At 34.1% G+C, this 72,089-nt stretch overlaps 2 protein-coding genes and 3 non-coding genes across 5 annotated transcripts; all 5 read right to left on the minus strand.

The window, feature by feature from the left end:
* Positions 1–1,935: 1,935 nt before the first annotated feature.
* LOC108488799 (uncharacterized) lies at positions 1,936–5,411 on the minus strand. The gene is made up of 4 exons (XM_017793086.2): positions 5,156–5,411; positions 4,495–4,982; positions 2,597–3,197; positions 1,936–2,526 (listed from the first exon to the last, which is right to left on the minus strand). The coding sequence occupies exons 1-4, from the start codon at positions 5,240–5,242 to the stop codon at positions 2,068–2,070; spliced, it is 1,635 nt and encodes a 544-aa protein (XP_017648575.1). The 5' UTR covers positions 5,243–5,411; the 3' UTR covers positions 1,936–2,067.
* An 8,025-nt stretch (positions 5,412–13,436) lies between these two features.
* Positions 13,437–13,538, minus strand: LOC128292082 (small nucleolar RNA R64/Z200 family). Its single transcript, XR_008282067.1, has one exon. It is a non-coding gene; the product is annotated as a small nucleolar RNA R64/Z200 family (small nucleolar RNA).
* Positions 13,539–13,655: 117 nt separating this feature from the next.
* LOC128292098 (small nucleolar RNA SNORD18) lies at positions 13,656–13,734 on the minus strand. Its single transcript, XR_008282083.1, has one exon. It is a non-coding gene; the product is annotated as a small nucleolar RNA SNORD18 (small nucleolar RNA).
* Positions 13,735–13,799: 65 nt separating this feature from the next.
* On the minus strand, positions 13,800–13,881 carry LOC128292078 (small nucleolar RNA Z199). The gene has a single exon (XR_008282063.1). It is a non-coding gene; the product is annotated as a small nucleolar RNA Z199 (small nucleolar RNA).
* Positions 13,882–25,820: 11,939 nt separating this feature from the next.
* On the minus strand, positions 25,821–48,597 carry LOC108487919 (thaumatin-like protein). The gene is made up of 5 exons (XM_017792254.2): positions 48,493–48,597; positions 48,093–48,410; positions 30,237–30,625; positions 27,367–27,797; positions 25,821–25,869 (listed from the first exon to the last, which is right to left on the minus strand). Exons 1-5 carry the CDS (start codon positions 48,539–48,541, stop codon positions 25,821–25,823), a joined length of 1,236 nt encoding a protein of 411 aa, XP_017647743.1. The 5' UTR covers positions 48,542–48,597.
* Positions 48,598–72,089: the final 23,492 nt, after the last annotated feature.

Here is a 72,089-nt window from a genome sequence, read left to right on the forward strand (position 1 = left end):
TGTGTGTATATTTTTATATTGTATTACATTTTATACGTCATATATAATTTTTCAAGCTATATTACATTTTACATATTATCATATAAATATATACATATATTATTATTATTATTATTTTAACTACCTTATGCACATTATTTTTAACTTTACATTATGTATGTATTTCTCATGTTATTAGTTGTACATATATTTTTATGTTACCTTATATACATATTATTATTTTATATTACTATTACTAAGTATATTTTGTATTCATTCATGATTTGTCTTTAATTTTATTTCTTTTGCAAATGTCATTGTTATTGTTATTCTAATGTTCTAGCATCCCATGCTAATATTTTTCATTCATAATGTCATCATTTGCATCATTGATTTATTTTAAATTCTTACTTTAGGAATATTTTTTCCTATGTTTTAATTAATTTCAAAAATAAGGTAACGTATCGATTTGACATTAAGTCATCGAATTTCATCGCTATGTTGGGTGAAACTCCATTGACTCGTGTTAAAACGGTATGTCCTTCTGAAAACCCGAAAAAACTAAAATTTCTCGTCTTTTCAATCAGATCACGACTAAACATTACATTGAACTCGTATTTTTGAAAATCTAGACAATACATGTTTATGGGATACCAATTTTTGGGCGTCGTGAGGGTGCTAATACCTTCCTCATGCGTAACCGACTCCCGAGCCCTACTTTTTCTCTGGATTTCGACGTAGACCCAAACTTAGCCTTCTTTTATTTTTAAAAAAAATAATATAGATCTAATAGGTGTCCGATCACACCTATAAAAAAGGGATTGGTGGCGACTCTTTTTTATCTCAAAATCGAACCTCAGTTTTCAAACTTTTTCACTAGATCGCCACAATTAGCTACCAAGCTAAAATTTTTTACGTCGCTACATGATAGACTTGCAAGCCAATACAGGTTGGTTGAACCAAGCTAAAAATAATTGAATCATATTTCTTTATTTTTTTTTATTTTTAACTTTTTATTTTTGTAAATTTTAATAATTTATACGATCGAACTAGAAGAACTGATCAAACTAAGAACTAATGACTTGAACGATTCTATCATTGGTCCTGTTCTAAAGAAAGAATATATATATAAGAGAAAATAATACTTTGTCTTTTTTACCCCATGTCTATTTTTAATAGTTTATCTTTTTTATACAAAAATAGACTTAATAATTTAACCAACCATTGAACAAACAAAAGTACCAACTTAGGGGAAAAAGTAGTTTAGGCTACTTGTAACCAAAAAAATGTTACCAAAATAGGAAAAATGCATGCTTTAGATAGCATTTTATGTTAAGCATTTAAAAAAAAAATGGGCTTAATGGTTTAATTGAGGTACCAAATTCAGATAAAAAAAAAAGTAATTTAGGTACCACTTATGACAAAAAATAGTTTAGGTACCGAGATGGGAAAAAAGAGTGTAATTTAGGTACCAATTTGTGATTTAAGCATAAAAAAATGTCAATATGACTATATATAAAATTTTAATAAATAAAAATATATAAATTTATTAAATATTAAATTAAAAAGAATATAAATATATATTTTAAATTAAAAATTAATATGGGTAGGCTTAAACTGAGCTTGGAGTAACCATTCACAAATATGGGTGGACTTGGGCAAAATTTTAAGCTCATATTTCGAGTCGAACAAAGTTTGGCCTAATATAAAGTGTGTTAATATCATACTTAAGCCCGACCAAAATCTAGCCTGGCTCCGCCCATCAACACCTCTACTTGTGTTAAAAAAAGTTCAACTTGAAAAAAGAGTATAATTTAGATAATAATTTATGGGTTAAGTTTTTTTTTAAATATACTTAACGATTTGACTAACAATTGGATTAATGGAGATACTAACTTAGAAAAAAATTAGGTACCACTTATGATCTAAAAAAATTTAAATACTAAGATGAGAAAATGGTACAATTTAAATTGTAATTTATTAGTTAAGCCAAGTTTACATGAATAAACATCACTATCTTCATATAATTAAAAAGAGAAACAAACTAATTATGGCTAAAATAGGACCTTTTACACACCAATAAAGCTTTTAGGTCAAACAAAAGGCAAAAAGTGAGGTTCCGGCAGTATAAGTTGAAATAAAAGCTCCTATATTGACCTTATATCCATTACCAACATAAATGCATCCATTGCTCACCGACATTCCACCATAAACAGTTGCACCAGTCTCATATGACCATAAAATTCTCCCATTTTTAGCATCAATAGCATATATAGGTCCTTGTTTATCTGTTGAACTAGCAAAAAGTACACCATTTGCTATGGTGACAGGACCACTAACTCTGGAATTACTCGGATCCGCTATCGACCATAGGATTTCACCGCTTTTAGCATCCATTGCCACCCATCCACTAGCATTCGTATTTGTTTGGGATGGTATCAAAGTAAAATTCATGAATAGTGAGTTGGCTGAGTTGGTGTAGACCCTCTTCTTATCTGTAGCCGCGCCCCAAGTGCCTCCTCCTCCTGGACCACCAGGTCCAACCTCCTATACATCCAGAGTGAAGGTTTTAAAAGAAAATAATGGATAGAAAAGAACACAATGAAGACAGACTTACAGTAGACCAAATAAGGTCACCATTATCTCGATTTAGAGCCCAAGCAAATCCACTTTTTTGAACAGCAACAGCAATATCTCGCTTAGTTCCGTTGACATCGATACTTAGCATCATCGGGGCCTCTCCAAAATCAGCATCAGGGTTTGGACCAGGAGGACAATTTGGGGTGGAAAGATTATTGCAGGCTAAGAACCAAACATCATATCCTCCTAACTGACGATACCATTTGATAGCACCAGTTTCCAAATCAAAAGCAAGGATTGAATCTGAGTGGTTCTCGGGCTCAACACACTTGCCTGGAGTAGTTGGCACTGTTTGATTATTCTCAGCTTCTTGACATTGGCGTACTCGAAGAGGGGCTGAATACAGGTTCCCAGTTCCAACATAAACATGGTTACGAGTTGCATCAATGGATGGACTACTTCCCCAAACAGCTGCTCCTGCATATCCCCCCGTTTGACCAAAATTATCAGGTAGCGTAAAGGTTTGCCATAGGACTTTTCCGGACCGGACATCTAATTTGGCAAAGCTACCGCGGAATGTGCAACACTGCTCTATGCTTACGCCGCTTTCTGCTGAAGATGTGCCTACGTAAAAATGTCTGCAAGAGTTCTTAGATGTAAATTGCCTATGCATTTTTATTCTATTCACTATCTCTTCTAAAAGGCTCTTCTGGCATTAGGAAGGTTTGAATATAAATAATAAGTTGAAAAAATGAACTAGGAAAAAAAAGGAAGAAGACATAATATTAAATTTAACTCTTAATGTTTACAATTTTTTATCAATTTAATAATTTTTTGAGCTAATTTTGACTTCAACATTTTTAAAAGAGTTCTTTTTTAGCATCAATCTTTTGAAAAGAGACAAAATGATATTTTTTTAACAAGAATACTAACTAAAAGTTTAAATTTTTAAATACGATAACTTGCATGACAACCCACGTGTACTTCATGCTAATTTTTAAAATTTTTATGAACTTTTCATATTTTTTAATTTTGATTTATTTATTGACGTTATATATAAGATAAAAATATTATTTTAACATGATATGTACATGAATTGGTGTGCGAATCTTATTTTTATAGGTTAGTTTGTTTTGTTAAAAATTAGTGTTTTAATTTGTATGTCAATTTAAAATATGATTTTACTCTTTTTGAAATTAAAAAATGAATAATAATTAATTTATGATGACAGTTGTATTCCTCCTCCTCTCTAGTTATAGTCTTGATATAAATCATCTCTCCAGCATGATAGCCTCATCCAATTGATGGATTAATCAACCCTAAAATGTCAAATAAGTTGGCTATGACTGTTTTGCTCAAAAAAAACGTTAGCTATGACTGATACATACATACATATATAAATATATAAGCAGTGTTTTAATTCCATTTAGCTCTAGCACTTAAATATTGTAATCAAATTCATAGTCTTTGATTAGATCATCATCTTTCAGAATTAATCTTGTTCAAACTTCGAATATAACTGTTGAATATATAAATGTTTAATAAGAATATGTTCTGTTCAATATATATATATGGGATATTTTTAGATGTGGATTGTACTCAAAATTTTGAGATTTTTTTAAAATTTTAGAAATTTTAAATACATTTCTTAAATTTTTGAAAATTTTTATTAACTTTACAAAATTTTAGTTAGATCCCTAATTTCTTTTTCAAAAAATTCTCATTTAATTCCTAATTTTTTTTACAATTTTTACTAAGCCCCCAACTTTGTTCCACGATCCCCATTGGATAGTTTTTAGGATTTTTTTTTTGTCTTTGCATTTAGAGGTTTTTGGAAAATAATATCTTTAAACTTATATCAAGACATGCATGAAACATAAATATTGAATATGAATATTTGAAAGATAAATGAAAATGGGAACAAAACAAACTAACCCTTTATAGTAAGTTCCAGACATAGTGATGATACCAGCGGGATGGTTATCAAGCTGGGTTGACCAAACAAGCTCGCCAGTTAATCTTTCGACAGCAATAACAATGGCAGGGCCAGAGATTCCAATGATGAGCAAATCATCTGCAATTGTTGGCGTTGCTCTTGCAACTGTCCAGTTAACATTCACGATAAAACCAGTGGCATTAAGCCCAGTTAACTCATCCAAGTTTTTCTCCCAAACAAGGGACCCATCACAGGCTTTAATAGCATATATGTTCCCGTTCCAGCTCGGAAAATAAAGGGTTCCATCGAAAATCGCTGGCGTCGCGGTTATGTCTTTGCCTGCAATGAATTCCCATTTCAAACGCAAATTGGAGACTGTTTCAGGGCTGATCATGGTCTCCTTCTCCGCATATCTTCGGTTATATAAGTCCCCACCATGGTTCAACCAGTTTTGTGAAGACTTGGGCCCTTTGGCAACTGAGTTCCACTGCAAACGACAAACATCTTATAAATGTTAGTATTAGGAGATATTGTCCATTTTGAAAGTGAAAACCATTTTAACAGTTTTGTCTTCTGAGTTCTAACAAAAGAAATCGTCCTTAGAATGGATTCCCACATTATGCAACATAAAGCTTTAGGGTTTTTAGGAAAAGAACTTACAGCAAATCCTGCAAAGGTTGGGTTGAAAAATGGGAAAATAAATAGGAATGTGAGAATAACATTGTTGTAGAATATAGAAGCCGCCATTGAACTTGAATGTTGGTATGTATGATATATCACTGCATGAATTTATATAGAAGAACATAATCAATACCAATTTGGCAGCCAAAATTGTAATAACTCATTTTACTTGTTTGAATTTGTGGTTTGCAAGTCGTTTTGTTTTGCGTAAGGATATGTATCTAGAGTCGGCTAATTAATACTTGAGGAAGACGGTCTTCATTCTAATTGGTTTGACTATGTATGTGGTTTGAATTTATACTCTATCTAAATCCGCAAAACAAGCTTAAAAAAATAGGGTAAACTATAAAAATAGTCATTTTATTTTACTCACATTATGTTTTAGTCATTTATATTTGAAATGTTACTTTTTAGTCATTCACGTTATCATTTTGTTACAAAGTGGTCACTCTACCGATAAACACTGTTACCTTCCTAACAACAGTCCTACGTGACAGTTCAAATGGGTTTTAAATGTCACCTTGGATGTTCAGTTGCTAGGATGAAAATAAGTTTTAATTAAATAAATTTAATTTGGACTGCCACGTAGGACATCCAATTTGACATTTAAAACCCATTTGGACTGCCATATAGGACTGACGCTAAGGAGGTAACGGAGTTTAACGATAGAGTGACCACTTCGTAACAAAATGATAATGTAAGTGACTAAAACATAACATTTGAAACATAAGTGATTAAAATGTAATTTGAGGTAAACAAAAGTGACTATTTTTGTAGTTTACCTAGAATAGAAATAGATATAATTTATCAAACTAAATAGGTAATTTCATCATTCTCTTTTTTGGTATTGCTTTTCTTAAAAAGGAATTGGAACCGGAAAACAAAAGTTTTGAAAGAAACAGACAAGCTGTTGGAGAAAAGATTGCTTGTTGTTGTTAAAAATGAGAAGAATGGCCTGCTATTATATTGTTTTCTAAAGGGGAAAAATAGTAAAATAGTAGTGTCACTTTCCACAAATAGCAGAGGATTAATATTCTGCAACAGTCAGGATTTTCCTCAACCAAAAATATTCTGCAACAGTCAGAGGATTTTCCTCAACCGAAAACATTCTGAAAAACAATTAAAATATTTCTTTGCCTTACCAACTTTCCCCCACTAATGCAAAGGAATTGAAAACTTTTCTAAACATGAGAAAAGGTAAAACATGATAAAAGCAATAGCAAAATTAGTCACTCGAGCACTAGTATCTTGTTGATTGACCTAATACGTAATGAAATGAGTGATTTTTCTCTTTAACAAGTGAATGAATCTTGAACTTGTTAAGATAGGGGTTAATTCATGACTAATCTAAAATACAATTGATGTTTCGTGATAGATCAACACGTTTTAGCCAATATACCTTGGGTTGCTGGTAAGTGCTCTAGAAAGACTGTCCAATGTATTTCATAGAAGGTGGCTAGTTCTTCACACTTACATAGGTGATCTCATCAAGTCTATCTCAATATAAACCACCTGAATCATAACTATGAAATCATTAAGAGCATTTGTTAAGCTCATCTTCTTAAATTTAAGTTCGATGAATTCATCAAGTCCATCTCAATAGAACCACCCAAACTCTAGGTTATAAACTCATTTATGTAACACCCCATATTTGACCCGACCGTCGGATCCGGACTACAGGGTGCTACATTCCACGTCCAAATCTTAACTAACACATCCATTAGTATATTCCACAATTCATGTTCATGTAATACAAATATTACCTAACACGGGTAGCTAATTGACTTCACCAATTACAAGAACTTATTACAATTATATAACTTTAATTTATAATACAATTTTTTTACAAGGGTAACATTACCATATTAAAATATTTACTTCGTCTTGAAATTAATATTCTAACCATATTTAATTACAATTTTGACTATGACCCTGAGGCCCCGCCTCTAGGTCACCCCGTTGTATGTATATTACAACTGAAAAGTAATTTTGCCTGAGCACGGTAAATTTTGGCCTGTTCCCTCTTTGAATCCTTGAATTTCCCTTTTTTACCTGCAATACATAATAACATACAAGTAAGTACAAATGAACTTAGTGAGTTGTCTAATACCTTGTACTAGCACAACGCTAGAAAGCTTGTACATCTTGGAAAGTAATTCAGCTCGCTCAATTGCATTGGATCTATTATGGACGATTTGGAATCAGGAGATTTCACATTTGGACTATACGCAATCTTGCACATATAAAGCTCCCACTTATGAGATTTCAAAGATGTATAATCATAAATACAAATTTATAGACATTTGACGTTTTGCCATATTATACCCATGGATTCTTTCTTCAATAATTATTTTTGTGGACTTTTGTGCAATTACATCCCTAAGAGATAGTCATTGTAAACTCTTACTTGCAGACTTATGGAAGAAGACCTATAGATAATTCCCAATGGCACGTGACTTGCATCAACGGATAAAGATAGCCAAGTGAGGTGGATATTGGTGAATGGTTTCTGTTGTGGACTTCTATTAATAATTTGCCCTAACAGACACAAGTATGTGGATCCATACTTACGAATACATATACATTTCGCGCAGAGACTTAGATAGATACATGCTTGAATAGGCAACTCATTCATTACGGATTAGTAAGAAAATAATTTCTTATATAAAAAGGGGTTCATATACGCGAACTATTTTGCAAATTTCCACAAGGTGGAATCCACGTATAGCTATCATGTTAGCGAATCTGGTGAACTGTTATACATATAAATTCTTATAGAAGATTCATTGATGTATATTCATATATGGAGGACTTATGCTTACGGATCCCTATATGAATACTATCATGCAAATTCATTGAAGGAATTTCATAATCATAGCAGATTCATACATACGAGTTCATAAACAAACATTAACATGTCGAAACAGATCCCTATATGTAAGCTATTTTGCGGATGTTCGCATTAAAAAATTTTACGTATAAATTTGTCATAAAACCCAGAGAATAAGTCTAGCAGATTTTCATGTATACAGATTCACGAATATGGCAGACTTTCATAACTTACATATGCGAACTCATAAAGTGCAAATCCCTAAAAGAAATCATCATATAGAAATAGATTCACATATGCGAAATACCTCTCTGGCCTCCACTGGATTATGTCATGCAAGCAAATATGGCAGACCTCCCTAGATTGTGCCATGTAGGCAATCTGGCAGACCTACCTAGATTATGCCATGGCCATGGACTTACTTTCATTCATACGGCTTAAAGCCTTAAACTCTGCAAAATCTCATATTACCCTTCAAGGGCTTTCATACTACCTATAAAGGGCTTTCATATCCATAAGCACATATTTTACATACAAACCAACCAAACCTTTGCAAAATCGAATGCCATTAATACTCATTCTCATTCAATCCGCTCGAACCTCTACAAAGCTAAATAATACGTGGTACAGAATGCACAACGTGACATATCACCCTCTATCATCTACCAATACATCCCTTCACACTCTACATACTATTCATATACATGCATTCATACACAAACACTCAACCAATACTACTGTTAATACACGACACATAGTATGCCAAACATTTCATCTGCATATGGTTAAACTTACAATTGGTCATACTTATACAAATCAACACACATCATATATCACGATACATCTACATTCAGCCATAGAATAACTCAGTCATAGAATAATTCATCATTTGCACAACATTCAACCATAGAATATTTCATCATTTGCAAAACACTAAGTTAACATACTTAACACACAATACTGAAAATAAGTGAGCACCCATTTAAGACCTGAGTTCTGAAACCCACCTGGAAGTTGACACTGAATCCATTTACTTAATTTTCCCTTGTTTCTTGAGCCTCTTTAGCCAACTAAACACAACAAACATTTCAGAAATCCAACAAAGACAATTCACCATCATAAGAACCATAATATATTTGTATGCAGAGACAATTTAATGATTATTTGCAACTTTACCCATTACAGAATAGAATCAATGGATTAACTAAAATCATTAACTTTCTTCCATTTTCTTAAATCTATTAATATAGATAGGTTAGAATGCTTACCAGTTATGAAATTTTTCAATTTCTTCAGCTCAAACATCAAGCTCTTTACTTCATGCGTAATGCTCCTTAATCCTTCTCTCTTCTAGAACAGAACAGAGAAAAAGATGAAGAAAGAACAAAAAAAAAATTGTAGATATCTAAAATCATCATGTCTCCTTCTAAGAAGTTTCTAGTTCAAAAGTAACTAAACTAAAGGTTGAAATCCAATCTTTTATCAACTAGTCCTCCCAAATAAAAAGCTTTTCAATTTAATACCCAAAGTCACTGCCACAACTTAGGCTTAATTTTTTCGGGTGTGACACATTAAGAGTAAGAAAATTAACCTCTCATATCTGTGAATTCATCAATCCCGTCTCATTAAAACCACCCAAACTCTGGGATATGAATTCATTAAGAGTAAGAGTTCAACCTTATGCATGTACATTATTCACCATAGGGATAAATAAAATGTACACTATGAGTTTTTACATGGTTTCATTTGACTAGAAAACTGAGTTGGGATCCACCATGAATTCCTTAACCATTAGGCTTACGACCCATCCCCCTCGACGAATCAAAGACCTTTTTTCCTATTTAACCGTTTGGTTAGTGGATCAGCTAGGTTTCGTTCAGACCTCACATATTTTATATTTCTCAATTCTCTCATAAAGGAATCTTCATAAGTAGATTCCTAAACCACTCGACCTGTAGCCCGACCTAGTCAAGAGTTATATTTCTCAATCACTAAAAGGACTAAGGTAAATAATCACTTACTTTAACTTCACTGAAGACCATTTGGAGAAAGCTCAACCTTGATAACTAGCATAGTAACTTCCGGACTGTGACACTCTCTTTTACTTACTATGTCAATGAGGGTCACACCTTTAGTAACCTTGTTACATTGAGTTGACATTTTAGTCTCCAGTCCATTTTGGGCCTTTTAAGGCCTAAGGTTATGATCCATTCAAAGCACGTTGAACATAAACTCGAACTTTGTCTCATCTCAATCACTGATATAGTCTCGTCTATGTTCATTCTTCTACCGAACACTCAAACTCAACGCCACAACACATAATCATCAAATTACAATATTGAGGAACCTTGATGGTGATCCTTTTTCGACTGAATATTATCATGTTTTTGATACTCAAAACTACATCCTTTTCAATATGGCACCAACCATACTCTTATGGTAACCAGCTGGATGTGTCCCTCTAAACATTGTTTATGCTAACCACCCTTTGCGGCACCAACACTAAGGTTCTCAACATGAGAAATTCAGACACATTGGCCATTCCCAACTTAGGCCCTCTCATCCCCTCCATGGTCACCCCATTGGGTGTGGCCATCTTGGCTAACCACAATACATGCGACACCACCATACTATCAGAGGTGGTGAGAGGTAGGCAACATCATACGAGAAGGCCACGACGAGTGCCTAAGAGTCTAAGGTCTAGAGCAACTACCAAGGCGGGTCTATCATCGAGAACAACGCAAGAAAAGGCATCGACGGTCACACCACCCTCGGGTCAGCATGGCTCGACTTATTTTGGTTCTTTCATTAACCCTTTTTTTTTTTCACAAGCATTGCATTTTACACCATATTTCTTTGTTTTTACACTGCCTTCAGGTATTTATTCTTTTTGCACAACCACTTTTGTCCCCATCATTTTACCCTTCGATGTTATCGACATATCAGACAACAACAACTCCGACAATAATTCCTACGCTGACTATGTTTGCGACATCGATAAGAAGTCTATATTTTATGTCATTAGTGTATGGGACAATATACTTATATGTCAATAGTGATGCAAACACCTTTAAAATCATTGGTCTACCAAGGGGAACCATTTTCGCAATCACCTGTTCGAAGAACGAAGGAGACACGATGACAATTGAAAAGCAAACTACAATCAACCACGGATGAAGGCAAGGAAAAGGATGGGTTGAAACCATAAATTGAACAAAGAAGAAATCTGTCTTGCCATCAACAACCACTCGTTGTGGCACACATTTTGCTCAACGACATAGATTTTTTTTTTTTGTACTTGTCGTGTAAATCTTAATTGTTTAGCTAAGTTTTAGTCAATAAAACTATACAGATATTGGATGTGAAATATTTTTAAATAAATATTGTTTTTGGTAGCACCTATTGGTTTCGTTTTCACTCTCCCAATTTCAACCCCTGCAACGCAATAATATTTTCTGGACATTTCGAGTCGACCTCCACCTACCACAAACTACGAGTGACCAAAACTCAATTTGAATAAAAAAATAAAAAATACGAACTTCGACTTAATCGAATTAAGTAATTCGAGTTTTGATTTCAAATCAAGCTAAATTTTACAATTTTGAATAATTTAAAAAGCAATTTGGTATAAATACCTTTTTGATATCTATCAATTTTAAAATTACCAAATTAGTCTCAACATAATAACAAAAATTTCAAAATAATTTTAAAATTTAAAAATAATATTAATTTTAAAACTCAATATCTATAACAATTCTAAAGTTTATAGTTTCCACCAAATCTAAATATATAAAACTTAAAAAATTAAAAAATTCCTAAATATTTTTGAGAACCTAAACACTAAAACCTAACATTAAAAAACCCTAAACCGTGTAAAAGAAAAACCTAACACTAACACATTTTTCTGCCAAATCCGCTGAAAACATGTCCCACTAAACTCTTTTCCTTCTTTCTCCAAAATAAACTTAATTCAATAATTTTCTTAAAAATCAACATTTTTGGTATTTCACGTTTAGAATATTTTTATCAAAATATCTATAATTTGTCATTAAAAATATTGATAAATCAAAACGAGTTTAAGAAAAACTTTTGCTAAATATTTCATTAAAATTTCCTTTACCAGTTCCAACAAATATCTTACATGATAATAAAGACAAGATTATTTTATTTAAAATTAATTTTTTAAAAAATCTTAAATGATATTTGAATTATTTTGAATTCAAATTTTCTCCAAAATTTTACCATTCATGTATCTTATAAGTTAATAATAATAATGCTTTTCTTTATCAAAATTTATTTTTAGGTATTAACTTAAAGTTTGTCTGTAATGATGTTTTAAAATTTAAAAAGAAAAAATAGGTCAATTAAATAATACATATATTATTAATAATGTTTAAATACAAAATTTTAAATTATTCTATATTAATATTTATTTTTATTAATAAATGCAATCATTTAATAGCTCGCACAGGTAAACTAATTAATATTTATATTTGTAAATTAATCCATCAATAATTTTTATTAAGAAAAGACGAGCATAATTTTCGATCATAAAATTTCTAAACATGAAAGCACTTAAGTTAAAAAAAGTCCAAATTCAAAAAACTTACCAAAAAAAAATGATTATCTAAACCAGACCCAAGAAATTCAAAACTAAAAAATCTAAATATGAAGAACCTGAGATTAAAAAAGTCCACATTCAGAAAACTTCAAATAAAAAAATATGATATTCTAAACCAGAACCAGTCTGGGTATTAAAAAATTAAATCTCAAAAATTCTAAACATGGAAGCGCCTAAGCTTAACAAATCCAAATCCAAGAAACTTCAAATAAGAAGTATGATAATCTAAACCAGACCCAGTCCGGATATGAAAAATTAAATCCCAAAAATTCTAAATACGAAAGCGCCTAAGCTTAACAAATCCAAATCCAAGATACTTCAAATAAAAAATTTGATAATCTAAACCAGACCCAGTCCGGATATGAAAAAATTAAATCCCAAAAATTCTAAACACGAAAGCGCCTAAGCTTAACAAATCCAAATCCTAGATACTCCAAATAAAAAATATGATAATCTAAACCAGAATCAATCTGGATATGATAAACAATTATGATAATCTAAAACAAAACCAATTTGAATCTGAGAATTTTCAAACCTATAAATTCCAAATACGAAAGCACCTTGAGTTTAAAAATGCCAATTCAAAAAACTTTGAATGAACCAAACTCAAAATAATCTAAATCCACACACTTGGGCAGCAAATGAGAACGACAACTCTTATATATACCGGCTGGCAATGAGGATTTGGTTCAAATTCAAATCTCATTGTCCTTTTTTTACTCTGTTATAATGATTAGTCTATAAAAAAAATTATAACTAAAAATTCAAGGTCGGGGACAGAAGGGTTATAATTTTTAAATAAAATCAAACTTCTGCTCAGAAAATATGAATTTTCTTCTCATAGATTTTCTTTTAAAAAATCTCTGAAGTCTGACATGTGAATTTTTTTTCATAATTCATCATTGCAGAATCTTTTTTTTTTCAGAAAAGAAATTAATCCAAAAAAAAACGAAAAAAATATAATAAATTAACTCTAATTATTTCTCAAAGATTAAACACAAAATAGCCAAAAAATTTAATGCATTATTGAGATCAGAGTTTGGTTAAAAATATTGTCGGTCACGGTTTAATCAGAAACACGGACCAAATTAAACCTCATCATATCTCAAAATATTTGAAGAGAAATCATATATATTCTCTTCGAAGAAATTTCAAGAGATATAAATAAGAAAGATCATCAGAGACTTAAATACAAGTAATCATGGAATAAATCCAATCATATTGTTGCAGTTTTATTTTTCTCATCAATTGATCGAAAAAACCAGAAATTTAAAAAAAATTACATTACATTTCAAAAGAAACTGTGAACGCCATAAACCCTTAATGAGGAGAATAGATAAATATATATATATAAGGCTGGTAAAGGGTTTTAGGTTTTGGCAATTATTTATAGATCTGGTTGAGGGATTTTGATAAACCCTAAATTTAAACGGTGCCGTTTCTCTTTGGGCCTTCCGGATAGTCGTCGGCTTAATTGGGATTCCAAATTTTGGCACGCCTTCTTTTAAGGCTTGGTTTTATCTTTCATTTTTCCTTTTCTTTATTTTTTCTTTTTTTCTTTAATATTTTTATCTTATTAAAAATTTAAAATTTTAAGAAATTCCATATTATATCAAAATAATGCATTTTAGTCATTTTATATTTCCTTTTATATATGTATACTATTTGAGATAAATTTTAAGATTACACGTCAAATTTAGTTCAATGCAATATTATAAATGAATTTTGATTCGAATAATTTTATAAATGAAATGTTAATTATATATTTAATATAAATGTAAAACAAATAATGCAATACAATAATATAAAAGTAAATTGAAGTATTTATTTCTTTAAATGTGTACATTTAAATAAAATTAAAATTTCATGTATACGTTTTACTCAAAGTTTCATGTATATAACTATCTTGAATTAAAATTATTATATCAAATTACACGTCAAATCAAAGTTCATATATATTTTTGAAATATATTTTTTAGTTAAAACAAAATCGAAATACATCAAACTAATATGACTTAAAAGCAAAATATGAAGCTATAATTTATTTACAACTTTCTTTTTGAAATGATACGAGCATAGTCTTGCTTAGAGCTGATCATGGGTCGGGCGGCCTGGCCCGGCCCAAAGGTCCGCCCGAAAAATGGGAGGGTTTGGGTAAAAATATAGGTCCGAAAAATGGGCTTGGGCAAAAAACAAGGCCCATTTAGAAAACGGGCCGGGCCTCGAGTAAGAGTTTTTTGGCCCGGGCCCGACCCGGCCCGGCCCGAATTATATATTAATATATTTTTTATTTTATTTTTAATCATTTTAAATTTTTAACTATTTTTATTATATTGTCAATTTGTGTATTGTTTTAAAAATTGTTTTAGTATCATTTTTATTTGTTTTAATATTTGTTTTTATGTTTTTAATTTTTTATTTAATGAAATAAGCAAAAAAAATTAATATGGGTTGGGCCGAGCCGGGCTAGGGCTTAGCAATTTTATTTTGGGCCGGGCTTGGACAAATTTTTAGGCTCATATTTTGGGCCGGACCTGGGCCTAGTAGACGGGCTTAAAATTTTGTTTGGGCCCAGCCCGAACCCTGCCCCGTCCGGCCCATGATCACCTCTAGTCTTGCTACATGAATTTGAGGTGTTGAAATGAAATGCCATATTTTTATTTAAATGAAATATAATTAATAATTTTTTATTTATATACTTTAATTTATAGATTTTTCCCCAATAATATATATTAAAAAATTTTATTAGGGAAGCCAATTAAATTTTAGTTCAATTGGCATGAACATTATTACTAATACGGGGAGCACATGTATTCGAAAGTGCTGAAATACATTATCTTCTTATTTATGGGTTGAGGATGGGCAATGGATAATTCTAGTTATTGTCTCAAAAAAAGCTGATATGATAAGAACCTATAATGAAATTTTTCAAAAAAAAAACCTTTATAAATAATTTTTTTTCTTTATGCTCATACTTTTTTTTCCGAATAGCAAATGTATATAATATTTAAAAAATATATTGTAGGGTAAATTACGCAATTAATAACCAAACTTTTATAAGTTTTATTTTGAACACCAAAAATAAAAGTTTTTATTTTAGGCACTTTTGTTTAAAAAATTTATTTATTTTAAGTACTACTGTTAAAAATCATTTTCATTTTGATCCCCATCTTTTATTCATTATTATTTTATACTTATTTTAGTCACACAACTTTAAAAATGTTTCATTTTGGTCACTTATTTCATTTTTTTAAAATTAATTTTATTTTTCCAAACAAAAATATGGATTTTTACAAGGAATTGAGCTATTTAGTTGTAGAGATGAAACTAGGGGTGTTCAATTGGTTAACCGACCTTTCAAAAATTTTAACCATTAATCGAACCGAAATTTTTTCAAAAAAATTAACCGAACCGAAATTTTTTCGGTTAATTCGTTCGGTTAACCGAATTAACCGAAAATTATATGTTTTTTAATTTTTTGTTAAAATAAGTATAAAATTAACCGAATTAACCGAATTAATCGAATTAACCGAATTACCTAAATTATCCAAATTAACCGAATTAACCAAATTAACGGAATTATTTGTAAAAAGTATATGTTTTTATTTTTATTTTTAGTTTTAGATTTTATTTTTATTTATTAAATTATTTGTAATTTTATGATTGGGTTGGGTTGGGTACTTGGGTTAATATATATTAGATCCGGTATTTGAGTTTATGTTGGATTGGATTTGAGTGAATAATGAGATATTTATATATTATAATTTTATTTATTAATTTTTGTCGGTTAACCAAATTTTTCGGTTAACCGACCGGTTTCGAACCGAATTAACCATTAACAAAAAACTCAAAAAATTATTAACCAACCCCCCGAATTAATTCGATTAACCGACGGATTAACCAAATTCGGTCGGTTAACCGAATTTTTTTGGTTTTACCCGAATTTTACACACCCCTAGATGAAACTCAAGTTTTCTTCTGTAACTCAATTCATTGTAAAAAAAAAAAAAAAATCATGTAGAAACCTAGAAAATTCAGGGGAAAAACTCAGGTTTTTCCCTTATTATTGAAAAAAACTAAAATTTTAATCATAAAAAGAGAGGGAAAAAGGAAATCAAGTAGATAAAACAGTTTTTCCTATAAAAATCCAAGTTTTTTCTAGAGAAAAGAATCGAAAAAATAATTAAAGAAAATTAAAAGATGAAATAATTTTCCTTATAAATACCTAAGTTTTTCCTATAAGAACTCAATTAATTCTTTGTAAAACTCAAGGTTTTCCTTTTATTGGAAAAAATCTAAAACTAATTCTAAAAAAATTGAAAAAAAATTAATTTTTATGTAAAAACACAAGTTTATGTAAAGACGTAAGTTTTTCTTTATAAACTTAGGTTTTTTTAACGGAAATCTAAAATTAATTCTAAAAATAAATAAAAGAGATTAAAAGGAAAAATAAGTGACGGAAATGAAAGTTTACAAAAATTGAGTGACTAAAATAAGTCTACTATGATAATGAATTAACCGTAGGTGATTAAAATGAAATTGGTTTTAAATGACAGTACCTAAAATGAAAATGATTTTTAATATCAATGCCTTAAATGACTTTTTTAATGCCTAAAATGAAGACTTATGAAAGTTGGATGACTAATTGTATAGTTTACATTTTATATTTTATAATTAATTTAAATAAAAATATTTGTAATTATTTAGTAATTGTTAATGCATATAATTGACTAAACAACTCTAAGCTCAAAAGTTTGTTCATGCCGATCTGAGCCCCTAACGATTTGAGTATGAGAAAGCCCAAGCCCTTAATAGATTCGAGTTTGAGAATATTCGAGCCATAAAAACCTTAACTCAAGACTGGTCTAATCTAAAGCCTGAATTTATAACTAAACAATCATAATAAACATTAATAATTAACATAATTTTATTATATTACTTAAAATAAAAAATATAAAAATTAATTATTATTATTTTCAATGTATTCATATGCATTGCATATTTATATTAAAATTTTATTAATAGAAAAAGTAATTAATAATTTTATGTTAAATTATAAAGTGATTTTTTAAAAATTATTAATTTAATGGCAAATATTTTAATACTATATTTATATATGTATAATAAATATATAAAATTAATAATTATTAAAATCTATAAACTAAACTTTAATGATAGTATAAAATATATAATCACACAATATATTAATTAAATAATACAACAATTTGTGTTATACTTATTACAAATGATTTCATATAAAATATATAGTAATATATTATTAATATATTATAGATTATAATATAAAATATAATATTACATGATATTATAATATTTAATCATTGATGCATATATATAAATTATTAATATAGTATATAGTATATGATATGATATAACATTATATAATATAGTATGAATGTACGAAAAATATAGGGACTTAGAGTATATTTCAACTAGTATAATAATAATTAATATATGATAATAATTAATATATTATGTACTACTCTACTATTATAGTATGTGATATATGGGAAAATTAGGAAAAAGGGTCAAAAAATTTGCAAAGTAGACTTTTTTCTCATATTCAGGAAATAGACCGATTTTAAAGAGAAATAGAAAATGTTTCCTTGTATAATTACATAATGATATATATAAATTATATATTTTATTATATAATTACATATTTATTATTTTATTTATATAAATAAAAGAGTTGTTAATTAAAAATTAAAAAAAGTTTAAAACAACATGAGATAAAAAATAAAAATATGATAAGGAGAGAAATCAAACCCAAGACTTAAGGATAAAACCATTAACATTTAACTATCTAACCAAATGAGCTAATACATCAAAAGAAAAAGAATTTTGTAGAAAGCATTTGTTGACATGTCAACTGAATTGAAAATATAATATATTTTATAAGTATTAATATATATATAATAATTATTATATTATAGATTATAATAAAAATATAACATCAATCGCTACTTGTAATTTAGTATATTAAAATAAATATTTATAATTATAACTAGCAATATATAGAATGTTATTAAAAATTCAGTATTTCTATTAAATTAGATTTTGAAATGTGCTTTAACTTTTGTAAATTGTATTTGGGTATTATGAATAATTTCTTTTTATTTTGGACTTAATATTTGGACCATAATTAGTTTATTTTGAGTTTGGATAATAATGAGTATATTATTTGAGCTTGGACTTAGTATAATATATTTGGGTTTTGAATAAATATTTTAGAATATGAATATTAAGTTTATAAAATTAATAAGATAAAAAGTATACAATTGTCAATATAATATATGCTTAAGGTCCAAAAAGCCCTTAGTAAAAAATGAAAAAAAATCAATTGAGCCTTTTAAAGAAAAAGTTGCACCTATTAAGTCCTTAATGACAAAATAAAAATAAAATAAAAATCAACTAAGTCATTTCATTAACGGAAACCATTAGTTGACCAGCTTGACCATTAAAGATACTCACGTGGTTGACGACAGCTACCAAAAGATAATACATGGCATGCCAAATGGCAGGATGCTAACTCAACAAGTCACATCAATAAAAATGATTTTTTTAATTTAAATTTAAGATGAACTTAAACAATGATTGTTTATGTTTATTTAAATCTAAAACTATAAAAAGTTTAGAAATTATAAAAATATTAAAAATTATTTAAAATTATAAAAAAATTCAAATTATATATATTTTTAATTTTTATGAAAAATTATATATATTTGTAGAAAGAAACAAAACAAAAACATAAATGATCGTATGTATATAAATTGACAACTATTTTCTCCCAACAACTAAGGTCAATGCTATTATTAATATTTCAGCATTACCACACGAAATCTGGCATAATACAGCAGTGGGATCGTGTAGTACCATGTTATACCTAAATAAATCATATACAATTTCATCCAGTGGTCTCCAAAATGATGGTTCACTTTCATCGTTTTACTAGTGACTTTTTTAGCCTTAAACCAACAATAAAAACAATTTTATTAATTCACATAATATCATAGAATAATATATTTTACATATAATAAACACTTTAGTTATTTTATATACAACAACTCTATTAAGTATATATAATTTATATTTTTTATAAGATAAATTTTAATTGTGTTGTCATCATATAAAAGTAAAATTAACTATTACATTTGAAATTAAAATATTTATAACTTATAAAATTCAAAATTATTTGAATTCGTCAAAGTCCACTCGATTTGATCTGAGCTCGACTTTGAAAAAATTTGAACCCAAACAAACCCAAGCCTGAGAAAACTTAAACTCAAGAAAATCCAAGTTTGAAAAAAATCCTAATCTAAAGTAAACTCGATCAAAGTCCACCTATTTGTCAGCTCTATTAATGCAAGCATAGGTAAATCGAAATTACTTTAATAAAGACCTCTAAATTTCAATTTCAACAATAGGTTAATTTTTAGACATGTTTAAATAAAATTAAACATTTTATCACATGCGTATGTGTGTGAAAATTATGTATTTAGATTACAGGTGTGCATTTAAAAATAACATACCATAAAAAATAAAATTTAAAGGTTTGAAACTAGAGTTGTCCATGGGTCAGGTCAAGCCCAACAAAAATTTTAGGCCCATTTTCTAGGCTTAGGCCCACCCATATTAATTTTTTTATATTATTATTTTTATATAATTTTTAAAATATAATACATCAAAAATACTAAAAATATTAAAATAAATGTTTCTCAACAAATTGAAAATAACTTTTAAAAAATATGTTTACTTAAATAACACTAAAATATGTGCAATTTAACAAGAAAATGCCTCTAAAATAGTAACAAAATTAACAAATAAAAAGAGTTATACAATATCCAAATAATAACAACAAAATAGTAGCAACATAATTATGAAATGATAACAAAATAGTGAAAAAAATAACAACAAAATAGCAACAAATTAATAAAAACTAGCCAAAAAAATTGCAAATTTTTTTTATTTTGCATATTCGGGCCAAGCCAGGCTAGGCTCGAGCTAAAAAAGTCTTACTTGAGTCCCGACTCGTTTTTTAAACAGGCCTTATTTTTTTGCCCAAGCCTAATTTTCAGGCCTATATTTTTACACAAACCCTCCCATTTTTCGGGTGGGCCTATTTGAAACTAATAATAACATCTATTCACTATGTACAAAATGACTTTTCTTTCCATTTTTAATCAAAACCTTGTAATATTATATACTAGAAATTTTATCATATGCATATGCGTGTGGAAACACATATTTATATCACAAAAAAATGTGCTTAAAAATAACATACAATAAATAATGAAACGTGTGGTTTGGAACTTATGAATAATAACATATGAAATATGTACCATATTAAAAAGAAAAAAATAGCTTAAATTGTGAGTAAAACGGGCTTTAAACACATAAATACGTCAAATTAAGAATATCAAATGAATACAATTATTTGTGACACCAACTCAATTAACAACATTATTAATAAATTAGAAATCATATCACATGTATATGCATGTGGAAACCGCGAATTTAAAACACAAATATGTGCTTAAAAATAACATACAATAAACAATGAAGCTATGAGATGAAACTTATTAAATCACAATAACACATGAAATTAACAACACAAATATATTAAATTAAAAAATACTAAATGCACTACAATTATTTATCATGGCATTGACATCAATTGTGAGTTAGTATCGAGTTGACTTGTTGTAACACCCTATACCCAACTCGACCAACAAGTCCGGGTATCGAATGTCATATCAACCTGAACAATTTAACAACATTTTAAAGTTTGACTTCTACTCTAGCTGGTATAATACATGTGTTAATTACTTACAAACTTCCTGTCTTAATGAGCTAACAGACATTTACAAACTTTACAATAAGTCTATAATACATGTATAACAAACTAAATCTCTAAGGTATGGCCTTTAAGGGTGCCCCTCTATATACATGAAACGTCCTCCCTACCCATTTCCAATACTGGTGGGGTCTGGCTTGGTCCCTTCTATGGATATAAAGTCTTTATCGTACCTTCACCCAAGTAACAAATTTTAGAAGTTCCGAAGAACTTAATGAGATTTGCACATAACATTCATGTAAGTTGGCATAAATCTTAAGAATTTGAGATTTCTGGCTTAAAATTTAACTCATTGAAATTCCTTGAAAAACTTGCGAAATCAGTTGGTAAGCCCAATGCCTTATTTTTTTTTTTTGAGTAGTTTATCGGTGAACATAGATCCTGATCTGATCATAACCATGTTCTCTCATGGGTCTTACCCTCATTTATCATTGTTACACATCTTTGATACTCGTATTCACTACTTCTAACTGGCAACGATTGGCATTACCTAAGTATTTGTCATAACTACGGTTCCTTACCAGAATAAGATATTTTCCTTATCATTTTTTCCTTGATGAACTAGGGCCCACAATGTAACCCCATAGTATCTGTTCTTTCATTCCATTCCTTTAAGATGTTCCATTAGACATGTAGTACTCGACATACTATCTCCTACTCATGTCTTTCATGAAGGTTTCCACCCTTAGTAGATCAACAAGATCTTTACCGTGTTTCACGGTCCTATCGAACTTTTGCTTTTCACTATTCTCTAGTGGACTTCATTGATAGACATCATATTACCCTCTTGTCAAAGGGATCTCTCCCTCCTTTTCACACACAACTGGGTTGGGACGCTTCATTTGTTCTACTTATCATTGCCTCTTGCGAATTATCTTGTTTGAGTAAATTCTCTCAAAGAATTCTATTACTTTTAAGAATTCAATATACAATGGATGAATAAAGTGAGGGGGAGGCTCTCTATTTATAGTTGAGCTCTCCAAAATCGATGGTCTAGATTAAGTTATATCAAAGGACGAGATTAAGTCTATCCCTTAAATCAAAGGATTTACAATATTACAATATCAAATCTAATCAAGTCTTTACAAGATATGATTCCTATCAATTTTTTAAGATTAGTTCCCATAATTACCAAGGTAGCCTATGTTTCCATATTTGCATCATCAGGCCACCTATGCTTTAATCTAATAGGCTTCTCCATCAGTTATTTGAATCGAGCCAGTTATCATGCGCTAAATAATCCCATCTAATTGATAAACCTCCATGGGGTGCATCTTGTGCGATGGTCACGGGCTTTGCGCTTTGGCCCGTGACACTATCTTGTGACTAATCGTGCATGTCATATCGCAACTTCTTCTATATGTTGGAAAGTCGGGTTTGGAAAACGCAATAGAAAATAAGTTTAAGGAAAAAAACAGAGTTTTAATTTTGTTTTTCCAAAACTAGAACTTGGTTGTGATATCTAAAGTAATAAACACTTAATCAAAATTGTAACTTTTAATTCTTCTAGGATGAATGCTTCGACTGAGTAGTCTTTTCCACTATCCTCAAGCTCAAGTTTGTCAAGTGTGGGATCTCTTTGAATTAGAAAATTTTCCACAAAATTACTAGTGGCGTAATTGTATAATTTTTCTAAACTTTGGGGTCAAGTTGTAAATAAAAAATATCTTTAGAAATCTTTTGAAATTTCTCCAATTTTCGATTTCAGATCCAATTTTCAAGTTCAATTACCAATCGGGCCAATTGTCTTACTTGAAAATTAATTTTCAGAAATATCATATTTTTTAATTAATTTGATTAATCAAGCAAAATTAATTTCCCCCCCCCAAAAAAAAAGCACTAAGATTTTCCAAAATGAATTTTTCAAAAAAATTCTTTAATCAAATTCTCTAGTTGCACAATTCTCATGATTGCCCAATTTCGATTCCACATTGAATAAATCGACTCAATTAAATTATTTCCAAAGTCTTAAGATTTCCTTCTTATTCAAATGTAGTTTAATCGAGCTTTTATTGAGCTAGCGGATGACCAATTGGATATATACAATTAGGCTCTAGTAATTGCAATTATGTCCAGAAGCATCGCTTCGGTAATTCAAAATTTACTTAATCATGGAGTTAGTTCAAAAGAAGTACCATGATTGAAAACTCCTTATTGTATACAATTTACGAAAGCAATTCATTCAATTGCTTTTTCAAATGACCTTGACATGTGTTGTTACCCTAATATGATATCCTTGATTTCTTTGAGTTAAATCCATTCACTCAATATAATCTTATTTTATCTCATTGTCACCATTGTGTTTTCTTAATGATTAACATGATCACTGTCAACAAATGACTGTGATAAATTGCTCGTTCGAGAACAAGCAACCTGTAACACCCTTAACCCGTATATGTTGTCGAAATAAGGTTACGAGGCATTATCGAATAACACATCCCATTCACATACATTTATACATTCATTATCAAAAACCATTCTCAAACATTCACATTGTCCTTTATAAGGTTCTACGAGACCTTAAAACATGCTTAAAAATGGTTCGAGACTAAACCGATCACATAAAAAAATTTCTGAACACTTAGAAAATTTTACATTCATAGGTCACACGCCCGTGTAAGCAGGCCGTGTGCCTCACACGACTACCGAACACGCTCGTGTCCTAGGCCGTGTGAAAATAGAGCATACATACTGACTTCCACCACACGGCCGGAGACACGTCCGTGGGCCTTGGCAGTAGGAAAACTGGAGGGGTTACTGACTTGGGTCACATGACCAACCACACACCCGTGTGTCTAGCCCGTGTACCCTTCGAAATGGCCACAAACGCCCATATGCCAAGGCTGTGTGCCTCACACGGTCGTTAAACATGCCCGTGTGTCTAAGCCGTGCTCGAGACTGACTTAAATTCGTAGGGCTACCCTAGGGGACACATAGTCGTGTAACATAACCGTGTGTCGCACACAGCCGAGACACACGCCCGTGTCTCTATCCATGTGGACAAAAATAGGCTATTTGAAAAGCCAATTTGCCACCCTTTTCTCATGCACACAAATCAACCTTAATGGTACCATTTCAAGACATTTATGAGCAATCAAAATCAGCCAATCCATACATATTCCATGCCATCTATACACAACCATTTCAATTACTCAATTCCACAACCAAAACATACCAAAACCATTAATCTTGCATAACTTCTAAATATATTTCTTCATCACCTTATTACCTATTTCATGCTACAAAACTTACCCTTTTCAACATCACATAATCAAGCTACAACATTTAAGGCATTATAACATCTCATGTATCACATTTTAAACCCATTATTCAAGCCAACTTAAATGGCTACAATTACAATAACATATACATCAAAAGCAAACCAAATCACATGGCTAATATCATGACTCAAAACATATCATAATGACACCAGCCTATACACGCCATATACCATATATATAAAGCTTCAAAGGTACCAACGAATTGATTCGATAGTATGATGATGGTTCCCGATGATCCCCAATGTTCGAGCTAGCTTCAAAACTCTATAAAACAAAGACAAATATCACATAATAAGATTCATCGCTTAATAAGTTCGTACTAAATATATATATTCAACAATTTATAAACACTTAATAAGTCTCATATCATCATTCAATTCACTATCTCTTCAAATCTAAAAAGCTCCTCTTGTATTTGGCAAGGTTTGAATATAAATAAAAATAAGTTTAAAAATGAACTTGGGCTTTTGTTGTACATGATCCACTAAAATTTCCAATTTTATTTTATTTTTTCATTTTAAATATTATGTTTTCTTTTTAGCAAAAAAAGAGAAATTTTATTAATAAAGATCAAAAACATAAACTATTGGAATCAAAACCAATGTAATAGAAACAAAATACTTCCTAAAATGAGTGCCTCAAACAATCATTTACCACCAAAACAACAAAGCAACAAGTGGTGCTACATTCCATAAGAACCAACATCCATTTCCTTCATCAAACCTCAATTTGCAAGAAGCAATTCGTTGACATAACCATAATAGAATAAGAACTAGAAACATTGACTACAACACCAAAAAGTGTCAAGTTGAACCACATCTAAGCACTAAGCACCAAAAGCACACAAGCGTAAAATAATAAATAAATAGATTAAAAGTCTCTTCCTCAACTTGACTTAACACCAAAACAGTAGCACTGGGGACGCCAAAAACATCCACAATTCATTGAGACACCAACAATAAAAAAACCAAACCGACCAAACAATATATCTCCACCATAAAATCACCTTGCCTACAACAAAGAATAAAGCCCATCCCTCAAAGCTGAATTGCACCAACAATCCAAAACTGTCTCAGAGATCCAACACTGAGATTCAAATCAACGAAGTAGAAATCAAAATCCAAAATTCAACGGAGAACGACCAAAATAACACCACACACAATCAATTGAACCAAATACAAAGACCACTCCAAACCTTACAATCCACATTCTCTCGTTTAATCCAAGAGATACCCACCACAAACTTTGATCCAAAAGCAACGCACAAATATACAAAAGAACAATCGAAAACTCTATCTTCATCACTCATAAAATCATGGAACCACAACAAAACTTAAAATCACACCTTCGCCAAAGAATGGAACTTAGGTTTAGCCAGCGTCATCCTTACCAACATAACAACTTCACTTCACGAAACATGAAAATACATCTTACAACTTTAAAGTTTATCAGTTAATCTATCCATCTCAAGTTGAACCAATTCATCAATAACTTCCTCATCGTGCCCGTCTACCCTAAGATTTAACATTTTACCTAGTTCCCAAGATTCTGTAGCCTCTTTTAAAATTACTTTCTTACGATTCTTGAAATCGAAATTCAAAAGTGATTCATTGGCGAATTTCTTTAAGATGTAGTACAAGCCAATAATATAGGATTACTCTTTCTTGGTCTGCCTCATCTTTTTTTTTTATTGCTGCATCTTCTTTTTTTTCTCCTTAATTAACCTCACAATTTCGTCATCATCAAAATCATATAAGCTTCTTATTTGTTGTTATTGCCCATGAATCGCTCCAAATTTTCAAAATCGCTTTAGTAAAATTAAACATGTTATCTTATAATATGATATTAAATATAATATTTAGTAAATTTTAAAAATAAAAAATAATTTGATTATTAAATATTAAATAAAAGATAATATGGATAGGGATCAGATTATTTATTTATTTATAAATATTAAGAAAAAATTGAATTTTGATATCATAATAGAAATCACTTAACGCATAAACACTTGTGCGATTCTAATTATTTACTAGACTATGCTGGTCGGAAATTTAAATAGCAAATTAGAATTATATAATAATAATTAATTTATGATTTTGCAAAAAGTATAGTTGTATTCCCTCCCCTCTAGTTGACTTTCACTCAACTATAAGTCTTATTATGAATCATCTCTGCTAGGCCTCATCCAATTGATGGATTAATTAACCCCTAAAATGTCAAACAAGTCAGATATGACTGAATACAGTCTTATTATAAATATAAAAAAGCAGTTTTTTTAATTGTATTTAGCTGTCCGCTTAAATATTGTAATCAAATTCATTTAGTCTTTGATTAGATCATCTTTCAGAATAAATCTGATTCAATCTTGAATATAAATATTGTTTAATAAGAATATGTTGCATACTTTATCTTTCTTTTTTTTTTGGCATTTAGATTTTTTGGAAAATAATATCTTTAAACTTATGTCAAGACATGCATAAAGCACAAATATTATCTTTAAGCTTATGTCAATAAATGTATAAAAACAAAAATGTTGACTACGAATATTAGAAGAAAATTGAAAAGGGGACAAAACAAACTAACTGTTTATAGTAAGTTCCAGACATGGTGATGACACCAGCGGCATGGTTATCAAGCTGGGTTGACCAAACTGGCTTCGACGCAATAACAATGGCAGGGCCATAGATTCCGCTGATGAGCAAATCATCTGCAATTATTGGCGTTGCTCTTGAAACTGTCCAGTTAACATTCATGATAAAACCAGTGGCATTAAGCCCAGTTAACTCCTCCAAATTTTTCTCCCAAACAAGGGATCCATCACAGGCTTGAATAGCATAGATGTTCCCGTTCCAGCTCGGAAAATAAAGGGTTCCATCGAAAATCTCTGGCGTCGCTGTTATGTGTTCGCCTGCAATGAATTCCCATTTCAAACGCAGATTGGAGACTGTTTCAGGGCCAATCTCGGTCTCTTTCTCCACATATCTTCGGTTATATAAGTCCCCGCCATAATAAAACTTAACAAATCAGGATCAAATCATCAATAATAAATCAAAAATAAATTTATATGTAAAATGTACTTAATTATTTGATCCATACTTTGTTTAATAACTAAAGCTTAATAAAATTTAACCAAATTAGATCACTTTTAATTTGAGCTAATCTTTTATGATTATAGTAAATAATAACATGTAATTACTATTATTATATATATGATATCCATATTTTTCAACAATCTCTCACTTGGACCACATATATATATTAATAACTCTAATTGCATGTCATTTTATATCCTTATGAGCTAAAACTTTACTATCATTTCTAAAAGGTATTTCGAACAATCTCATCCATTAATTATGTTAACATAAAATCAAGACGACTTTCATTACATATATCGTAACTAAATCTATCTTTGATCACATATATTAGCATGACCAAATGACATAGATCAAGTACGGATGTGTAGTATGAAAATTATGCAATGTGAACCAAACATGCTTATTTCCAATTGGTCGTCCTAAGCCATAGTGTGATCAAACCTTACCAAAATTAGAGTATGAATAAACCAAATAGACTTTATTTATGTAGAAAATAACCTAAAGTTGAAATAACCGAAAATTTGCCTATAAAAGAAAAGCATTTAAAATTACAAACTCTCACTAAAACTGAATATCCTAAAATGACATTACACCTATTTCTTAATTAAAAAATACAATAAGGATTTTAGAGTTTGTTAATTAAAATATAACAATTATAATATGATAATTCATTTCTCATAATTATTTCTTAATGCCTATTTTATCTCTTCCACTATTAATCACTTTTTGAAGTGTGAATTTGGAAACTATTCCCATATTACGACGTGAACTTTTTTCTAGTCTAAATTAGACCTTAAACTTAGAAATTGTTCAATATTTTTTTGTCCAAGTTAAGTCTTGAACTTGACAATTTTTTCCATATTGGGGCTTGAACTCTTTTTGTCCATGTTAGTCCCTAATATTTCCTTGAAAACCTTAAAGTTAAGACCGCAATGTGGAAATAGTTGCCAAGTCCAAAGATTAACTTGGACAAAATAAAGTTCAAGCATCAGTGTGAGAACAATTGCCTAGTTTAGGCCCCAGTGTTGGAACAATTGTCAAGTTCAGGGTCGAAATAGTTCTGACGGTTCAATAATCTTCTCACTTCCATTCGGAGCTCTTAGTTACTTCGGCAGGTTGAATCTTAGCGATGGAATAATATAATTAAGTCAAAATTCATTGGATGATTGTATCATTAACCATTTCTTTATTTTGGTGCGAGGAACTTATCATGAATCCGATTTACGCCGCTTGTTATTCTTCTTTGGGTTGGCTGTCGGGCTTGCTTCTATTGGACCTGGAGTTGGCCTAACTTAGATGAAAAAAATATTCAGGCCTCAATGTTGGAACAATTGTCAAGTTCAAGGCCTAACCTGGATAAAAAAATATTCAGACCCCAATATGAGAATAGTTATCAAATTCATGCCTCAAATAGTTATCAAATTCATGTCTCAAATAGTTATTTAACCCTTTGACTTAAGATCCTTATCTCTTTAATAAATTTATCATTTATCCTAAATACCTTAATTAATATTTTCGAAATTCTAGGATGTTCTGAGTTGACTTATAACATCAACTCAATCAATAATATTTTCATATAGACAAACATGTGGCGAAGCAATTTCTATAATATATAAAATTTGAAAGTATAAAAATATCAACATAAAACTTTAGTTGTAGTGGTAAAAAAGATTTTATTAATATTGATAGCATAACTTTAAATCTCAACATTTTCAACTTTTTCATTGGTGTTTTTAAAATAAGAGAAACACAAACTTATATTTGTAATAAAATAACTTATTTAAAATATGTAATTTTGTTTTAGTAATTTTCTTGATTAAGTTGATATTAAATTAATTCGTGACATCAACTTCGTCACACATTTAAATAATTGTATAGATATACAAATGATGTGGGTGAAAAAAATTTGTGCAACAATATTGAAATGTATAAAAATATTAAAATAAAATTTTGGTTGATTTGATAAAGAAATAATTTTATAGATGTTGGCGGTAGGAGTTCAAATATTAACATTTGCAACTTTTTAGTAGTTTATTTAAACTTTAAAAAGAAAACAAAAGTACTATCATAATAATATAATTTATTTAAAATATGTAAAGTTATTTTAGTAATTTACTTGATTAAATTGATGCCATGTTGAATTGATATCGAGTTAACTTATGACACAAACTCAATCATACTCTTAAAGAATAGTACAGATAATAAAATTTTGTAATAAAATATAAATAGAAGTGTTTTAATATCTATGTAATACATAATATTAATGTTCACATTAAAATTTAAATTAATATAAAATATTTTAAACATGACAAAAAGATACCAGAGATACATAAACCGCTAGATCTATTATATAGAAGCCTGATGAGCTCCCCATGTTGAAGGACAGAAAGTTATAATATACTCTTTTGAAGCACAGTTTATCAATGGTGGAGGCATATCAAAGGCATAGCTATAATAACAAGGGCAAGCCTCTTTAAAAATCTTCGAATATAGGCTCGGTTTGCATGTTTCGGGTGTTCCATACTCGTTTCTGCAACAAAATGAATCGACATTGAAAGCCAAGCAAGCACTTTTGCAAGCAACTACTTGCCCGTGCTTGTTACAGACTTCGAGTTCTTGAGGGCACAAGTTGTTCAGGTTTTCAGAGCAGCCTCCGATTGCACATTTAGGCGAAAAGGGTCTCGTAGAGATGGAAACCGGAAGGTTGTAGCCATCGACGAGGCTTACGTCGTAGAAATTAGGTTTGGCTTTGTTGTAGGCCAATTTTGGCCCGTTTACAAAATACCTAGGCCCATTAAACCATTTAACCCATCCTCAAACCCAAAACCTAAAATTAACCTAGCCCAACATCCAAGCCCAATTCCAAAACCCTAGACTCCCACTTGCCTCTTCCCACTCTCCCATCTTTGCTCGCCACCAAGCACCATTCCCACTCTCCCATCTTTATTCGCCACCAGACCACTCCCACTCTCCCATCTTGTCTGCCTGCCAAGACCATCACACACCCATTGTCCATGCCCATGCCCCGCAAACAAGCAAAAGCGAAGCAAGAATAGAGAATAATAATAAAGTATGTAAAAATTAGGCTATATAAAGCCACCCAAACAACAAAAAAAGAAAAAAAGGGATAAAAAAGTTTGTATCAAGAACACAAAAAAGGAAAGCTCGGAAGGTGAACTTCAATTTTTCTCTGTTATCTCAATCTTTTGTTTATCTTTGCTTTGTTTTATTTTTTTCTTTAACTTACTTTAAAACGAAAAAGAATCAAGGAAGAAAAGAGTATTACCGGATCTACCCGTGGCCGCTCCCATTTCCGTTCGACACGGTGAATCGCGGTGATGATGGGTGTTGAAACCTTAAGCGAAAAAAGGAGGAAAAGATAAAGAGGGAAGCAAAAAAAAAATCCAGCAAAAATTCCAGCACCAAAAAAAATTTCGAGAAAAAATTTCCAAAAAAAAAACCAAAAAAAACAATAGAACGACCCAAAACAAATTCAAATTAGAGATTGAAGAAACAAAAAATCTAAGGTGATTTTTTTATATTTTATTTTAATCCGATTTTAAGTTTTTAACCTATATATATTAAAACATAAAATATAAATAAAATAAAATAAAAAAAAAAAAAGTATATTTTTTTACCTTTAAAAAGCAGGTATGCGGTGGTAACGCCTTGGCTACCAGCGAGCCTCCGTGACCGGTCGCCTGACCGGATTTCCTTCCTCCTCCTTCTCTCTCCTTCTCTCTTCCTCTCTCTTCCTTTTTTCTTTCCCTCCTCCAAATGATTTTTTGGGTTATTTTGGCCTTATATAGCCCTCCAAAAGCAGCGTCGTTTTGGGGTTGTCATTAACCCCAAAACGAAGTCGTTTTGACTTGGACCGTTCGACCCGACCCGCCTAGGATCGCGTGTTTTTTAAAGGAAGGGCAAATTGCGCTTTTAGCCCTTCCGCTTTTATTACTTTACAATTAAGTCATTTTTTTTAATTTGGCCCGAATTTGTCGCGATTTTCAATTTAGTCCACAATGATGTCTTGCATTTTATGGGAAGGAATATTTGCTGTTTTGGTCCCCTGATGTTTCGCGTGTGTTTAATATAGTCCTTTCCTTTTATTTTTATTTCAATTTTGCCCCAAATATTTTGTTTTAGCTCAACTTAATCCTTTTTAGTTATTTTACTATTTAAATCAATTATTTTAGTATTATTATTATATTTTATTCACTTATGTAGTGAGTTAATATTTTTATCATTTCTAATATGTATATATATATATATATATATTATGTGTGTTATATATATATTATGTATATATGCCATTAGTTATATATTTCTTATGTATATATTCTTAAATACTATTATATACATATATATATATATATGTATATTTTAAATTCCATATTGTGTATATATTATTATTATAAATTATTACTATTGCTAGTATTATTATAACTATTATTATATTAGTGTATATTTTATATACATATGTATATATATATATATATATATATATATATATATATTTGCACATATCATTATTTTATATTATTGTTGTAAATTTTTATGTATATATTTTTATATACGTTTCCCAATATTTTCTTTTATTGTAGATATTATTATTATTATTATTACATACTTTTATTATATATATATACATATATATGTATTTTTATGTACATATTATTATTTTATATTATTATTACCAAATATATCATTTTTCCTATTTTATTATTAGTACATGACTTGTTTCTATTTTGTAAATATCATTATTATTGTTATTTTAATATTCTAGTATTCCATGTTAATATTTTTCATTAATGATATCATTTTTTTTTTCGTTCTTTATCTATTTTAATTTCTCACTTTAGGAATATTTTTCTCATGTTTTAATTAATTTCAAAAATAAGGCAATGTACCGATTTAATATTAAGCTATCGATTTCATCGCTATGTTGGCTGAAATTGCCGGCTTGTGAAGCGGGACACCCTTTCTAAAAAAAGTCGAAAACTAAAATTCCTATTTTCAATCGGATCACGATTAAATATTATATTGAACTCGTATTTTTGAAAATCAAGTCAATACATGTTTATGAGATACCAATTTTGGGCGTCGTGAGGTGCTAATACCTTCCTCGCAGAATCGACTCGAACCCCAATTTTTCTCGAACTTTCACGTAGACCTAAATTTGGCCTTCTTTTTGTTTTAAAATAATTTTATTAGGTGTCCGATCACACCTATAAAAAGGATCGGTGGCGACTCCCTTTGTTAATAAAATCGGAAGTTGGTTTTCAAATGTTTAATAAATCACCATAATTAGCGACCAAGCGTAAAATTTTTTAAATCGTCATAGCATTTGGCGACTCCACTTTGGGACGCGTTTTTGAGAGTCGAGTCGAGTTAAGCATGTGTTGTTAAAATTTTCAAATTTCCTTGTTCAAAGTAAATATTTGGTCGTGATCCGAAAATCTCGTTTTCAAAATTCCTGCATTTGTATCTCTTCTAACTTGCTTATTTGTTTGTTTTTCAGTTTTCAACTTTTATGGTTTTGGTTTAGTTCCTTTAAGTAAAACACAAAGGTTTATGAGTTTTTCTCCACACACGTGCACTTGCATTTTGCATAACATAAAGCTCTCTACCCGGGCTCTGTCCGTTTAAGTGAAAGTAAACGCTATGCCTTCGTGAGTTAACTCGTCCCTCCGCACAGGCTAGTGAATACTTTCGGGTTACATATGACTTATGCTTTCGTGAGTTAACTTGTCCCTCCGCATAAGCATAAGTAAATGTAATCCTCGAATTGAACTCGTGAGCTGTGATGGGTTATGATCGAGGCTTCGTGCTAATCTTAGTAGATGATAGTACGAGCAATTCGAGTACTGTCTAGAACCGAGGCGCATATAATGAACCATACGAGCTATCCAATTAGAGCCATGACGAACCTCTCGTCCGCTTATAGTCACCAAAATAAGTACAGGGAAAATGCCTTTTACCTTTCAAGAGAATTGGATTGGGTAGTTTAATTTGTTTTTCAAATTATAATTGTTGTGTTTACTAACCGAGTTTGTTTGTTTTATTTTTATTTTCATCATGCATCGTAGGCATCATATTAGGAAGGTGTTGATTAAAGGTTGGTTGCCAAAAAGCGGGTTTCGATGGAGGAGTCAATTACACAAATGATCGAGAAGAATGCCGTGGTTCGGGACTGGTCTCTAAAAACTCAGAGGGACAAGGGGGATAGTCTTGTGGAAAGGTGTGCTGCCAATTTGCCCGAACAAATAACTGTGAATGTTCGCCAAAATAACCTCGAAAATTTAGTTCAAATTTGGAATCAGTGGGATTCAGACATTAGAGACATTTTTACTGAGAGGTATGGAGATATAGCTCACCTGATCACCATCCATGTAGATAAGCAGTTGATTCAAGCCATGGTTCGGTTCTGGGACCCAGCTTATCAGTGTTTCACCTTCAATTAAGAATACATGACTCCAACTATAGAAGAGTATGCTGCTTTACTCCGCATCGACAATGTACAATTCGGCAAAATATATGTGAAGGAGCCTAAGCCGATGACCTTCAGGAAAAAGTTAGTGAGACTGACAGACATGACCGATGCATGGGCTGAAAGACAGATAAAGAAGAAGAACGAAACCATTTGTATTCCATGGTCCTCCTACGAGATTTGACTCGAACCATCGACATCTTTGAAAAGGGTAAATCTATTCGCTTTGGCCATTTATGGTTTGGTTATTTTCCCAAAGGTTCTCGGACATCTCGAAGTGGCAGTAGTTGATTTATTCGAAAGGTTAAAACAAGGAGTCAACCCTGTCCCAACCATCCTAGCAGAAACCTTCAGGTCCCTGAGTAGTTGTCGAAGAAAAGGGGAGGGACAATTTATCGGATGTGCGATTGCTCAATGTTTGGATTTTGAGTCACTTCTGGAAGGTAGAGCGCACTCCATTCCATATGTTTTCTAAAACATTCTCCCGCTAGAAGCTTTCCTCAAGAAAGAATGGCGAAGGAAGTCACCGAGCAACATTGGGTATCGGTCTTCGAATCTTGGCCGAGGATATAACATGGAGAGCACCACGGATTAGTCCTTGATTCGCTATACAAATGTGGAAGCCAAGATTGGGTACCTTTACTTGGGTTATGGGGAGGAGTTGGATATGCTCGCTATTGGTCCAAAGGCAATTTTCTTCACGACAATTCCTCCCATAGCTGGAGGATTAGCAGATTCGAGTTCACTTTGCGGTGAAGGATATATGAAGAGAGTCCGAGACACCGCAAAGTCTTGGAAGGAAATTCATTTCATGGAATTAGCTTTGTATGCTGATACCCTTACCCAAGATTACGGCGTATGGAGGAAGCAGCGGGTAAATAGTCAACAAATCTAGTCAACAAACCACCCCATCCGAATCCTTTCTCGAAGGAAGCGCCGTCGAGCTAGAAGTGGCAAGACAAGAATTGAGCGAGAAAAGGCCAAGATGTCTCGGGACCTCGGTGCCCTTCAAGAAGAAAACTATCAATCGAAGATTGAAGTTCGGGTTGAAAGGTCCAGAGCGAAAAAGTACAAAGAGAAGCCGAGATTGTGAGAAGCGACTTAAGGGACCTTCATTTTGAAAACAAGAAATTAAGAAGCACTATAAAGAATAGCGGGTTGGGCAAGTCGACAGCGAGAATGGAAGGAAGAAATTAGCAATATCAAAGAAGGAATGGAGTTTTGGAAGGAAAAGCAAAGAAAGAGGAAAAAAGCTGCTGCTGTGTGATAGAGTTAAGAAGGAAAAACGCCGAGTATGAAATAGTGATTGCGAATTGGCGAATAGTCATCCGAACATCAAGAATTAAAAGGAAAACACGAGATCTAGAAAATATCACGCAATCTCGTCAACAACAATTAGATAACCTCCGAAGACTCTAGAAGAAAAGAGTGAGCGAGACGATAGGGACATTCACGCGTATGAAGGAACTCTCAAAGAAAAAGAAATGCAACTCGACTTCTTGATCAATGAAATTCGCAAAGCGGCTATACAAGTTGTTCAATTATCAGATGAAGCCGAAGCTCTCAGTTGCCAATTCCCTCCGAGCCGAAGATCGAGCATATCAGAGTTTTTAGAGCAAGTGAAGAAACAAGGCAATGTGGCTAGGAAATTTGTGTAACCGTTGGAAAAATGGAAACTTTGTGTAATAGATTATGTTGATAAATGAAATGCCTAAATATGGGGCTACCTTGAAATTAACACCAATTTTTTGCATTCCTTGCATAATTAACATATTAACATTTTGACATTCGTGCATTCATTTATGCATTCATCTATACATTGCATATCCCATACTCGGTCGCTGAAGACAAAATATATAATTCGCAGTTGTAATACCACAAGATGGAACCACGTCATCGATATAACGCAGCGACAAGCTAGAGTGATGGAAGTGAATTCAATGAGAGAATTGAAAGGATGGAAAAGGCTCAAAGAGAATTGCAAAACAAGCGGCCAAATCGCAACAAGAGACGAGAGACCTAATGGTGAGATCTCGAGAGGAATCACTCGAGCAAAGAGATCAAATGGCCAAGATGATGGAGATGATGTCACTCTCTAGTTAAAGGAAAAGGACCCATGCGAGCCACGACATCAAGGAGTCTCGATCAAGAATTCACCACGATCAGGATCCACTCTATCCCCCAGGATTCACTCCACCGCTCGCATATACAACACAGAGAGGGTATACTCAAGGGGAACCCACTGGATTGGAACATCGACCCATGCCACCTGCTCCACCCACTAATTTGGGGCAAGGAATATTCGCGTCAAACCCAGGGGCTAGTCCTGCTAATCCACTAGTCCCAGATCTAGATGACCCAGCAGAGGTAGTCAAGTTGAAATCGGATAACCATGACGCAAAATATAGGGGTCTAAAGGAAAGACTCAAAGCGATAGAAGGCACTGAAGTCTTCTCCACACTAGGTGCCAAAGAACTCAGTTTGGTACCTGATCTGATTTTGCCCCCGAAGTTCAAAGTGCCTGATTTTGAGAAGTATGATGGGACAAGATGTCCAAAGGCGCATCTAGTCATGTTTTGCCGAAAAATGACTGGTTATGTGAATGAGGATAAACTACTCATACATTGCTTTCAAGATAGTCTAACGAGGTTGACTCTTGGTGGTACAATCAACTTAGTAGAGAAAAGATTCGATCTTGGAAGGACTTGGCGTCGACATTTTAGAGCAGATACAAACATGTATCGGATATGGTGCCGAACCGTATGACCTTGCAGATGATAGAGAAGAAACCAGTAGAATCCTTTAGACAGTACGCGCAAAGATGGAGAGATATCTCGGCCCAAGTGGAGCCTTCACTGACTAAGACTGAGATAACGGTCCTTTTCATCAATACTTTGAGAGCACCATTCTATGACAAGCTGGTGGGAAGTGCTACGAAGGATTTTTCGGATATCGTAATATCCAGTGAACTCATAGAGAATGCCGTCAAAAGTGGTAGAATGGAAGGATCAGAAGGCTCAAAGAAAGCAGCAACCGTAAGGAAGAAAGAACCAGAAGCCCACATGGTGGGGGCGAGAGTCGTCACATTCCCAATTAGTATCCTAACCAACCCCGACCTCGAAATTATCCACCCCCAAATTTCTATTATCCCCCTCAAACCCCTTACTACTAAGCACCACATCCGTCCTACCCCGTACACGCCACCAACAACCAAAGACCCGTCACCACATTCCCACAAAACACTCTACCCACTCAAAGCCAACCCAGAAATGAACCAAGACCAACAAGGCCCAATCCAGAGAGCGACAATTCACCCCTATTCCTGTATCATATGGGGAATTGTACCCAAAACTTTTGGAGAAGCAATTAATATCACCCCATTACATGGCACCCCTTAAACCTCCATACCCGAAATGGTACGATCCAAACGCTAGTTGTGCATATCACGTAGGAAACCGGGGCACTCTCTCGAGAAGCTGTCTTGCTTTCAAAAGAAGAGTTCAAGGACTCATTGACGCGGGTATCCTACGATTCGATAGTGCCGAGAACGCCACGGGAACCCGTTTCCTAACCATACCGAGGGAATGTGAACACAGATGGGGAAAGAGGATGAATGGAAGGACGGAGATGTGTTTGAAATAAGGGCGCCTCTACGTAAAATCTGGGAGGTATTGGTTAAGAAAGGATTGCTCACCACTCGATAGAATTTTTAGAGAAGAAGGTCAAAGTTTTTCAATTTTCATGGGATTGTTGGACATGACATTCATCATGTGAGGACTTTAAAAGGTTACTTCAAGACCGGATGGATAATAAGGAGATCAAGGTCCTTAATAAGAGGAAGATGCCAACAAAAGAGAAGTATCGTCTCGATAGCCAATCATCGTGGCCTCCTTATAGTCTTGATCGACCGTTGATAATTTATTACAACGCGATGAGAGAGTCATTGAAACCACAGATGGTAATTGAAGTACCGTCTCCTTTCCGTATAAGGACAACAAAGCGATACCATGGAGATATGATGTTAATATCGTTACACGAAGTTGAAAAGTCCAAAGCCATAACTAAAGATGTTGGGGAGGTAGGTCATTTTACTCAAGTGGACGATGCTATTCTAAAGAAGTTGAGTAGGTAAAGAAAAGTAGCGACTCAAAACAAAAAGGAAAGCGATGATGCACGAAGTCGAGGTCGAGCAAGAAATTCCACCGTGCAAGAAACTAAAAAGCACGTGAATGAGGAAGAAGCTCAAGAATTCTTGAAATTTATTAAGCATGAGTATAGTGTGGTGGAACAATTGAGCAAGCAACAAAGACGAATCTTAGTTCTATCTCTCTTGTTAAATTGAACCACATCGAATGCTTTATTGAAGGTGTTAAATCAAGTTTATGTGGCCAACAACATATCTGTCGAAAAGCTTAATAGATGGGTAAACAATCTGAATGCAGACAATTTCATCTCTTTTAGTGATGATGAGATACCGCCAAATGGTAGAGGCTCGGTGAAAGCGCTGCATATCACGACTCGCTACAAGGGCTACATAATACCGAACGTACTCATCGATAATGGGTCAGCATTAAATGTTATGCCATTGGCCACGCTTTCCAGAATACCGATGGATTTGTCCTACTTAAGGCCCTGTCATTCCATGGTAAGGGCATTCGACGGGACGAGGCGCGAAGTCATGGGAAAGATCGAAATCCCTTTGGAAGTGGGCCCTTACATCTATGAGGTCGAGTTCCAAGTCATGGACATTACACCCTCTTATAATTGTCTTTTGGGAAGACCTTGGATCCATTCTGCTGGAGCAGTCCCATCATCTCTCCATCAAAAGATGAAATTTATCATGGATGGTGTTTGGTCACGATCGAGGCGAAGAAGACATTGTCGCATCTATTTCTGCGATCGCCATACCGGAAGTAAGCAAGAACGCAGTGGAATGTTCCTTTCGATCCCTTGAATTCGTCAATGCCACTTTCATCGCTGAAAGAAACAGAATTTCGATGCCAAAACTATCGAGAAATACCAGAATGGGTGTCAAGTTGACCGTAAGAAGGGGAGCTCGTGCGAAAAGAGGTCTAGGGAGACATCTACAAGGAATAGTTAGGGCTTTAAAGCCAGTGCACCACAAGGCCCGATACGGTTTGGGGTTCCAGCCTGACATGCGTCAAAGAAGAAGACAATGGAAGAAGGAACAAGAGAGAAGAATTGCAAGAACTTTAGGCCGAGAACCAGAATGGGGACCGATAGAGTACCCTCATTTGTCAAAAACATTTACATCTGCGAGAATGTTGTACCTGGACAAGATGATCCATGAAACATCTTTGGGGTTAATTGAAAGGGTTTTCGAATGTCGATATAAGTGTCATTGACAAAGAAGTGGTGCAAGTAAAGATGTCTCGAGGATACGCCTTTGCCCTCCCGGTTTTATGTTGAACAATTGAATTCTTTGAAGAGCTTCTTGTAGTTCATAAGTCTTCAGAGTAATGCTAAACATTAACCTTCTATTGTGTCCTTAGATATAATAGAATTCTTTTGTAAGAGCTTGTATTCGCTCTTTATCATTTAAATGAATATCATTGAAGATGCATGTTGTCACGATTTTTCGCGTTATCACTAATTTCATAATCATTTTCTCATTTCATAGCCTATCCTTACATTTGCCTCATTGCCATGACATAACATTTTGTTTGTTGTTTCCAATACTTGGATGTCCCCCTATAGCTTCCTTTTCCATTCAACTTTTAGGTGCTCAGATATTGACGACATGAATAAGCCCGTTACGAATCTTGAAATTGATTTTGAGAAGGCTATTTGCTTAGGAGAATTTGAAGCCGAAGAAAATGCTGAAGATTATGTCTCGTCTCCTGAATTGTTAAAGATGGTGGAACAAGAGGATAAACAGATTCTGCCTCATGAAGAATCTGTGGAAACAATAAATTTGGGCACTGAAGAGAGGAAACAAGAAGTGAAGATTGGGACTTCTATTTGAGAGAGTACCGGGCATAGTTTGATCACTTTACTCATGAATACAAAGATGTTTTCGCATGGTCATACCAGGACATGCCAGGGCTAGATGAAGATTTCGTGGTCCATAAGCTCCCATTAAAGCGAATGCAAGCCCATCCAAAGAAAAATTAAGGCGAATGAGACCAAATCTTGTTGAAAATAAAGAGAAGTCAAGAAGCGGTTTGACGTTGGCTTCCTACAAGCCTCAAATATCCGAATGGGTGGCTAACATAGTCCGGTACCAAAAAAGATGGAAAAGTACGAATGTGCGTGGATTACATGACTGAATCGAGCAAGCCCAAAAGAGAATTTTCCCTTGCCACATATTGACACGTTGGTGGACAACACAGCAAAGCATTCATTGTTTTCTTTCATGGATGGATTCTCGGGGTATAATCAGATCAAGATGGCCCCTGAGGATATGGAGAAAACTACCTTCATAACAATGTGGGGAACGTTCTGCTACAAGGTGATGCCATTCGGGTTAAAGAATGCTAGGGCAACATATCAGAGGGCTATGGTAACGTTATTCCATGACATGATGCACAAAGAAATAGAGGTCTACGTCGACGACATGATTGCTAAATCCCGAGGGGAAGAAGAGCATGTAGTGAACCTCAAGAAGTTGTTCGAGAGGCTGAGAAAGTTTCAGCTAAAGCTTAATCCAACCAAATGTACATTCGGGGCTACCTCGGGAAAGCTGCTAGGCTTCATTGTCAGTGAAAGAGGTATCGAAGTCGATCCAGATAAAATAAAAGCCATCCAAGAATTACCACCTCCGCGCATGCAAAAGGAAGTTAGAGGATTTTTAGGGAAATTAAACTACATTGCCCGATTTATCGCTCAACTTACCAACCAATGTGACCCAATCTTTCGGCTTCTTCGAAAACATAACCCCGGAGAATGGAATGAGGAATGCCAGGTGGCCTTTGATAAGATAAAACAATATTTGTCTAGTCCTCCAGTACTAGTACCGCCAACTCCTGGAAGACCATTGATATTGTATTTGATTGTGTTCGAAAGTTCAATGGGTTGCATCTTGGGGCAACACGACGAGTCGAGAAAGAAAGAAAAGCGATCTACTACCTCAAAGCAAAAGTTCATGAATATGAGGCAAAATATTCGTCCATTGAGAAATATTGTTGTGCTCGGTTGGGTAGCTCGGAGACTTAGACAATACATGTTGTACCATACGATATGGCTGATTTCAAAGCTGGACCATATAAAATACATGATGGAATCGCCGGCACTATCAGGAAGAATGGCGCGATGGCAGATCCTCCTTTCGGAATATGACATTGCCTATGTAAGTTAGAAGTCGATAAAAGGGAGCGCAATAGCTGACTTCTTAGCAACTCGAACGACAAAGGAATATGAGCCTTTAAGATTCGATTTCCCAGACGAAGACTTAATGTGCATCACAGAAATAGAGTCCGAATCATTAGAAGAGAAGTCATGGAAGATGTGCTTTGATGGTGCGTCAAATGCTTTAGGGCATGGAATTGGAGCAATTCTGGTATCACCAGACGGGAATCATTATCCGTTCACTGCAAGACTAAACTTCTTCTGTACTAATAATATCGCAGAATATGAGGCCTGTATCATGGGGCTTCGTGCAGCTATCAAACGAAACATCGAGATCTTGGAGGTGTATGGGGACTCAGCCCTAGTGATTTACCAAATCCGTGGAGAGTGGGAAGTGAGGGACTCGAAATTGATTAAGTACAGCGATTTAGTGGCTAGATTGATCAAGGAATTCAAAGAAACAACTTTTCATTACTTCCACGAGAAGAGAACCAACTGGCGACGCCTTGGCCACTTTGGCTTCAATGTTCAAAGCAAGTAAAGAAGCAGAAATAATGCCCCTCAAAATGAGCATATACGAGGTCCCTGCACACTGTTGTAGCATTGAGAAAGAGGCAGACGGACGACCATGGTTCTATGATATCTTAGAATATATCAAGAATCAAAGTTATCCGAACAAGCGAATGAGAACGACAAAAGAACAATCGGAAGAATGGCGCAGGATTTGTTCTCGATGGGGATATCCTATATAAAAGGGGAAAGGATCAAGTACTTTTGAGATGCGTGGAGGATGTCGAAGTCAGAAAGATACTTGAAGATGTCCATAAAGGAATCTATGGGACACATGCCAATGGTTTCGATATGGCGGAAAGATTATGAGACTCGGTTACTACTGGGTGACGATGGAAAGCGACTGTATTAGTTTTGCCAGAAAATGCCACAAATGTCAAATCTATGGCGATAAAATTCATGTAGCCCCTTCGCCCCTTCACGTCATGACTTCTCCGTGGCCTTTTTCTATGTGGGGCATGGATGTTATAGGGCCAATTTCTCCAAAAGCATCAAATGGACATCGATTCATTTTTGTGGTTATCGATTACTTCACAAAATGGATAGAAGCTGCTTCGTTTGCCAATGTGACGAAGACTGCAGTTTGTAAGTTTTTGAAAAAGGAAATCATTTGCCGGTATGGTTTGCCTGAAAGAATCATTTCAGATAATGCCACGAATCTGAACAATAAGATGATGAAAGAAATGTGCGAGCAATTCAAAATAAAGCATCATAATTCCTCGCCCTATCGCCCAAAGATGAGCAGGTCATTGAGGCGACTAACAAGAATATCAAGAGGATCATTGGGAAAATGAGTGAGACATATAAAGATTGGCACGAGAAACTTCCATTTGCTTTGTTTGCATATCGCACATCTATGCGAACATCTACGGGAGTAACTCCTTTCTCTCTAGTCTATGGAATGGAAGCTGTGCTACCTATCGAGGTTGAGATCCCCTCTCTGCGAGTATTGATAGAATCAGAGTTAGAAAAAGCAGAATGGATTCGAGCTCGATATGATCAGTTGAACCTCATTGAAGAAAAACGCCTAAGGGCAATTTGTCACGGGCAAATGTACCAAAAGAGAATGATCGCAGCCCATGACAAGAAGGTATGACCAAGAGAATTCCATGAAGGAGAACTCGTCTTTGAGAAAGATTCTCCCAGTACAAAAAGACTGCGAGGAAAATGGGCACCAAATTGGGAAGGACCATACGTTGTAAAAAAGGCATTCTCAGACGGAGTTTTGATCCTTACCGAGATGGATGGAAAAGAGTTGTCGAATCCGGTGAACTCGGATGCGGTGAAGAAATATTATGCTTAGGATAAAAACCGAAAAGGGCATCTAAAAAAAAAGGATCGAGGCGAAAACCGAAAAGGCGCTTTGGTTAAACATAAAAGATTAGGATGAAAACCCAAGAGGCGTTCTAATGAAGCAAATATTAAACACAAGGCAAGGCGTTTTAAACTCACGACAAAGCGGTGAGACTACGATTTGAAGCATCTTTGAAAGCTTGAAATCTTCTACGCAAGAAGCTATGCTCGAAAAGATTATTGATTGAGGAGCGTGGAAGAGTTCATGTGTTGAATATCTAGAGCATTTGTATCCGTTGAATCGACCCTTTCTTTTTTGACATTTTGTACTATCATCGATTAACTTTCTTTGTTTGCCATATTTGAAATAAAGGAATACGAGATATCCTTTTGTCCCTACGACTATTTTCATTATGTGTTTATTTACATGATAAATGGTGAAATGACATGCTCTAAACAAAAGAAATGTTAAGCATTACGGATGAAAAGTTAATAAGCGCAAGAGTCTCAAAGTAAGAACAAAGTTCAATCGAGGCGGAAGAGTGATATCGAGAAGCGTCGATCACTCGAAGATGGGTACGAGGCTGAAGAGGAAGTCGAGAATCAAAGCAATGAACGCAGATCCTCAACAATCGGGCAAAAGGACATCTGACGAGATATGCTTAAGGAGCCTTTGCATAATCACGTAGGCATAAAGGCATTTAAGACAAACATGTGCATATCATGATGACATCATGCATGGCATATACAGGTAATCCAGTAAAGCAAGAGGACGTGATGATAGCTGTATTGAATCAAAGGAAAAGACACCTGAGTTCTACCAAGTGACAGAAAATCAACTCACATTGCGAGAGGTGAGTTGAGCCTCAAGACACGTTGAGGTAATTTCAATTTATGTTTCAAAATCAACTCATATTGCGAGAGGTGAGTTGAGCCTCAAGACACGTTGAGGTAATTTCAATTTATGTTTCAAAATCAACTCATATTGCGAGAGGTGAGTTAAGCCTTAAGACACGTTGAGGTAATTTCAATTTATGTTTCAAAATCAACTCATATTGAGAGAGGTGAGTTGAGCCTCAAAACACGTTGAGGTAATTTCAATTTTCAATTTATGTTTCAAAATCAACTCATATGGCGAGAGGTGAGTTGAGCCTCAAGACACGTTGAGGTAATTTCAATTTATGTTTCAAAAATCAACTCATAGGTGAGTTGAGCCTCGAGAACTGTTGAGGTATTTTCAGTCTCTACTTTCCAATTCTGTTTTTGAAAAATCAACTCACATTGCGAGAGGTGAGTTGAGCACATTAATTCTGTCTTTCAAAAACCAACTCATATTGCGAGAGGTGAGTTGTACCTTTTGTTTTTCAAAAATCAACTCATATTGCGAGAAATGAGTTGAGCCTTAGGTCATATGTCGAGGTATTTTCAAAATCTCTTTTTCAAATTAAGTTTCAAAAGACTAGCTCATGTTGTGAGAGATGAGTTGAGCTTTGGCTCACGTCTTTGAGTTATTTTCAATTTCTTTTTTAATGTTTGCTTTTAAAGAGTCAATTCCTATTGCGAGAAATGAGTTGAGCTCAAGATCACATCTGAATAAAGAATAAAGATTAGAGTGATGGAAGACACAGATTTGGCCTCCCCAAGAGAAGACCCAAACCTTATTTCTTTGAAGCAATAGAAGAGCAGATTGAAGTTGTAGATCTTATCTTCCGAAGTGGCGGTGAAGCGGATCGAAGCCACAAATTTCATATCCTCGAAGTTACTTTGGAATAGATTAAAGCTACGAGGCACATATCGAAGGTGTAGTGGATTGAATCAAAGCTACGAGGATGCAATGGACTAGAAGGAGACTACCGAGCAAGAAGAGCGCTGAGGAGGTCAAGATTGGCAAGGCAGGGCAAAATTGGCCTTTCTTTGTATCTTTTCTCTATTCAGTTACACGACAATAAGCAAAGAGGGCATTGTTGTAGGCCAATTTTGGCTGTTTACAAAATACCGTGCCCATTAAACCATTTAACCCATCCTCAAACCCAAAACCTAAAATTAACCTAGCCCAACATCCAAGCCCAATTCCAAAACCCTAGACTCCCACTTGCCTCTTCCCACTCTCCCATCTTTATCGCCACCAGCACCATTCCCACTCTCCCATCTTTTTATGCCACCAAGACCACTCCCACTCTCCCATCTTTGTCTGCCTTGACACCATCACACACCCCATTGTCCATGCCCATGCCCCGCAAACAAGCAAAAGCAGAAGCAAGAATAGAGAATAATAATAAAGTATGTAAAAATTAGGCTATATAAAGCCACCCAAACAACAAAAAAAGAAAAAAAGGGATAAAAAGTTTGTATCAAGAACACAAAAAAAGGAAAGCTCGGAAGGTGAACTTCAATTTTTCTCTGTTATCTCAATCTTTCATTTATTTTGCTTTGTTTTATTTTTTTCTTTAACTTACTTTAAAACGAAAAAGAATCAAGGAAGAAAAGAGTATTACCGGATCTACCCCGTGGCCGCTCCCCTTTCCGTTCGGCACGGTGAATCGCCGGTGATGATGGGTGTTGAAACCTTAACTGAAGAAAGGAGGAAGAGATAAAAGAGGGGAAGCAAAAAAAAATCCAGAAAAAAATTCCAGCACCAAAAAAAATTTCCAGAAAAAAATTTCCAGCAAAAAAAAAAACCAAAAAAAAACAATAGAACGACCCAAAACAAATTCAAATTAGAGATTGAAGAAACAAAAAAATCTAAGGTGATTTTTTTATATTTTATTTTAATCCGATTTTAAGTTTTTAACCTATATATATTAAAACATAAAATATAAATAAAATAAAATAAAAACAAAAAAAAGATTTTTTTACCTTTAAAACAACAGATTGTCGGTGGCGGGCCGGCCATGCGAGCCTCCGTGACCAGTCGCCCGACCGGATTTCCTTCCCTCCCTTCTCTCTCCTTCATCTTCCTCTCTCTTCCTTTTTTCTTTCCCTCCTCCAAATGATTTTTTGGGTTATTTTGGCCTTATATAGCCCTCAAAACGCGTCGTTTTGGGGTTGTCATTAACCCCAAAACGACGTCGTTTGACTTGGACCGATTCGACCCGACCCGACCCGCCTAGGATCCGCGTGTTTTTAAAGGAAGGGCAAATTGCGCTTTTAGCCCTTCCGCTTTTATTACTTTACAATTAAGTCATTTTTTTAATTTGGCCCCGAATTTGTTGCGATTTTCAATTTAGTCCACAATGATGTCTGCATTTTATGGGAAAGAATATTTGCTGTTTTGGTCCCCGATGTTTCAGCGTGTGTTTAATATAGTCCTTTCCTTTTATTTTTATTTCAATTTTGCCCCAAATATTTTGTTTTAGCTCAACTTAATCCTTTTAGTTATTTTACTATTTAAATCAATTATTTTAGTATTATTATTATATTTTATTCACTTATGTAGTGTGTTAATATTTTTATCATTTCTAATATGTATATATATATATATATATTATGTGTATTATATATATATATTATGTATATATGCCATTAGTTATATATTTCTTATGTATATATTCTTAAATACTATTATATATATATATATATATATATATATATATGTATATTTTAAATTCCATATTGTGTATATATTATTATTACAAATTATTACTATTGCTAGTATTATTATAACTATTATTATATTAGTGTATATTTTATATACATATGTATATATATATATATATATTTTTTTTTTTGCACATATCATTATTTTATATTATTGTTGTAAATTTTTATGTATATATTTTTTATGTACGTTTCCCAATATTTTCTTTTATTGTAGATATTATTATTATTATTATTACATACTTTTATTATATATATATATACATATATATGTATTTTTATGTACATATTATTATTTTATATTATTATTACCAAATATATCATTTTTCCTATTTTATTATTAGTACATGACTTGTTTCTATTTTGTAAATATCATTATTATTGTTATTTTAATATTCTAATATTCCATGTTAATATTTTTCATTAATGATATCATTTTTTTTTCGTTCTTTATCTATTTTAATTTCTCACTTTAGGAATATTTTTCTCATGTTTTAATTAATTTCAAAAATAAGGCAATGTACCGATTTAATATTAAGCTATCGATTTCATCGCTATGTTGGGTGAAATTGCCGGCTTGTGAAACAGGACACCCTTTCTAAAAAAATCGAAAACTAAAATTCCTATTTTTCAATCGGATCACGATTAAATATTATATTGAACTCGTATTTTTGAAAATCAAGTCAATACATGTTTATGAGATACCAATTTTGGGCGTCGTGAGGGTGCTAATACCTTCTCTCGCAGAATCGACTCGAACCCCAATTTTTCTCGAACTTTCACGTAGACCTAAATTTGGCCTTCTTTTTGTTTTAAAATAATTTTATTAGGTGTCCGATCACACCTATAAAAAGGATCGGTGGCGACTCCCTTTATTAATAAAATCGGAAGTTGGTTTTCAAATGTTTAATAAATCACCATAATTAGCGACCAAGCGTAAAATTTTTTTTCGTCGCAACAGGCTTTGCCGCCTTGGAGTGCGATTTGGACTAACGTAGCCGGTGGTGTACCAATTAGTCCATCGCATTGAAGCCTTCCGTTACAATCACCAGTTTCACAAGCTGGTTGCCAATTGGAGTTAAAGTTGCATCCTGTCCGGGCCCAAATTCGGCCACTCCATGTCCACGGTGCCTCAATCCGTCGAGTCTCACCTGTAGGGAGATAGAATCCACCGTCTGCTATCACCGGATGGCCAGCATTGGCGGCAGTTCCTGGCCATATGGGGAAAGGACACTTGTTGTGTATATAAAATGTGACTGTATGTGCTAGTGAATGCCCTGCAAAATTTATTTGCCTTCATGTCTCATAAATTTCGGATTAAAATGTTTAACAAATAAATAAGAAATGTTATGAAATTACCAGAAAACAGGAGCATAAGGAAAACAGCAGCAAACTGCAATGACTTCATTTTTTTTAAATTCAACTTGGATGGGAGGCAAAGGAGGGTTTTTTTTTTTTAAAGGTAGACAAAAGGGTTTCATAATTATATATATTTGCATTCGGAAATTAAATTAATGATTATTAGATTTCTGCTTTAATTGTACTTCAAGATAATCAATCCGGTCTTTGAAGAAAATCAAACATCAATAAGCAAATTGACATTTGCAGTGAAAACTTTGGGGAAAACCACTATTTAAAGCCATATGTGATAAATCTATGAATTATGATAGTGACATTTTAAATTGAGCCTGCTTTCTAATCGGGAGCGCGAATTATGGATAGCATAAGTCGGTTAAAATCAATACTTAATCGATTAATTTGATTAAGTTTATTTTAGCACTTAAATTGATAGATTTATTCAATTATTAGTTATTGAATTTTATAATTGAATCGATAAATTTAACTGATTTAATATTTAATATTTTTAATTATTATAAATATATTTATATTTTAAAACTAGTTTTTATACTGTGTAATGTATGAATTGATTTAGTGTTTATAAATTAAAATATATTTAATAATTTTAGAACTTGTTAAATGAATAAAATTCCTTAAAAATTAAAATTTCACTTAAATATGGCTTAAAATGATTTTTATTTAAATAAAATAAAATAAATATATATTTAATTTGTATACATCTTTTATTAAAAATTTGAATGTGTTTTAACATATTTTACCCATTTTAAAATATTTATATAAACTTTTATAAAATTTACAAAATTAAACAATTTATTTAAAAATGTGCATACTAAACCGTTTTAAAATTTTAACTTTTTAAAAGTTTTTAAAATAAAAAAAACTATGTAATTTCAAAAAATATGGTATTAGAAATTAAAAATCAAAATTATTTGTTTAAAGTTGTTTATTATTGAAAAATTTATTATTATTATTATTATTATTATTATTATTATTATTATTATTATTATTATTATTAGAGTAAACTACATAGATAGTCCTTCAACTATCAAAATTTTTCATTTTAGACTCATAAAATAAAAAAAGTTTGTAATTTAAGCACCCACGTTATATAGTTCGGTCATTTTGGTAACTCCGTTAAAATTATAAACAAAAATTGACATGGCAGTTAAAAATTGGTATAATAAAAAAATTTAGCCCTCAACATTTCATACTATATCACTTTAGTCATAGTTTTAAATTTTTACCCTCAAAATTTACAAATGATCTCAATTTGATCCTAATTTTAAAAAAAAATCACATAAATATATAAAATATTTTCAAAAAAATATAATAATAAATTTAAATTTTATATTAATTTTAAATAAATATAATTATATTAATATTAAATAAAATAAAAAATCCTTCTCCCCTACCAGACCTCTCCCACTACTATCTTCGTCTCCCCTCCCCTTCCCTCCCTCATCGCCTTGTTGGATCTAGTGCCTTAAGTGTAGTATTTTTATTTAAGTACATTTGTAATTTTTCAAACAGATTGGTTAATAAAATTATTCATGAATTACATTAATACTTAGTATTATTTTCCTCAAATGGTTTTTGCACGCAAAGCAAAATGAAAGCAAATATTGCTCATTGGTTGTCTAACGTTTAACTAATACTAAACGATATTACATGGTCAGATCGTAATACAAAAAGATAGCATGTATTAGTAAACGAACCTAAACATGCCTTTAATCTAATTGGAATTGAGCAAATCGATTAAAAGACTAATATGTCATCTATCTAGTCTAATTGGGAAGATGCCTTGTCTGGGGCATCGGAGGGGATGACTCCCAGAAGATAGAGACATAGATGTGACTGACTGGACTGACAGTACATTGAATTGGACCCAAGTAGAATAGATCCTGAATCCGTTTATGGATTTATTTTCTTGTGATGTTCATAGTGTGACATACCTAAATCTTGAGTGGATGGCAAACTATGTATGCGTGACTCATACACTTTTATGTAAGTATGCGTGACTCATACACTTTTATGTAAGTAAAAGCTTGAGTTCAAATAGATAAGAAACCGAAAGCTGGTGTGTTGCGTGTATGACTTCTGCAATACGTAGTGCCATTCACAACAGTGGAATTCATGGCTCGAGATATGGGTAAATGATATCCTCTCATTGGCATTACATGGTTGATGAAAAGTAAACATGGCCATGGATCTTTCATATTTGTGATGAATGATTTAATTATTATTCGATAATAATTGACTTTTCATGGAGGAAGATGTAATGGTTACCATGAAATAAAATAAGATCCTATTGGGAGAACGAATATTATCTCAAAGAGATCAAGGATATCCTATGAGGGTAACACACTTATGACAATGTCATTGGATGGGCACTAAGTAGTTGCTTTCGTAATGGTATGTTGTTAGGGAGAGCTTAGTTACAATATTATAGTGGAATGACTTCGTGACTAAATGAGTTTATAATTAATAAGCGAAAAGCCAAAACTTAATTATAAATCATTTGAGCCCTAATTACATATGTCCAATCGGTCCCTCCACTAGCTCGTTTAAACCATAAATGAATTGTGTGTTTGAATAGAAATGAATAGAAAAAAAAGAAATGGGAAACATTCATGAATGATTATGGTTTTTTCCGAAATGGAAAAATGGAATAATTTGGAAATGAATGTAGGTTTCCAAAATGGAAATGGAAATGATTTATTTACAATTCTATATGGATTACTTAAAAATTATCGAAAGAACGAGTTTATGTTTTTGAGCTGTTTTGAAGCCCGAAAATGAAAATAAACCATTCTGCCACAGTGAACATGTTGAGTTGTGAAATATTAAACATATTTTCTCAAATTTTTACCAAGGGTAAAATCGTCAAAAATTTACTGAGGGTAAAATAGGGATGAAAAATTGTTTAATATAGATTATTAAAGTTTATTTTGGGAAATAGAGAAACTGAATCGGGTTGGATCACATTTCAGGGTATTGGGTTAAAAGGCTTAGGAAGTACTCGTAGTTAGACCCGATGTGAGAAAGGCCCAAAACTCCTCATATAACATGAAGGGGGCCACAACCCTAGTAGAAATACTACGGTGTTTTGTCCACCCCACTCCTAATCTAAATAGGAAGTTTTTTTTTTTATTTGAAATAAACCATTACAACTCAACAAGGGTTTTCTCTTCTCTTCTTATAAATAGATGGCACCAGTAGGGTATAAAACAAGAATTTGAAGAGATTGTTACTTTGCCAAAAATTAGAGAGAATTTATTCTCAACTATTAAATATATTTTTCCAAAATAACAATTCTATCGGTTTCTATTAAAGAAGAGAGAATTTTTGTTTTCACCCTAAATAAAAAAGAGAACTTTTTTTTTTTAGTTTTGTGTTTCGATTCAATTGGTTTAAACCTACACTTGAAGTAGTTTGTGGAACGAGAATAGAGAAGAAGATCGTTTGGTTTAAAGCCGTGAATAATGAATGTTCGTTAAGCCAAAAACACACATATGATTTTGGTTAAGGTTTATTGCTATAAATATCACAAACTGAGTTGATTTTCAAAATTTTAATTTTCCACTGTGCAAGAAAACTATTTTCAAACCAGATTTTTTTCCAACATGCCCATCTCCATCTCCTTCTCCTTCTCCTTCTCCTTCTCTACTCATTTTTTAACTTTGGAAACAACAACAAAGAGATAGGTTTGGGTTAGAATGTTTGCTGATGGGCTTTGGTTTAGTTTTTACTTCTTCATCACTTAATTGTTAACTAGAACCTTGCCTTTTGTTACACTTTCAAAGAAAAACTCTCTTTTAGGTCATCATCTGTTTCATTATGTCTCTCTCTTTTGTTTCACTTGTTCTTAAAGCTTATTTATTACAGGTACAAAGAAGGAGCATTGACAGGAGTGGACATAGTTTTTTTGCATATGCAAACCCAAGATTAGAGCCACCAACAATGGTGATTAGCGTAGTTTTATTCGTCATAGCTTATGACTACCCACCTTAGAAGCTAAGCGTCTATTTATTTCATGGTGGTTGCTAAAATTTGACGTTTTATGCTTTGTTTGAAGCTTCACATTTTGTGGAGCTGTGGCTTTTGTTTTGCAAGAAGCTTAAAGTAGAGCCTACATCACTTGAGGCTTACTTTCAAACCACTCTTGAACTGGTTGATAATTCTGTCATACCCAAGACTAGAGGGAATGAGGACAGTGGTGGAGGAAAGTTCGATGAGGGAGGGGAAGAGGGAAAAGGTAGGGATTTTTATTTTATTTAATATTAATATATGTTGACAGAGTTGAGGCAAAAAAATTATGTGGTTGTTTTCGTGGCTAAAACAGTGGCCATAACTTTAGGCATTGTTTCATTATTGAACTTACATATTCTCAGAGTTGGAAAATTTTAGAAAAAAAAAATATTGCACTATCTATTATGAAGATTTTTGGATGAGTTAGAGCCTGAAACAAGAAGACCAATTGAGTTGAAATTGAAAACTCAAAGATTGTTTCTTGCGGATTAAGTCTGGTTACTTGCGGAACAAGTAAAGTAACTTTCTATAGTTGAAGACATTGGATTAAATCAAGACTCTTATGGAATTATTATCCTATGTTGTTTTTTTAGCTTTACTTTATAAGAAAAGTGATTAGACTATAACTCTTATATAAACAAAACTGAAGTATTATATAAACTTAAGTTTTGTCTAGGCTAAAAGTAATCGAGAGACCGAGGGTTTGAGATAGCACAAATTTGCTCAAGTTAGGAATTAGTATGTGTGCATTATTTTTGTAAGCAATCAAAAGAGTCTTTTGACTTGCAAAACCTGGCTTTTGAGGGGGAAACTTAGTGAGAGAGTAATCTAGTCTTTGTTAAATGTTGAGGTTACAAAATTGGTGAGAGTTAGACCAGTGTTAGGACTTAAATAATTGGTTGTACTGTGAAAAAGGTAATGGATCATTGCTTTGGGTAAGGCCTCGCAAAAGTAGGCTAAGATCGAACTACGTAAACAATTTCGGTGTTCATCCTTATGTTTTTGCACTTTTGATTTTGTGGTTGAAACTGTGGCCACAATTCAAATCATCATTTTAGCCATAATTTTTGTTGGCTAAAGTACCTCCTTATTTCTACAATTTGTCAGACCCTTTACCGACCCGAATCATTGGATCCAGATATGGATGTAACAACATATAAACACTTAGAAAAAATTTTATGACTGGCATGAAACCATTTTAAAACATACTTCTTATTTCTTTCTTTACTGTTCTTAAAAATAAAAGAGGATGTTTAATAATTACATCAAAGTTTCAAAAACAACATATGATATTACCCTTAGGTCATTACCGAAGGAATTTATGTATTTACAGTGATGCATGCATAAAATTTAGAATTGTTCATGAGGAAGAAAACTTCCTGATTCTGGGTTACATGCAAATGATTCATTCATGCATGTTAAATTTTAGTAGTTTAATGACCTGATAGATATATTTGTCTCTCTTTTAGCTTAAGAAGCTAACGAAGGTCCAAGAAATAAACAAATGACCCACAGAGCATATTACAGTACTAGATTTTTTATGAGTTCCTTCTTACTTGTGTTATGAATCCTCTTGTTGTATAAATTGTGTAAGGTAAGTGTTCCCTCTCAATTACATAATGTGTGGTATCTGGTTATGTGGTGTTAAACCAACGTTATTAGTGTTAGTATGGTCAGTTCATGTTTTGATGTAAAATACCCTCCTTACTGCACGAGCCTAGTAACATCTATATATGAAATGTGATATGCGATAAATGAGAAGAGGATATGTTTGTGATGCCTACAGTAAGGCAGCTATATTGCAAACCAAATTGGCAGCTCACGAGAAAACATGTTTAGCTGAACCTAAATGATATGAGAATTTAAGGGTGTATATGCACATGAATATGTTTGATTGATATGATTTTGATTCTGAATTCATAGTTTGAGGCTGGCACAATGATGGGTCGTGTAAATTGTGCTTGTTGTATAAGTTATGATTAAGTTGGCAGACAGTGATTGCCCATGTGTCGTGTTAAGTTGGTGAATAGTAACTACCCATGTGTCGTGTTAAGTTGGTAGAACAAGTTTGTTTGAGTTTTGTGAATGCTATTGGGCGTATTATGATTATTACGTTTGAATATCTCTAAAAGGTTAAGTATCTTATGAGCATTTGTGCTTAATAACCAACGGAATTCCTGCATATTTTTTGTGGTTATATTTGGAACTCACTAAGTTTGTTAAACTTATTTTGTTATTTTCCTTCTCAGGCGAGTTGAGTAAAAAGGATTTGAAGAAAGGGACTACACTGAAGTTGCTGTTATTTTAAGAAGAGTTGTCACTTATTTTGGTATGTCAAAATTTAAAGACTTATTGTTTATAAGATCACATTTGAACTTATACGCCAAAATGTTTAAATGATTAACTGTCAGTGATGCATATGAAACTTTTGTATAGGAAATAAGCCATATTGTGTTTTATGTAAACCTGTCAACTTTTATATACCTTTTGTCAAAATTTTGTTTAAAATAAATTTGTTTTACTTGGTGTATTATTGATTTGATTGTTTTGTCATTGTTATACTGGGGTTTTAACACCCTTAACCTGTATCTATCGCCGGAACAAGGTTCCAGAGTATTACCAGAGTTTTCAAATCAAATTAACATAAATTTAAAACATTTCAAATCATATTAATAATCATATTAAAACCATTCCAAACATACATATTTTCCCTTATACGATCCCTTGAGGCCCTAAAAACACATTAGAAACAAGTCGAGACTATAACATCTCGATTTTGGGCCGAGTCAGAATAGTGATTTCGAGATCACAAATTTGAGGCCATAAAATTTATTTTAATATTCTTTTGAGGTCTACATCATAATAATATGATTGTGTAAAAGTTAAGAAATTTTACTGTTTGAATGCTTAATTTGTGAAAAAGGACTAAATCGCGTAAAGTGATAAAGTTGTGTTTTATTAGGTAAATGTGTCAAATAGCTATAGAACTTAAAAATTTGAGGTCTTTAATGAATAAATAGGCCATTATATGTGTGAATGGATGTACATGGAGAAGAAAAATCAAAAAGTCAAAGTTGGTAGGGTTGGTATTTGATGACATAGCTAAATGAATAAAATAAAGAAAAATGGTAAAATTGAAGAAGAAAATCCTCCATGGAAGCCTAAAATTTTCAGCAAAATAAGCCCCTACATGTAAGTTATTTTGGTGTTAGTTTTTGATGTTTTTGATATTTTTGATATCCTTGAAACATGATATAACTATTTCTACCATTATTTTGAGCTAGGGTTTATGTTCAAAAGTTTTCCCATGTATGTCATGCATGTGTTTTGATGATTAATGGAGGAGTATGGAAGTTGGGTGTTAGATGAACATCTTTTTTTTTCTAAGTGATTCTTTATGAAAACACCAAAAAGGACTTGTTTGTAAAACATGTAGAAATAGGTGTTAAAAATGTGATTTGATGAAAAATGTGGGCTGTTATATGAGGGAATATGAATCGGCTAGGCTTGGGTAACTAAGAAAATAGACACATTTCATTTTACGAGCCTAGGGGCTAAATTGTAATTATGTGAAAGTTTAGGGAAAAATTGTAATTTTTTTAAAATATGATTTATGGGCTGTTTTGAATAATGTGGTAACTAAATAAGTGAAATTTTGCTATTATAGATCAAGAAAAATAGAGTCTGGGCCTAGACCAGGGAAAGAGCAAAATCTTGGACTAAATTGAATTGATTGTCCATATTTTTGTACCGAGGTAAGTTTGTGTGTAATTGATACAGAATTTTATTATACATTTAACACTTAATGTTGCATGAATTGTATATTTTCCTTTTTGAGTATTATTAATGTTGTTCAACAAAGATTTAAGATGATGGAAGCCGGTTGAACCCTGGGAATTCATAGGGTATAAATATCATGACTTTTAGGTTGATGAGATCTTGTATAAGACAATATCTGGGATATGGCATCGGCATCGTTATGTGATCCCATGTAAGACCATGTTTGGGACATGACATTGGCATCGATATGAGAATATCGTGTAAGACCATAGCTGGGCTATCAGCTTCGATATGTGTGGTCCCATGTAAGACAATGTATGGGACATGGCATTGACATCGTTAAGTGGTCCTATGTAAGACCATATCCGAGATATGGCATTGGCACCCTATTATGTGAATATGATTTCCTAAGTATCCCTTTGTATTCCAAGTGGTTCAACGGGTAGTCTAAGGATTTGTCAAAGAATTAACGAGGTATGATCATGTTGAAAGAGTACAGGTATGTACACCAAGCTCGTAGTTATCGAGATTACAAAATGATTTAACCCTGGCAAGATGAGAAGGAAGGAATTATGATCTTGATTTCTATTGTACACGATATAAATCGAATGAGATAGGATATGACTACAATGATTGTTGAGGATAAGATGAATCAAATTATGTTATGTATGTGTATGAAAATGCATATTTTTATTGCTTATTATTTACATGCAAACTTACTAAGCTTTATGCTTACTCCCTCTCTTTTCTATTTTCTTAAGAGTATCGCCAAGCTAGCTCGAGGATCAAAGGACGTCGGAGGCTCACTCACACTATCAATTTGATCTTTTGGGTATAGTTAGTCTCATTATTTTGAGTATGACATGTATAGGAACTTGGTTATTTTGTTATATGTCATATTAGTTTAGCCAATGGTTTGGCTTTTGATAGCGTTATGATTCATTTTGTATAAGGCCATGAGGTATGGCTCACAATGATTATTGGGTTGTAAACCTATTCATCTATGCATGTATGTGCCAATCCCATTATGATATGGCTATTGGTTGAATGATGATGGCTACTATGTGTGTTGATAAAATGGGGTTTGACATGATATGGAGTCTTAATTTAGTATAATGTGATGAGAAGTTGTCATGCTTGAGCTAGGTTCATGAATGTTTAAGTACCTTTGGAGTCATGAATGTGTAGTGCAAATAAGGGAGGCAATTGGCTTGGAAAATAGCCTTAAATTTGTCAACACGGGTAGACACATGGATGTGTGTCTAGACCATGTGTGTCACACGACTTGCCCCATGGGCGTGTGATCCGACCATGTGTCCCCTGCACCCTAATTAGTGCAAAATAGAATGCCCAGTAATAAACACACGGGTAGAGACATGGCCTCAGAACATGGGCATGTGCCCAGGCCATGTGAAGTCTACACCTGATTTTGGAATTTAATTTGCCACACGGCCTAAGGACACGGGCGTGTTCCTCTACCGTGTGACCTAGTTTGGTTGATGACGTCATAGTTAGAGAGTTACACGGGCTGAGGACACGGGCGTGTCCCAAGTCACACGAGCTTGTGAGACCACACGGCCTACCCACACAGGCTTGTGACTCTTCAAAACATGAAAATCTTTTTTAAGTGTTGTAAAAGTTCTGGAAGTTCTCGGTTTAGTCCCAAATCTTTTCTAATGCATGTTTTGGGTCTCGTAGGCCCGTATAAGGGATGTTAAGTATATGTTTGAATGACCTTAATTAGAACGAAATTTTATGGTCCAGTTTTGTGTGCTTGATTTTGCTCAAGTAAAGTAATGCCTCGTACCCTATTCCGGTGTCGAGTACAGGTAAGGGGGGTTACAGAGACTAAATCAGAAACTCAAAGAATTTTTTAGAAAATAATGAAAATTTTCAACACTGTAGGGGTCACACGATCGTGTGGCCAAGCTATGTGGGCATTCGAAGTAGGGAATTCAACACTGCAGGGGTCACACGGTCGTGTGGCCAAGCTGTGTGGGCATTCGAAGTAGGGAAACATGGTCGTGTCCCAGCCAGTGTCTGTGTCTGAGTAACTCACTGACTTTGGTCACACGACTAAGCCACACGCTCGTGTGTCAGGCCGTGTACCCTTCGAAATAGCCTCACATGCCCGTATGCCAGGCCGTGTAATAGCTTGACTTGTAACCCTTTGGAAACTACAAGGGACACACGACCATATTGCCTGGGTGTGTGTCACACACGACTGAGACACATACCCGTGTCTCTGCCCATGTGGACAAAAATAGGACATTTTACAAGCCATTTTTCTCACCCATATTGACATGTACCTACACCCAAAATTGCACATATATACAAGCCACACCAAAATCATACATAATCAAGCTAATACATAAGGTATAATAACATATAACCAATATGCCCATAGGCACCTTAAATGACAACATGTAAACATGTATAACCATGAAATCAATTTGGCCAAAATGATCAACTAACTTCTAACTAGATTTGCATCAATACATACCATAAAATTCACTTACCAAAAAAATACCAATTAGTACTAAATATACCATTCAACCATTAACATCAATAGTCATATAAACCATTCAAAAAAAAAAAGTACCAATTCACAACATTTCCAACAAGTTACAAGCCATATATAATATGCATATTCAAACTATAATTTCATCTTCCATAATTCAAGCATATCAAGCCAAGCATCATCCATATTAAGGCTAATATTTACATGTCAAAACCAAATTCATTTGAACACCAAAATACCATAACTCAAGCCAAACCAACTGGCCATTTCAACAACCAAACATATAGGCCAACATTAGACAAAATACCTATACATGCCATTATAACCAAAATCAAAACAACTGAAAGTACCAAAAGAGTCGATGGATAGTGTGATATAGCTCTGACAAGCTTCCAACCCGAATGAGCTTTTGATACACTATAAGACACGAAAAATGACATAGAGTAAGCATATAAGCTTAGTAAGTTCATATAACATAAAACATAACTTACCAATTCAATACATAATAGGTAAGATAAATGGCATAATCCAACTACACTTGGCCAAAGCCTAAACATGTACACCAAACATGTTAGCCATTTGATCATATAACATTGGCTATGTAATCAAGAATGAACACAACATATAATTATATCTCATATACATGTATCATCCATTTCAGTTTTCAATATGCCACATAGTACAATTTCAATGTAATTCACATATGTCCCTGTATTAGTTTGTATCACACTCTCACCATGCTGTATCAGAGTAGTGCCCATTGAATTTTTTAGAATACCGTGGGATACCCGGGATAGCTCACACATAGTGTGCTAAATCATATAATTGCAATCCGTCAAATACTGTACATGTATGCTCACACAAGCTATGAATCAGAATGCTCACACGAGTTGTGAAAATAGGCCTGCTCACACGAGCTGTGGGTCGAAACGTAGCTACACGATGCTGCTCACACAAGCTATAGAGTATCTGTGACAGCCCAAAATTGACCCTAGTCGGAATGTGGTTTCGGGACCACAAAACCAAGGCATAAAAATAATTTAAAATTTATTTTGATGCCTATAATATGTGTGTGCTCATGTGTGACATTTTTTATGATTGATTTAGTGTTATAAAGGTGAATTCCACTAGAAAGGACTTAGTAGTGAACTTTGAAAGTACGATAGGGAAATGTGTGATGACTAATTAAAGCATGCATGCAAAACAATGGACTTGCATGTCAAATTCCCCTTTATAGGTGGTGGCGGCCATGACATGGTTTATGGGCAAAGAAAACATGTTGAAACATGTTTTGTTAATGGAGCATGAAAAAATGATTAATAATTAGATGTGGAAGAGAAACAAAAAAAAATGTGTGTGAGAGTGTAGCATCCCCCCATTGCCGTGCAACTAAGAAAGAAAACAAAAAAATTGTTCATCCTTGTTCTCTCCTTTTGGCGAAAATTCTAAGAGGAAGAAGAGATTTTGCATCATTTTCTTTGTTTAGAAGAGATCTAGAAGGAGATTTGGCTAAACTTGCATCAAGAGTAAGGTATGTATGAGGTTGTGTTATGAGTTTCATGCATGTTTTAGTTGCTAACTTGATGTTCATGTTAGCCATGGTTCAAATCCTTGTTATGCCATGGGAATGGTATTTGGCCAAAGTTGTTATTGTGTTAAAGCCATTGCATGCTAAATGTGAAACTTGCTAATGATGCATGCAATGATGGATTGTCTACTCTTGAAATTTCTTTGTAGCCATCTTGAGTAAGACATTGAGTTTTCTTTTTGTTTAACCATGATTGAAGTTGAAAGGGCATGATTGTGATGTATTCAGCCATGATGCATTCATGAGCATGGTTCATGCTTCTTGCATGTTAGTTAAAATTTGTGTTTTGGATGGCTATGGACACCTTGAAATTGACCTTGCACCTATATGTGTATATATGATTGCACATGATATTTTGATTATGAAGAAAGTGATAAATATGTTGTTTAAAGAAGAAATTTGTTGAAGAATGTTGTGAAATTTGCATGTACATTCGGCCTAGTACACATATGATGTGAAAATCTTGCAATTTATTGTTGATTTTGTGCAAGTATGACTAAGTATAATCGGCCACATGAGGGGAATTATTGTGCATGCATTCGGTCAGAGGCAAGCTTAATGATGCCTATTCTTGACTTAGGTAATCGGCTACCTTGTTGTGAGCTAAGGCCGAATGTGTGCGTAATTAAAGAAAATTGACTAAAGTGCTTAGTTATGTGATGTTGAGTCAATGATATGTGTATTCGGCCAAGGCTAGCAAGCGAGACGTTAATGAATTGAATTTGTTTGAATTAGCTCAAGAGCTTAGAGGGCCACAATTGGATAAGGGGAAGGAAAAAGTGATCGATTAGCCGTCGAAGCCGTTCGACAACATCCGAGGTAAGTCCTCAAGAAATGACCCTACTCGAATTATGTGAAATGAAATATGGATGTGTAATGATTATTGATTTATGTGTGTATGAGTATTTGAATGATACCGGGCTAAGTCCCAAGGCGATTATGCAAGTGATATGTTTGTGTTTGAGCCTTAGTAACGAAAATGAAACATGGATGTGTAATGATTATTGATGTATGTGTGTGCATGAGCAATTGAATGATATCTGGGCTAAGTCCCGAAGACATTTATGCTAGTAATTATATCCGGGTTAAGACCCGAAGGCCATTGTGCTAGTGACCACATCCGGGCTAAGACCCGAAGGCATTCGTGCAAGTTGTTAAATCCGGGCTAATACCCGAAGGCATTTGTGCAAGTCGTTCTATCCGGGCTAAGACCCGAAGGCATTCGTGCATGTGGTTATATCCGGTTGTATTCCGAAGAAGCTATGGCCGAAGGTGAGCGTTGGTTGCTGTAATAAATTTAATTAGTACGCTCGAAAAGCCCAAAGGATAAGGTATGTTTATATGTGCATTGGAAAAAGTCGATATGTTTGAGTAACATTCGTTCAATCGACTAACGAATTTTCAGCTATTGAATTGGTTGATATCTTGTGAAAGTATATAATGATGAAGTGTGAAGTAAGTATGATTATGTGAATGTGTATTAATGAAATGATTCATTTGGCTATGTGAATGTAATGCTTTAGTTAAAGCTGATTTTATTGCTTGAGACTTACTAGGCATAAAAATGCTTACTCCGTTGCTTTAGCTCTCTGTTTTATAGATTTTGCTCGTTAGCGATCGAATTTGGGATCATTAAAGTCGAAGTCATCTACACTATCAAAGCCTCCATTTTGGGTATAATTTTGGTTGAACTTTGAAATGGCATGTATAGGACTACCCTATTGTAGAAGGCCATGTACCTTTCGGTTTTATGTAAGCTTGGATAGCCATGCGAAAATGGCTTATATACGTTGTTAGTATGATTCTATAATCGTTTGTATGATGATCATTATGGGGTATGGAATGGTTTTGAAAAGATTAGCCATTGGAATGGTTAATCATGATCACACTTGTGCTATGTATGCAAAAAGGGCCAATTGAATCGTGGAAATCATGAAATAGGTAAAGGTTACCTTGAAAACAGATGCTGGCAGCAGCAGTGGTGTAGTTTTGAAAAATCACCAAAATTTGTAGGAATGGTATTAAATAGTGAATAAGTTATGTAAATGAACCTTGATGAGTCTACTTTCATATGGAAGAAACGAAATGGTCATAGGAGTTACTTGTTAAGAGATATTAAAGTTATTGTGAGACAGGGCCAGAACGGTTTCTGGGTCCCCTGTCGCAACTTTAAAAATTTTCTATAAATTATCCAGAAAGAATTAGAAGTCATGTCTTATATGTGAAGATTATATTTTTAGTCTAGTTTCATTAGAAACAAACAGCACCAGTATTAAAGCCCTGTACAGAGAGATATTCAAGTTGTAACGCGCAAAGGTCAGCGTAGTCGACCCCTGTAACATGGGTGACTTTAACTAATAAACTGTACCAATTGGCCCGGCCAAAAATTCTAGAAATAAATCCATGGATGGATATATGAGTCTAAATTCAGGGAAAATTTACGGAATTAGTTTTCGAGTTTTGAAACTCAAGATATGATTTTTAAGGTAACGGTGACGCAGTTTTCCAGCCTGTCTGGAAATGCCGAATTGGTCGGTACTTTAAGAGGATTTAGCTCGTTAACCCCTTGCGTCCGACACCGGCGATGGTCTCGGGTTCGGGGTGTTACAATTTTATTGGTATCAGAGCCAGGTTTAGTCGATTCTAGGACTACCGTGATATGTTTGGGGTCTAGCTATACATGCCATTAAATGATGAATTGATAGTGTGGAGATTTCTGACAATTTGACTTTGTGTTTGTTTATAGCAATGGATCCCGATCCCAACCGAGCAATAGCTGATGATGTGGAGAGTGTGGCGCTGCTCCGCGCAAGGGACAATGCCGACGGACTCTCAACCTATGGCCAACAATCCGAATGATGAGGCTAGGCAAGCCTTTTATAGTGTGATGAATGATTGGTTTAACCAATACATTTGAACTAACACTACTGTTCCACAACCTCCATTCCCGACAAATGCAACCCCGCACCTACAATACCTCAGAATCGACCAAATAAGGTCAAGTAAGCCCCTAGTCGATAGGATTCGAAAACATGGGGCCACTGAATTTAAAGCTACGGATGATGACGATGCCGAGCAAGCTGAATTTTGGTTGGACAACACTATCCGGGTGCTTGATGAGCTATCTTGTACACCGATGAGTGCTTAAAGTGTACCATCTCCTTGTTACGCGATTCCGCCTACTATTGGTGGAGTACTCGACTTGTGGTGCCTAGAGAGCAAGTGACTTGGGAGTTCTTTCAAACCGAGTTCCAAAAAAGTATATCGATCGAGATTCATTGACCAAAAGCGAAGGAATTTCTTGATCTTAAGCAAGGCTCTATGTCGCCATCGACACGAACGAAAATTTGTGAGGCTTAGCCGACGCTGCGAGAATGCATTTCGTCCGAAGCTATTATGTAAACGCTCGAGGATGGGCTGAATGATGATATAAGGATGTTCGTTGGCATTCTCGAAATACGAGAGTTCGTAGTACTTGTTGAGCGAGCTTGTAAAGTCAAGAGCTTAGAAAGGAGAAACAAAAGTTGATGTGGGAACCGGAGAATTCGAAAAAGCTCCTCGGAAAGTCTCTTCAGCAGAGCATCGAAGAGATTTCGAGATGATGTGAGCCGGTCTAGAGGCGCTTGGGCTTTTCTAGACGAGATCGCGGTCGACCCCTGTGACCACACGAGTCACTTCGATCGCCGATGGTGGAAATGATCGCCGAGAGAGCGGAGTGTCTGCGCATTGTGGCAAATGGCATTCGGGAGTCAGAGGTTCCGTGATCGCTCTGCTATAAGTGTGGATCGGTGACCACTTTATCAAGGACTGCCGAGGTTGCTTGAACAAAATGTAAGTCAAAGTGGAAACCCGGTGCTACCACCGCCGAGGTAGGCCATTCGTAAATGCGGGCAATGCTAGTGGCGGTCGAGAGGGTCGAGAGATGCTACAACAAGACACGAGGCTCGTACTCTGCTAGGACTTATGCCATATCGCACGCGAGGATCTGCCTCACCGGATGTTATTACCGGTACTTTCACTCTTTTCGATACTAATGTGATTGCTTTGATTGACCCTGGTTCTACTCATTCTTATATATGTGAAACCTTAGCATCCAAGAAGACTTTGCCTATTGAGTCTCTCGAGTTTGTAATTCAGTGTCAAACCCTTGGGTCATTACGTGCTTGTCAACAAAGTGTGCAAGAAAAGTCCCTAGTATTCCGAGGTTCTTGTTTTCCGGCGGACTTGATGCTTTTGTCGTTCGATGAATTGACGTTATTCTTGGTTTGGATTGGTTGACCATGCACGATGCGGTTGTAAATTGCAAAAGCAAGACTATCGATCGAGGTGCGCGAATAACGAGATAATTCGGGTTGAGTCTACGGACTTAAAGGGGTTGCCGGTGTAATATCGCAATGTTGGCGGAAATATGTAAGAAAAGGGTGCGAAGCATACCTTGCGTATGTGCTCGATGACAAGGAGTCGGAAAAGAAACCCGAATCTGTGCGATGGTTTGTGAATACCGGATGTTTTCCACGAAGAATTGTCGGGTTTACCACTGTTCGGAAATAGAGTTTGGCATCGAATTGGTACCGGTACCACTCCAATTTCGATAGCTCCGTATCGTATGGCAATCGACGGAATTAAAGGAGTTGAAAGCTCGGTTGCAAGAATTGGTGGATAGAGGTTTTGCTCGCCCGAGTTTTTGCCTTGGGTGCGCCGGTGTTGTTTGTGAAAAGAAGGATGGGACCATGAGGTTGTGCATCGACTATCGTCGACTTAATAAAGCGACGATAAAGAACAAATATCCGTTACAGCGTATTGATGACTTGTTCGATCAACTGAAGGAGCCTCGGTGTTCTCGAAAATAGATTTGAGATCGGGCTATTATCGATTCATGAATTCAAGATTGGACGTACCAAGACCGCCTTCCGAACGAGATATGGTCACTACGAGTTCCTAGTGATGCCGTTTGGACTTACTAATGCCCCTGCAGTATTTATGGATTTAATGAATCGGATCTTCAGACCATATTTGGATCGGTTCGTAGTCGTGTTCATTGATGACGTCTTGGTCTATTCAAGAAATGAGACCGAACATGCTGAACACCTGAGGTTAGTGTTGCAAATTCTACGGGATAAGCAATTATATGCTAAGTTCAGCAAGTGTGAGTTCTAGTTAAGAGAGGTTAGCTTCTTGGGGCATGTGATATCTGCATCGGGCATTCGAGTCGACCCGAACAAAATTTCAGCCATACTTAACTGGAAGCCTCCGAGAAATGTTACCGAGGTTTGGAGCTTTTTGGGGCTTGCCGGTTATTACCGACGATTTGTAAAAGGTTTCTCAACGATAGCCACGCCAATGACGGCTACTCCAAAAGGATGTTAAGTTCGAATGGACGGAGAAATGTCGGAAGAGTTTCGATCAATCGAAAACTTATTTGGTGAAGCCCCAATTCTAGTGCAACCCGAATCGGCAAAGAGTTTGTCATCTATAGTGACGCCTCCCTACTTGGGTTAGGTTGTGTATTGATGCAAGAAGGTCGAGTTGTGGCCTATCGTCGAGGCAATTAAAGCCACATGAGAAAAATTATTCGACCTATGATCTCGAATTGGTCGCCATTGTATTCGCTTTAAAGATTTGGCGACATTACTTATTTGGTGAGAGGTGCCATGTGTACTCGGATCACAAAAGTCTCAAATATTTGATGACCCAAAGAGACTTAAATCACGACAAAGACGTTGGCTCGAGTGTTAAAGGATTATGAGTGGTCATTGACTATCACCGGGAAGGGCGAATGTGGTTGCGGATGCCTTGAGTCGTAAATCATTATTCGCTTTACGAAGCGATGAATGTGCACTTGTCCGCTCGATCCGACAACGTGTTAGTAGCTGAATTGAAAGCCAAACCATTATTGATACATCAAATTTGTGAAGCTCGGAAGGTCGACGATGAGTTGGTTGCAAACGGGCGAGTGTGTTCGAACAAGGAATCGGAGTTTCGGATCAATGATGACGATTGTTTGAGGTTGAAGTCGTCTGTGTGTTCCAAAGAATTGAACTTATTTCGATAATTCGAACGAAGCCCATTGTAGCCGAATGGCAATCCACCCGGAGTACGAAGATGTACAACGATTTGAAACATCGGTTTTGGTGGCATGGTATGAAACGAGACATCTCCGACTTTGTTTCGAGATGTTTAATATGTCAACAAGTGAAATCGGAACATCAAGTGCCTTCAGGATTACTTCAGCCGATCACGATACCCGAGTGGAAATGGGATTGAGTCACAATGGACTTTGTATCCGGATTGCCAATGTCAGCAAGTAAGAAGGATGCGATTTGGGTCGTGGTAGATAGACTGACTAAGTCGGCTCACTTTGTCCCCGTCGTCACGGATTTTTAATGGACAAATTAGCCGAATTGTATGCGTTCTCAGTTGTGAGATTACACGGGTGCCTATTTCTATCGTGTCGGATAGAGATCCGAGATTTACCTCGCGATTTTGGAAGAAGTTGCAAGAAGCTTTGGGTACCAAGTTGCATTTCAAAGACCGCCTTTCACCCCCAAACCGATAGTCAATCCGGCGGATAATTCGGATACTTGAGGATATGTTGAGATGTTGTATCCTCGAGTTCGGTGGTTCATGGGAACGGTATTTGCCTTTGATTGAATTCACTTATAACAATAGTTTTCAATCAAGTATTAGGATGGCACCTTACGAGGCTTTGTACGGTCGTAAATGCCGTACACCATTGTTTTGGACCGAGCTCGGTGAAAGCAAAGTTTTCGGTGGATTTGATTAGAGATCTTTGAATGAAAGTGAAAGTAATCCGTGAAAGTCGAAGATAGCCTCCGATCGTCGAAGTCGACGCTGATCCGAAGCGTAAGGACATCGAGTATCGTGGGAGATAAAGTGTTTCTCAAGGTTTCGCCTTGGAAAAAGATACTCGATTCGTAGTAAGGGCAAGTTGAGCCCGAGGTTCATTGGGCCATATGAGATATCCGAAGCGAGTCGATCCAGTGGCATATCGTTTGATTTTGCCCCCGAACTCGAAAAGATTCACGATGTCTTTCATGTTTCGATGCTTGACGCTATAGATCCGATCCATCGCACGTGATTAGTCCATCAGAAGTTGAAATTCAAGCCAATATGAGTTATGAGGAAGAACCGATTCGTATCCTATCACGTGAAGTGAAAGAGTTACGAAACAAGCGGGTTCCGTTAGTGAAAGTGTTATGGCTCAAACACGGGATAGAAGAAGCTACTTGGGAAACCGAGAACTCTATGAAAGAGCGATACCCAACCCTATTTACCGGTAAGATTTTCGGGGACGAAAATTTCTTAAGTGGGGAGAGTTGTGACACCCAAAATTGACCCTAGTCGGAATGTGGTTTCGGGACCACAAATCCGAGGCATAAAAATAATTTAAAATTTATTTTGATGCCTATAATATGTGTGTGCTCATGTGTGACATTTTTGATGATTGATTTAGTGTTGTAAAGGTGAATTCCACTAGAAAGGACTTAGTAGTGAACTTTGAAAGTACGATAGGGAAATGTGTGATGACTAATTAAAGCAAGCATGCAAAACAATGGACTTGCATGTCAAATTCCCCCTTTTATAGGTGGTGGCCGGCCATGACATGGTTTATGGGCAAAGAAAACATGTTGAAACTTGTTTTGTTAATGGAGCATGAAAGAAATGATTAATAATTAGATGTGGGAAGAGAAACAAAAAAAAAATGTGTGTGAGAGTGTAACATCCCCCCCCATTGCCGTGCAACTAAGAAAGAAAACAAAAAAATTTTGTTCATCCTTGTTCTCTCCTTTTTGGCCGAAAATTCTAAGAGGAAGAAGAGATTTTTGCTTCATTTTCTTTGTTTAGAAGAGATCTAGAAGGAGATTTGGCTAAACTTGCATCAAGAGTAAGGTATGTATGAGGTTGTGTTATGAGTTTCATGCATGTTTTAGTTGCTAACTTGATGTTCATGTTAGCCATGATTCAAATCCTTGTTATGCCATGGGAATGGTATTTGGCCAAAGTTGTTATTGTGTTAAAGCCATTGCATGCTAAATGTGAAACTTGCTAATGATGCATGCAATGATGGATTGTCTACTCTTGAAATTTCTTTGTAGCCATCTTGAGTAAGACATTGAGTTTTCTTTTTTGTTTAACCATGATTGAAGTTGAAAGGGGCATGATTGTGATGTATTCGGCCATGATGCATTCATGAGCATGGTTCATGCTTCTTGCATGTTAGTTAAAATTTATGTTTTGGATGGCTATGGACACCTTGAAATTCGGCCTTGCACCTATATGTGTATATATGATTGCACATGATATTTTGATTATGAAGAAAGTGATAAATATGTTGTTTAAAGAAGAAATTTGTTGAAGAATGTTGTGAAATTTGCATGTACATTTGGCCTAGTACACATATGATGTGAAAATCTTGCAATTTATTGTTGATTTTGTGCAAGTATGACTAAGTATAATCGGCCACATGAGGGGAATTATTGTGCATGCATTCGGTTAGAGGCAAGCTTAATGATGCCTATTCTTGACTTAGGTAATCGGCTACCTTGTTGTGAGCTAAGGCCGAATGTGTGCGTAATTAAAGAAAATTGACTAAAGTGCTTAGTTATGTGATGTTGAGTCAATGATATGTGTATTCGCCAAGGCTAGCAAGCGAGACGTTAATGAATTGAATTTGTTTGAATTAGCTCAAGAGCTTAGAGGGCCACAATTGGATAAGGGGAAGGAAAAAGTGATCGATTAGCCGTCGAAGCCGTTCGACAACATCCGAGGTAAGTCCTCAAGAAATGACCCTACTCGAATTATGTGAAATGAAATATGGATGTGTAATGATTATTGATTTATGTGTGTATGAGTATTTGAATGATACCCGGCTAAGTCCAAGGCGATTATGCAAGTGATATGTTTGTGTTTGAGCCTTAGTAACGAAAATGAAACATGGATGTGTAATGATTATTGATGTATGTGTGTGCATGAGCAATTGAATGATATCCGGCTAAGTCCCAAGACATTTATGCTAGTAATTATATCCGGTTAAGACCGAAGGCCATTGTGCTAGTGACCACATCCGGCTAAGACCAAGGCATTCGTGCAAGTTGTTAAATCCGGGCTAATACCAAGGCATTTGTGCAAGTCGTTCTATCCGGCTAAGACCAAGGCATTCGTGCATGTGGTTATATCCGGTTGTATTCCGAAGAAGCTTGGGCCGAAGGTGAGCGTTGGTTGCTGTAATAAATTTAATTAGTACGCTCGAAAAGCCCAAAGGATAAGGTATGTTTATATGTGCATTGGAAAAAGTCGATATGTTTGAGTAACATTCGTTCAATCGACTAACGAATTTTCAGCTATTGAATTGGTTGATATCTTGTGAAAGTATATAATGATGAAGTTTGAAGTAAGTATGATTATGTGAATGTGTATTAATGAAATGATTCGTTTGGCTATGTGAATGTAATGCTTTAGTTAAAGCTGATTTTATTGCTTGAGACTTACTAGGCATAAAAATGCTTACCCCGTTGCTTTGGCTCTCTGTTTTATAGATTTTGCTCGTTAGCGATCGAATTCGGGATCATTAAAGTTGAAGTCATCTACACTATCAAAGCCTCCATTTTGGGTATAATTTTGGTTGAACTTTGAAATGGCATGTATAGGACTACCCTATTGTAGAAGGTCATGTACGTTTCGGTTTTATGTAAGCTTGGATAGCCATGCGAAAATGGCTTATATACGTTGTTAGTATGATTCTATAATCGTTTGTATGATGATCATTATGGGGTATGGAATGGTTTTGAAAAGATTAGCCATTGGAATGGTTAATCATGATCACACTTGTGCTATGTATGCAAAAAGGGCCAATTGAATCGTGGAAATCATGAAATAGGTAAAGGTTACCTTGAAAACAGATGCTGGCAGTAGCAGTGGTGTGGTTTTGAAAAATCACCAAAATTTGTAGGAATGGTATTAAATAGTGAATAAGTTATGTAAATGAACCTTGATGAGTCTACTTTCATATGGAAGAAACGAAACGGTCATAGGAGTTACTTATTAAGAGATATTAAAGTTATTGTGAGACAGGGCCAGAACGGTTTCTGGGTCCCCTGTTGCGACTTTAAAAATTTGCTATAAATTATCCAGAAAGAATTAGAAGTCATGTCTTATATGTGCAGATTCTATTTTGAGTCTAGTTTCATTAGAAACAAACAGCACCAGTATTAAAGCCCTTTACAGAGAGATATTCAAGTTGTAACGTGCAAAGGTCAGCGTAGTCGACCCCTGTAACATGGGTGACTTTAACTAATAAACTGTACCAATTGGCCTGACCAAAAATTCTAGAAATAAATCCATGGATGGATATATGAGTTTAAATTCAGGGAAAATTTACGGAATCAGTTTCCGAGTTTTGAAACTCAAGATATGATTTTTAAGGTAACGGTGATGCAGTTTTCCAGCCTGTCTGGAAATGCCGAATTGGTCGGTACTTTAAGAGGATTTAGCTCGTTAACCCCTCGCGTCCGACACCGGCGATGGTCTCGGGTTCGGGGTGTTACAGTATCTACAACACATACCTGACCTTAGCCATCGGTAGGATGTTCGAAACCTGCACCCGAATCATGTAAACCCTAATGACATGTCATTTGTATCCTATGAATTCCTAAGGTTTAAACGGGGCTCAGTATAATTGTACGTCGTTGGATATGCAATAGTATATACATATCAAAATTCATAATTGATGTATATATCAAGACTTTCACTTTGCCCCGATCTAAAGCCGTACGAGGTCTGTCTTGACCTATATAGATCAATTTAGCTCAATTCAATATGTATTTTATTTAATTTAACCCAGAATCATATTTTTGCAAAATTACCATCTTGTCTCAATACTTGTAATTTTTTTACAATTTAGTCCCTAACTCATAAAAGAGGAAAATTATGCAATTTCACCACAACCCATTATAGCCAAACATCAATTAGGTCCCTATCAAGCCTTATATTTTATTTATTTCACAATTTCACCATGTAAAATTTTCCATTTTTCAATTTAATCCTTATTACATTTTCATAAAAATCTCTTTACAAAAGTTGTTTATCTAACAACAACTATCCATTTTCTTCCACCAAACATAAAAAACAACCTATATTCATTCATGGAAAAACTCTAATCTTTTAACAATTTTGCAAATTAGTCCCCGAGCTAGCTAGATTATGCTACAATGATCTCGAAAACATAAAAATCATTAAAAACGGGAAAAAAATACATACCAATCAAGCAAGGAAAAGTTGTCGAATTTAAAAGCTTCAAAAATGGATTCCCAACCCTAACATTCAGTTGAAGATGAATAACAAAATTTATTTAATTAGTTTTATCATTATTTATTATTTTACCTTTATAACCTTGTAAAATATTACTAATTTAAAAAATACCAAGTCGTCATATTCCACTATCAACAAAAATGGTATAATTACGATATAAGGACTCATACTTTAAGGTTCTATTGCTATTTAAAACTTTTAGCTACTAGAACACAACTTTTGCACTTTACGCAATTTAGTTATTTTTATCAAATTGAGCATGTAAACGGTAAAATTCCTTCACGAAAATTTTATACAATACTACTATCATGCTGTAGGAAATAAAATAGTAATAAAATAAAATTTTTTACA

Source organism: Gossypium arboreum, chromosome 4 (assembly GCF_025698485.1).
Source record: "Gossypium arboreum isolate Shixiya-1 chromosome 4, ASM2569848v2, whole genome shotgun sequence".
Lineage (NCBI taxonomy): Eukaryota > Viridiplantae > Streptophyta > Magnoliopsida > Malvales > Malvaceae > Gossypium > Gossypium arboreum.

Coding starts and splice junctions, on each gene's coding strand:
- LOC108487919 (XM_017792254.2), bottom strand. CDS start 48,541: ATGAAGTCATTGCAGTTTGCTGCTGTTTTCCTTATGCTCCTGTTTTCT. Junction 30,626..48,092: donor ACTCCAAGGCGGCAAAGCCT/GTTGCGACGAAA, acceptor CCTACAACAAAG/CCAAACCTAATTTCTACGAC. Junction 25,870..27,366: donor TCTGGAACTTACTATAAACA/GTTAGTTTGTTT, acceptor TTTGAATCTCAG/TGTTGGATCTCTGAGACAGT.
- LOC108488799 (XM_017793086.2), bottom strand. CDS start 5,242: ATGGCGGCTTCTATATTCTACAACAATGTTATTCTCACATTCCTATTT. Junction 4,983..5,155: donor CAACCTTTGCAGGATTTGCT/GTAAGTTCTTTT, acceptor TGTCGTTTGCAG/TGGAACTCAGTTGCCAAAGG. Junction 3,198..4,494: donor TCTGGAACTTACTATAAAGG/GTTAGTTTGTTT, acceptor GAACTCTTGCAG/ACATTTTTACGTAGGCACAT.